Source organism: Pygoscelis adeliae, unplaced genomic scaffold, assembly GCF_000699105.1.
Source record: "Pygoscelis adeliae isolate BGI_AS28 unplaced genomic scaffold, ASM69910v1 Scaffold62, whole genome shotgun sequence".
NCBI lineage: Eukaryota > Metazoa > Chordata > Aves > Sphenisciformes > Spheniscidae > Pygoscelis > Pygoscelis adeliae.
In genome coordinates, this window is record NW_008824401.1 from 32521 (window position 1) to 104609 (window position 72089).

The window sequence follows — 72089 nt, forward strand, 5'->3', positions numbered from 1 at the left end:
GCAAGAAAAGTAGTCTTTTAAGGAAGAAATTGCTCCAGTTTCTTCAAGTCACTGACAAAGGCTTGTTACCCATTAAAATGCCAAAGAAAGAAAGAAAGAAAACGGAATACCGTCTACTAGAAAATATGAACAATATTGTGACCATCTTTACATAATAGATTCAGTGACAGTTCTACTACTATATATTCTTGTCCAGTTGCCAAAAACCAAGTTTCTCAACCCCATAATAGTGAATGCTGATTTCTTTTTTAAACATGAAATGCAGACTTTTAAATTTTTAATAGAATAATTAGGAGATGACTAATTATGAATACAAAATAATTTTGATATTAAAACTGTTCTACATTATTTATCTTGAAGATAAAGAATAGAATAAGAACTTAATTAGCCATGTGAATTTAAACTGTGAATAAAATGATGCATCTCCTTAATATATAAGGAAATACAAAGAATATAATTTGAAATTATGAGATTACTAATGAAAAATTCACTGAAAATTTATATATAAATATATATCATTAAATAAGCCTTCCAATATTTCTATGACTTCATTAAATGGTATTATTGCCATTTTTAACCAGAAAATAATTGACATATCTTTATATTTAATCCATATTTTAACTAAATTATGACAGAGGAGGGAATGTAAAGAGAAATGCTAACTCTTGTTTTCTTTTTCTAATTACTTACTGAAATCACCCACCACATTTCAGGCACAGAGTGCTATGAACAGCCATTGTGGTCTGATTCAATTCCTGTTCAAGTCAATGGAAATCTTTTATAGACATTAGGCTAGATCACTGTACGAATCAAAACCCCCTCTACATTTACTCCTATTCCTCTTCTGCTTTTCACCTACTCCTTTCCTTCGCAGTCCCCTAAAATGCAGGGAATCTATTTAAATTCTTTTTTTCCTTCAGAAAGTGACTTAGGAAGGACACTACATTTTGGTATTCCTGAATTTTCAATGTCTAATGAAAAGAACTTGAAAATATCACTGAAAAGAGTTCAAGAATTTATCTGTACCTCTTTCCAATTTGCATATCAATCCATAATGTCCTTCTAAACATCATCTGAATCTGTTTTTCCCCACTGCTTTTTTTCATACTATATAATAGAAATAAAACAGAAGCTTTGTTTTTCAAGCACAACCAAGCCAATTAAGGGATCCAAATTACTGGATAATTGATCGCATTTTGACCTTTGAGAACTAATCTAGGGAATAAAATGGCAGATCATTAACAGCTCAAGAAAAACAATTCCTGTCTACAAGTTATATTAATCCTTCATACAAAATACATATCAAAATGTCTATGTAATTTACTTAGCAGCATTTTTGTGCACTTTTCATCTCTTTTACATTAAAAAGCTAAAATCTAACATTTTATTTATTTTTAATTTAAGTATATTTTAATCTCAAATTTGTTCTCTATGGTGTTCAGGGGTATTCACCATAACAAAGAAAATGTAATAATATAAATTAAAGGTGGAAGACACCTATTTGTTTATCATTACTACGATTTTGATTACAGATAAGGACTGGGACCAAAGCACATAAATGCCCTATGGTTAAGATTAAATTTTGCAGAGACCCTTCGGGTATGTTAATGTCCAAATCTAGGGTTGTGTTGTGGTTTAACCCGGCAGGCAGCTAAATGCCGCACAGCCATTTGCTCACTCCCCCAATACCACCAGTGGGATGGGGGAGAGAATCGGGGAGGAAAAAAAAAAAGTATGTACAATTTGTGGGTTGAGATAAAGACAGTTTAATAGGACAGAAAAGGAAGGGAAAATAATAATAATAGTAAGAATGATAAAAGAATATACAAAATAACTGATGTCCAATGCAGTTGCTCACCACCCGCCAACCGATGCCCAGCCAGTTTCTGAGCAGTGGTCACCACCCGTGGCCAACTTCCCCCCATTTATATACTGACCATGACATCATATGGTACGGAATGTCCCTTTGGCCAGTTTGGGTCAGCTGTCCTGGCTGTGCCCCCTCCCAGCTTCCCACTGGCAGGGCATGAAAAGATGAAAAATCCTTGACAGTGTAAGCACTGCTTAGCAACAACTAAAACATCAATGTGTTATCAACATTATTCTCATGTTAAATCCAGAACACAGCACTGTACCAGCTACTAGAAGGAAAATTAACTCTATCCCAACCAAAACCAGGATGGGTTGAAATTTGGAGTACCCTATATTTCCACAGAGATATTCAGCATGATCTGCACAGAGCTACTAGGAAGATTCCTGCCATCAGAGTAAACGCCCTATGCTTGGTTCTGAGTTAGGTAGAAGCCTCTGGATAAGGCTGGGGCTAGTAACAGATTTCAAGTTGGAGTTCAACACTCAAAAGAGTACAAACAGTTTGTTGTATTACTGCATCTTAGATGACCAGAGCCTGAAAAAACCCCATTTCTACAAGATAAAACAGCTTTACTTTTTTGATTTGTAGAACATTAAAACTAACCTCAAATATAGTCCTAGCCTTATCCACAAGCAGTAAGTGAAGTAAATTATAATCCTTTTCTACTAGACTTCATTCTAGCTCATCGGTCATGCATAGCAAATGGTCACCCATGGCAAATCCCTTCAGAGCACAGGTCTAGAAGATGCTGTCCAAGGCATAATAATTACTCTTAACATTCGCATTTGCAGACTGAAATAGCAAACATCTTAAGACAAAGCCAACACACCTGGAGTACTGTGTCCAGCTCTGGAGCCCTCAGCATACAACAGACATGGACCTCTTGGAGCGGGTCCAGAAGAGGGCCATGAAAATGATCAGGGGGATGGAACACCTCTCCCATGAAGAAAGGCTGAGAGAGTTGGGGTTGTTCAGCCTAGAGAAGAGAAGGCTTCAGGGAGACCTTATTGCAGCCTATCGGTACTTAAAGGGGGCTTATAAGAAAGATGGCAGCAAAGTTTTTAGCAGGGCCTGTTGTGACAGGACAAGGGGGAATGGCTTTAAACTAAAGGGGAGTAGATTGAGACTAGATATAAGGAAGAAATTTTTTACGCTGAGGGTGGTGAAACACTGGCACAGGTTGCCCAGAGAGGTGGTGGATGCCCCATCCCTGGAAACATTCCAGGTCAGGTTGGACGGGGCTCTGAGCAACCTGATCTAGTTGAAGATGCCCCTGCCCACGGCAGGGGGGTTGGACTAGATGACCTTTAGAGGTCCCTTCCAACCCAAACTATTCTATGATTCTATGAAATTATACAGAATTAATGCGGTCTATGAACCTACATATTGTAATTCAGGCATTGAAAATTTTTACAAGATTGAAGCATTTCAGAATTGCTGCAGTGCTTTCTGTCACACAGGCCCAAGCTGTAAATTGTTCCAGGAGTTTTAAAGGATTCACCTCCCAGATGCAGAGAGAAATAAAAACAGTAAATTCCAAAAAGCTTAATGTCTGTGTAAGTGGAAGGGCAGGAGATGGAAACAAAATCTCTCAGTAAAAGGTAGCCCTAAACTAGTAGTGTTTTTTTGCTATATTTTTTGCTATATTTTGCTATATTTTTAACATTTCAATATTTATTCCATGTTAGACAAAACATACAGTACATGACTAAATACAGAGATACCCAGGAAACTCAGTTGTACCAAAAAAAAAAAGAAAGAAAAAAAAAAGAAAAAAGAAAAGCAAGAAAAGTGAGTGTGATAATAAGAGAAGAGTACAAGAAATTAAGAGCACACTTGATTTTAAGAAGGTTGGGCCACTTATGCACACAATGGGAAAGACTGTTGTTCACAAGCTCTCTTGTGAACTTGTGGAGGCTGCAAGATCTACAAAGGCAACTGATTAATGCCTTCACCTCCAGAGATGGACACAACCTTTGAAGAAAGAAAATTTAAATTCTACAGATTTCTAGGCAGGGTGCCTGAGGTGACAGTTTGCTCAGCTCAAAGAAAGAAATCTACTATTTACACTTCCAGCATCACCAAGTAGCTAACTAGCTTGAATTTTCTAAACGTCTGTGCCTTAAGGGATATTCACAGGTGCACTGGCTTCCTTAAGCTCCTTGATTGCAGCAAAAGAACAAGAAGAAATATTGTAAAGTTCACATGACAAACACAGCCAGCCAAACAGCTTACGTTATATAATAAATAAATAAACAACACTTGAAGTAAATGCCATATGGGTATTTCAGAGATCAGTCGCAAGAAGGAAAATAAAAAATACATTACAGAAAACTTAAGTCAGAAGACTGCTTTGTTAAGCAGATGCACAACCACTCACCCAACTTTTACAAGTGTATGTCAGATACAGTGAAGATCTGAAGCGACATACCATGCACAATGAAAGATAGTTAACCTACAATATCTGATGAGAATAGACTACTTTTAAATAGATTTGGAAGACTTCCAAATGGCTATTAATGCAGGCTCAATTCAAATGCCTATATTACCCTCCTTCAAGATCATCTCTATCTCAAGCTAAAGTAGGTAGGCAAGTGATTAAGCTGAATTCTTGGCTGCTGAATGCTGACTATCTGTATTTTTACCATCAACTCCACATTCCTCTGGACTGTCACAACTTCAGCCTTGAGCCATCCCTTAGTGCAAGGAAATCTTTAACTAAACACTAGTGAAGCTGAAACCCAACATGTTCCTAAAATAGAATAAAATGCTTTGGAAATATTATCTTTGACTGTACAATAGTGTCCAAAATACAGCATTAATAAAATGAAATACAGTTATACTTCCTAAGAAAATGGTAATCAAATAACTAGGATTAATCCACTGTAGTACTGTGTAATCCTAAGGCTAGCCATATTTAGAGAGAACGTTTATCAAGCTGATTCAACAGCTATGTGGGCTTGTCATCATATGCAACTGAAATCAAAGACTATGTCAACACCCAAGGGAAAAAAAAAACCCCAAAACAGCCTACAAAGACCTAACCAAATCATTACTTAGTAGAACAGACCAACACTCCTTTGGAAGAGTCTCCTGCAGGAATTGCTAAGCATCCCAAAGTCCTTGCAGAAGAGAAGTTTGGCTAATTCTTGTAAGAGGGTTGGTTGGTTGTTTTCGAAGGATAGACTCAAACAAATGTAAACAAATGCAGCACAAACAAAACGTCCCTTAAACATCTGCTTCTAAAAATTTGCAACCTATAAGCTGAAAAGTTTGCCTTAATAGCAAACTAAGAATTGCCACAATTCAATAAAAGTGCATAACTTCAACTCCTCTCACTGTAACATCTAGAATACGGTATTATCAACAATCTTTTATTCATTCCTCCTTACATAATAAAAACGCGAACAGGAATTAAGTCCTTTTTGAATTGATGTACAGATGCAGGTCTCAGTTAGTGTTTACAGACTTATTTACATCAGCATAAAATTTTCAAAGAAGCAAAGAAATATTTTCACTGGACATTTACAGTTTGTGAAATCAACTTTTTCCCGGACAAAGTCTGTTTTAATAAATCTCCTAAATGAAACAATTATTAAAGGAAAAGGTTGAAGTTATTTGAAAAACCTTTTCTGACATTGTTCAAATGAAGTTTTTCATGTCAAATAGTAATTACTTCTGAGTTCAAAATGGGACTAAACGTATACTTAAAACTTCAACAGAAGGAAGAAAGTCAACTTCCAAAACAGACACTTGAAAAATAGCTAAATGAGGTACTTCAAGTGACCCGCAAGGCCTGTTTCAATAGTTATACTTATTTCAGTTAAAATTTTTATTTTTTTTGTACCAACTGGGAAAGGTATTCAGCTTCCAGCTGAAAGCTGTTTTTTCAGCATCACAAAACTTTCTTAGAGAACAGGAAACCAGGTGTATATCAGTTACTGTAAGTAGGCACTATGAACACATTATTACACACTAAGTGCTGGACCTACCAAAATTTAAGAGAAAATTATTTTTTCCTTGCTTGCAACTCTCCAGATGCATGTTAACAAATCCATAACACCATAATATGTATGGAGGAACTATCATAAGTATGTACATAAAGAAGAAAAATGTTGTGTCACCTACTCAAATGTAAACCTAGTGGTTGCGTAGAGCGAAGATGTACAGCAGCTGCTGGTAAACTTGTAATGTTGGGGGTTTATTAAGAATTATAACCATTTCCACTAACTCAATTGTGTAATAGAACAATACCAGGTTAATAGCAATTCCATCTCAGTGTTTGTTAAATACAGCAGTTCACACAATAAGGTATTAATCAAATAGCTAGCTCTACCAGTTACAACAAGGCCATAAGTTGAATGCTGCAATAATTAACACACCCAAACATTCACTTACCTTATCCCATGAGTAAAAATTAGCTTAGCTCTCTCTTAGAACTTGCTTTTTTTTCCTTATAATTCTAAAACCACAAAATCTCTTTTGCTTACATTTTGAGAATGAGATGAAATTTTTTGCAGCTTCACCTATGGGTCACAGACTTCCAACAACTGACAAACATGATGTGAACTAAATCAAGCCTAACTGTTGTACAGAGAACTAGAAAAGTACTACAGCCTGTCATTAACAAAGTTGCCCAGTAATAAGTATGAGGATTTTTTTTCCTTAGAAAAATGAAAGAGGAAAAAAAAAATTAAAACTATGCCTATACTTGCCAGGAGTATTTTTGTTTACAGAACTTGAAGACTGTCTTTAAAGTACAGTGCAAGATAGCAGTTAGTAAACAAAAACAGAGAAACCAAAGCAGATGATATAGGTAACTGGCCATCTAGCATAAACAATTAATTGCGAATTTTAACTCTCTCAAGCCAAAAGTAAGTGTTACAAGCTCCAGACAAGAAGCTGTTTCCAGTGCACATTAACAAGAAGTTTATTGATCTTGCAAAACTCACAAAAAGCTCAGCACATTTCTTGGCATCTGCTGCCGGCACTTTGTCTATTAACTATTTGCATATGAACATATGTAAAGACCTTTTTCTTTCATGTCATGAGGCACTGCTGAAAAGTTACAGCTATTATATCAGTGGAAAAATGATAAGCTGATACATATTCAAAAAGTCACAGATTTTAAAACTAGTAAGAGACAATTATTAGCTAGTCTGGCCTTCAGCAGAACAAAAGTAAAATAATCTCACTCAGCATTTTTGCATCAGAGCAATACATTCCCAGCTAATTTCTTGCAGTAAAGATTTAAAATTAAGAAGGAAGCTATCACTTCTCTCAATAAGTAAATATTAAAAATATGAATACACTTCAAACATCCATTGGACCTCATATGACTTTCTGCTAGATTAATCTACTATCAGCAATTTCTTCCCCCCTCTAAATCATAAAAATGAATATTCAAAATTGATTACATATAATAATTTAAAAAATCATTTTGTGGCTGCTAGCTGAACACAAAGCAGTAATTGATGCAGTAATAAATAATGCTCTTTACAGTTCACCCACTTCTAGCTGAACATTTTGTTTTTCTGGATGAGATCTTAAGACTGGTTTCTTCCTACTTTACTGTGATACCTAGGTAAATATCTCAGATCATCTACTGAAGTGGATATTGTCAGTTGCTTTGTTTTTTTGGGGGGTTTCAACATGTTTGAGGAAGACAACATACATCACAACACTCTGCACAATCAAAAAATACACCACAGTCAAAAGAAATTATAATGAGCTGATCATACATCTAGATTAACAGTTGCTAATGAGATGAAGCCAACTTTTTCTCTATCAGTCCTGCTCTAAAGGATTCTCCCCAAAAAGGACCCCTCAATTACAAAAATCTGGTACCATTATATAGTTCTAAAAAGTCTTTATTTGCTCCTCTGTCCCAAACTATTTCTCACAAAATAAAATATACTAGTCTTTATTGAAAAACAGATTTATGTCAAGCCAGCTTCTCTGAAGTTCACAGGGTTGCAACCAATCCATTCATTGCTTTCCTAGCAATAGAAAATTGGAGTTTTATCTTCTTGTGCTTTTCCTTCACCATTTTAAAGATCCAGAGACAACAGGTAGCACAGATATGAACAGTGTTCTAATCTCATAGTACATTCTATATTCCTAATGGCAGATAACTGATAACTAGATTCTATAGCGCTGAAGTCATTTATGACTCAATCTTTTGATTAAATTGCATGTAACTCTCTTCATATGGCAAGCACCAGTCCCAACCCTGGTATTTTCAGATTGCTATATGAATAATCTGTGTAACATTAGTACACCCACTCAGAATTACTGTGGTCACTTTGCAACGTGGAATTCATCCAGTTCAGTTCTCTGAAACCTTGGGCTAATTTCCACAGCACCTAGTGCCACTGCAGTGCAACTACAGCAAACCAAATTATCAGCTTCTCTTTCGGATTATTTTTTTTTTTTTTTTTGAGGGGAACTTCATGGCAGCAAGATGACAGGATATCTTTTCAGCTGTGAGGAAAACGATGTTTTCTCTCTTATATACACTGAGCTCAGAAGGGTACAAGAGCCACAGAAACTAATCACTGTGGTTGTACATGCAGAATACAGTGAGTCCTCTTTTTTTATCTTGAAGGTAGCTTAATAGTTTGAGAACACAGTCTTATTAATGTAAATGAAGCTTTAATAGCATATTGCATGAAATTCTTTTTATTAAGCATTTCTTTGGAAAACAGCCTACAAACTGGATTAATCCACTGCACTGTATTTTCTGTAAGCACCTAACCAAAGTGACTTTTAAAACAGATTGCCGAGTAAACTTTAAAGTAACCAATAAAGATACTTCTGCTGTAAAAAAGTGTTTCATATGTAGTTAATTTCACAGTTATTTGCACTGGAAAATTAAATTTTTACTTATCAACATACCACAGAAATACTGGGGAAAATTCTGCTCTGATGTTCTACACAGTATTTTTTGCTCTAGGCAAACTATAATAAAATTAATTGATAATTAGGAAACTGACATTATAATCCTGGTAATATTGTCCAATTCTCCGATGGCACTGTCCACACTGCTGGTCCACTTCATCAAAAAGAACAAAAACATTTCTTGTAATGCCTGAGAATGCACCTAAATTCCTGAATTATTTTTAAAAATAGAGTGAAGGAACATTAATCATTTATGTGCTTTTGAAAATAATACCTTAGGCCTGCCGTTCCTGAGCACTCAAAATTAACTATAATGAGAAAGAAAGTAGGATTGAGTCTCCATGACTGACAGTAACATCTTACATAGATACATTATCCACTTAAAATGAGAAGAAGTGCAAATATTTTATGGGCAAAAACAAAGAAAAATGAATTATATGTCATTTAAAATAAAATGCTCTGGACTATTTCTAGACAGAGTTTAAGAGGCTACCCTCAACAGACTGAAAATCTGCTTTATTTTCAGATAAGCTTTCAAATCAAGAGGCATTCTTAATTTGTTTTTAAATTTCAAATGTGTTTTGAGTTGTAAATATTACTGATGGAGATGTTTTTCTCCTTCTTGTTCTCAGGCTTTTCTCATAAAACAACTGTAATATCTAATACATTATAAAAGAACTCTCCCCAAAAGAACTTGAGGTTTGTCCTGTAGACCAACTAAGACTTAAGCACAGCTGACAATGATGCAGATTTGATTACTTTTTAACAGTCCATCAATAATTTCTTTGGCATTTTTCTTCTTAAAATTTGAATCAAACATCAACACCAAATCCTGTTGTAATTTTGCCTCAGTTACTTAAAGATTGCATCCATTTGAGTATAAATAGTATAGTTACTTTAAATTCCTGGGAAATTGTGTATCAGTAACTACAGAAAAATTCTGTCCTAGAAAGCTGTATACAGCTACTGGTTGAATTTATTTAAACTCACAAGATCAGGAATGCAGAGTTAATTTGCTACACAGCAGAGAAACAGTCTCAGATTTCCAGCAATGGCTTCTTATCCTCACTCCTAAGATTCTTGTACCTCTGTGAGCACCTTTAAATTCTATTATTCATCTTCATGCTCTGTAGTGTAAAGAAAACAATAATCACCTACCTTTTTTTCTCTTCACTTGGTATTTCGTGTCTGTAACATGAACTTGGAGAAAACTACCTTTGTCTAGGAAGGTAGCTAAGGGTAGGTTCTTTATTGCAAAGTTGAAAGTAGTACCTATTAAATAAACCATTTAGAGATCTACTACTGACACTTATATTACATCCCTAACACAATGGTTGAAGTTTCAGGCCCATTTAAACCAGCATAAGCCAATCTCACCAGTAAAGATGTCCATTCTCCTCACTGCTCTTCTGGATCCCTTCACCCCAGCTATTTAAGAGAATTTGTACTGCTACACAACGAGCAGTCCTGAAAAAGGGCTTGTAGCTTCAGGTTCCAAGATGACATGGTCAGACTTCGTCTTCCCTGCAATGATCCATTTTTTACAGCATTTGCGACAGGCCTTCCCTGAGTACCCTTGAGTGTGGGATACAGCAGCTGTCTTCTTGGAAAAGATCCCTGCATTCACTTAATCCTAAAACACTTACGAGGATGTATTTCTCTGTTTCTGACATTTTATCGGGCTAAGTCCACTGGCCCTTAAAGTTTCAGGAAAGCAAGTTACAGACAGACCTTTTTCCTATATTACCTACTTTTAATAAGTAAGTATTAAAAACGAAGAGTCAAAAGATTTATCAAAAGGTCCACAGCATCTTATAAACAGTATGCAGTACTTCATATAAACAGGGAGTATAAATACTATGAGTCACTGGCTGAGTCATTCTCCCAAATGCTTATCTTGACGTTAAAAGCCTATTTCATATATAAGTAAACCTTCTCTTACTGGCTTTCATTGATGCCAAATGATAAAATAAAATCCAGCCTGGAGGATCCCTCACAATTTTAAAAGGCTTAGAAGATCTGAACAATCCAGATGCAAGATGCTAAAGGCACATGGCTGTAGCAAACTAGTTTTTTTCCTCATTGAGTAATACTTAGAAATGTATCTAATGGATTGCTTGAGGGATATGTTTCTATATATTACTAATGGCCTTATTACTCACAAGTAGTAACTATGGAAGAGTTATGAAAGGTAATCAATCACAAGTAACTAACATGTACAGTGTAACCAGTTAGTTGCTTAATCCTGCGATGGTAATTATATTATTTAAATAATTACATTGGTGTGGTTTTTTTCCACCAGAGGTGCTAGTTAGATTAGATCTTTGACCTTTGCTGTTTGCTTAATTTTTAGTGTTTTACATCAAAGATTTATATTGAAACAAGTCAGAAAATTTTCTTAAGAGAAAGGAGAATCATTAATGTTGAAGTTCAAGGATAAGTAAATCAGGAACAGCTGGTGATTTCAAGTTTAAGCAACTGTGCTGCAAGTGAGGCCTAACAATTTATCACTGCAAATAGTGAGAGATCTGTAGGTGGAAGACAGTTTAAATACAAATAATTACTAATATTAACCATGCAAATCAACAGTGTCATGATTGTCATATTTACAATCATGCTTACAGATTTGGCTGTCATGAATGTAAACACCCATGTCATACAAGACTTAATTTCTCAGTGTCAGCTGCTACTTTTCATATTTTTCTTTTTCTTTGAGAGAGCTTCTGCTTTAATTCTTTTCCTGGGGAAAATTATTCTTATGTGTAATTCCATTAGAATTCCAGGGGAGCCAGACATTAATTTATCTGTGTCTTTATCAAGCTAACAATTTTTATGCTCGGCTCAGCATTATTAACCTTTGTTTAATTTGTATAAACTTAATTTTGCATTTTCCCAAATCTGCTTACTTGTTTTTCCTCTTTCTCTGCTTCTCTCTCTCTTGGTAGGGATAAATCATCAATACTACATAAATAAAACCAGCCTTGTTAATGGTGAACATTGCATATATTGTCTCATACTCTTCAGGCACAAGTATTCTTACCTTGCTTCTCTGCTGGAAGGTATCATTTATAAACTTGGTTCTAAAAGTCTTTACTGACACTGTCAGAATGCTCTATCTACATGACAGCCCCCCCCAGCTGCCATTCCCACACCTATCAAGAAATCCTCTGACTCCAAATGCTCCCTAGGAGAACTCTGCTTGGACTCTAGTTTTCCAAGATTTTATTATTACCCATTTTTCAAGATTCTCTCACAATCAATTCAGTTGGAAATTCATCAGTGTATCAGAAGAGAATGGCATACACTAACTGTGTTCAGAAAGAATCTCAGCACGCAATTAAAGAAAAATTTATATTCCCTCTCTCTTCTTCCCCTCTTCTGTCTCCCCGCAGTACACACGCACGATGAAGATAAGTGAGGGCAGGAGGGGAGGGGGAAGAAAGCTACAAAAGTTATGAGTAAGAAATATTTATAGACTTTTCTCTTTTTTCCTCCCCTGTTCTACTATCCTAAGCTGACCTGGGGGAAGAAAACAGACAAAAGGACATGAGTAACCATAATGCAAGTATGTCAAAGTGTCACATATTATTCTAACAAAGACATCTGACTCTGGAGCAGATGATGCTTTGAAGGTTTTAGAGCAAGTCAGCTCAAAAATAACATCAAGATAATTGTTTAGAAGTTTCACTTTTACTGGAAAACATCTTTGCCCTCTGAGGCGGAAAAAGAGATCTGGAATTTTGCTCAATGCTGAAAATCCCTGTTTGCTTAGAAGGAGCAGGTGGCATTCGTATAGGGTTCTACCGTCCCAATAAGTCATATCAGTGGATGCACTGGTGAACTACCAATCAGCACCTCAGGATTTTTTTTTTTATTTATTTATTTTTTTTACCTCTTCAGAGTTGGATCTGTAGCCTACCAGTGCATGGTCTTTCACTGCTCTCACAACGTACTTACTCCTTCCTTTAAATTGTTAGAGTGTTTAACATATTCTTCTCCGATGAAAACCATTAGCTAATCTAGCTAAAGACTAATAAGAGCACAATAGAAATAGGGTGCCAAATAATACTTACTTTGTTTGAACATACTCATATGGTCCAACAGTAATTTTCAACATACTTTCTCTCCAAAAGATAAACTAAAGAAAACCTTTACTTTATATCTCTGTGCGTGTGTGTACACAGCCTGCCTAGACAGATGGGAAAATGGAACAAAATACCAGTTCAGCTCTAACACAAATGACAAAGTCAAATAACGATATTCAAAAGGTCTTTCACTGTATTAGGGAGTCTGAGATTTCATAAAAGGATCCAAAGACCACAGAAGTCTGCTGTTTTTTCTCTGCAAGACCTTCATCCCTTTTTTAAATTTTTCTTCTATCCATGTTTCACATTTTATAAATTATGTGCATTATGACAGTATCTGCAGGTCCCACTTGTGATCAGCTCTTCATGCTACTAGACATTGAACTTCAGTCACAGTTCTGAACTTCTAGGTCCCTGAGTGGTTTTAAAAAAATTCGCGTTGTCCCATTTAGACAAAAATCAATTATTGGATAATTGATAGCAATAAAAGAAAATTCTAACAACCTAGAATCCCCGCTGTTTTACCGATTCCTAATCTCAGCTAAAATATTTTTTAAATTTCCATCATTTATTTTATGAAAATAGTAGCAAATTCCATAGTGGCAAAATAGACATGTACATGGGAATATCTGTGCCTGCAATTTAATTAAGGATGCAAAACCATACTAAACTCCGGTGCAGTGTCCATTAAGAGCTGAGGCTAACCTTGTTAGATCTCGGTCGAACAATGCTTATGAGGTAACACTAAGTACTTAAAGGAGCATAACCATTGTTCACAGAGTAGACCAGACCAACAGGGATTTGAACATGTAATATGAGTGCGGTTAGATATTGCATCTGAGGTTCAGATACCCATGTAATGACTTCCATTTATTTGCACTAAGAAATATCCTTCTGTGGCTCAAAAACATCTTGCTCATAATTATATCTAAAAATCAAAGAAGCTTCACATAATTTCCAGCAATAAAACAAAAACACAAGCATATACTGTATATAAACAATAGTAACAGTAACAAAGACAATTTGGGAACTAGGACTATAGCGTCATGGAAATAAAATGACTGCTTAGGTTCAGGGAAGTAATGTCTGTGAAAAAGTAGAAATCCTTTGCATAGATTTCATATTACTCTAACAAATGCAACTCCAATAATAAGAACACTAAAGACCATTATGTATTTTAAAATACTTGGTATCTCTAATGGCCTACGCTGAATAGGGAACAAATACCAAAGCTATGGTTTTTTAAATTGTATTTTTAAGTAATTTATTCATATTACTTAATTTATTCTCATTACAGTAACAGCTAAAAACCCTGATTAAAGATCAAGAACAAGGATGAAAAGACATCAATTACATGTCATTGTACTTACAGAACTGCCTACTGTGATACAAATATACTCTGTGTGTGCGTGTGCGTAAAGAAACATCAAGTTTTGCTTCAAACCAGTATTTTTTAGTGTAATTCCCCCCTTTCTACTTAAAACTTAAACAGAGGAATTCACAAAATTTTTCATGCAACCAGAAGGTAGTATCTAAAAGGGCTAATGTTGTCAACTTTCAGCCCTAACAAGAAATTCAGGAGACATTTCAATGCAGTCTCTTCACAGAAGCTAGAAATATGCTGAATAAATTAAGAGGCAAAACATTCTCCATTACATTTTATTTACCAACTAACTGTTCGTACCACTCACATTTTTTCTTTTGGAGCCAGCTGCCCTAAATTATAACAAAGTACCAGCTCTTCTACACAGATAACTGGGCATGATTTTCTGCTTTAAAGTCAACTACTAGCAAAATCTCGTATTTCTTAAGGGACAAAGGTATGGAAAGTAATGCCTAGTTTTTGGATCCCAGGGGATATGGAGGATAAATCCTGAACTGCTCAGGTCTATCAAAGTTGAGATGTTCCAAAATATAATATGCCTAAAGAGCTCTATTGTAAAAAGACACACACAGTACTACCATAGCCATGCCTCCAGGATTAGACGGTATCTTTGCAACAGTTTAGGATTCCAACTTTTATAGCCTAAATTCAATGAAGTACCACTTTGGAGGAATAAATCCTTTCCTTGACAGACAATGATTTTGTATTCTTAAAATTCAAAAGGGGATGCCATGCTATAAACACTTTCACAAGATTCTGAAGAATTTTGAAGATTCTGCCTTGTGATATATGGGGTAATAAACTTCATAGGTTATCTAGGGTGTATCCCCAGCCTAGCGCCAAGGGCTTCTCATGCAAATACATCTTTAGGATGACTTCCTGTAGCATATACAAGATAAAGTTACCAGTAACTACTTTGTTCACTATCTTCTTTTTTTTTTTTTTTTTTTCTAGATCATATCTGGTTCCTCCCTCACTGTTCTTCAGGACAACTATACTGTTCTTGACTCTATTAAACTATATGAATATAATGATAAAAAAGGGAAGAAAAAGGAGAAAGCAAAATCTCAACACGTTAAAACACAGGAAAGTAAGCAACGTGTGCACTAAAGTCAGAGGCCCTTCTATACTACAATAAAAGCAACTTTAAAGTTTCTATACATATTTTTTCTACCATGAGGTGTATTATTTTCATAAAATCATTCCTGCATCTTGTGTTGTTTCACTTCTGCAAAGCACATGTACATGCTAAAGAATGACAGTTCATAAGTACTTCCATAATACAAAATTCAAGGTTACACATTATACAATGGCTGCAAACAAGACTTTAAGGAGTGGACAACTGGAGGTATGAATAAAATATTTTCCAAATATTCACAGAGACCTCCATGATGCCAACTACTAATGCTGATTCATATTACCAGAAAATAAAGTAAGGTGTTGCAATGGAAGTTTTGATGAGCCTAATGAATGCCTCAAACATTTCTGACTTATCTATGCAATGCAGTGTAAAAAAAAAAAAAACACCCCCCCCCCCCCCCCACCACCAACACACAAAACCCCAGAAGGCAACGCACACTGGGATAAAAAAATCCCAATGACAAATTTTACCTATATGCACTAATGGACTCATGAGCTGATTTACAGGAGCAAGATATGGGGTAGGTAAGCTTATGGAAATGTCAGTTAATGTTCAGTATCAGTCAAAACAACACATCAAATATTTGAAAATACTGGAGAAAAGGAATAGAAGACAACAGACATAATAACACTATGTCAGTATAAACCCATGATGCACTTGTGTTCTAGGTGCAGTTCTGGTCCCACTCTCAAAAAGATAACATGGGAATTGAAAAGTCACTATGAAGAACAATCAGCAGCAAACTGGCTTTGTACGAGACACAATTCAACTGCCTAGTTCTCTTCAGCCTGAAAAAAAGGTGATAGAACATTATGATAGATACAAAATCCTAAGCAGAACAGAGAAGCTGATTAGGGACAAATCGGCCATCATCTCTTCCATTAACAAAAATATATAGATTTCATATGCCAATGTTTACATTTAGTCAAGAAAAATTAAGGTGACAATGATGCTAAGTTACAATAAGAAAAGAGAAAACATAGCAAAGATTATTTCAGAACTTTTATTACCAAGCATTTGGGTCTCAGTTGCTCTCAGCAATTCAAAGACCACTTATAACCTGAACTGTTTTTATATTTAATTATGCTAAGATGAATGCAACTCATTCTATTTTGCATTCCTTATTAATGCTTTCAGTTGTCTACAAAGCACTCGGTATGGCATTTTCCTTTGATATCTACTGGAATGCTGAAGACAGTTCAAAAATTTAATTTACCTCTTCATTATGTTCCTCATTAAAAGCACATGATACATATTGGTGCTTCCTAACATTTAAATAGCCACAGGTGGAGCTTTTTTTCAACTGTAAAATCTCAGACTAATCTGAAATTATGTTTAGAGTATCACAGGTGCTCAGGTTACTGAAATTAATGAGTTTTTGCTCACCGACTGAGGTCATATAAAACATATAGCACTGTGTGCAAACCATCAGTACACTTAAAACCAAGTACACGTTCACAGGAAAAGAAAGCACTATTATCTAAAACAGCTTTAGGTATTCTCCGTTCCTTGAAGCCGTGTCCCATGAAGGAATTAAAATATTGTATTTTCTAAAGTACTCACAGAGGATCAACACAAACGATTAATTGTCATTACACTGTAACTCAACCTATTTCAGCTAAAAGATGACACATTAGCAGAAAGGCATGCAATTAGACTGATACTGTGTTATGAAGTTTAACTAGATGATCATACTCATAGCCCTTTCCAGACCTGGAACAGCACCCTAATCACTGTACATAGCCCACATTCATTACACAAAAAGTAAGATAATGACTTTTCAGGTTAGCCCAAACTCTGTGACTACAGCCTGACAATAGGAACATTTTTGTAAATAAGATTTCTATTTAACATTTTTATTGTAAAAGGAATATTACAGCTTCTATAGTACTATGTAATCTTTGATCTGGGACAAGAACTTCAGAACTCTTAGGCTTACCTGAATGACGCATTTTATGCTGGTTCTGTATACTAGGACAAGCTTCAGAAAATGAAAATTTATTTCTGCACATGATTAGTCACTGCAAGTACAAGATGTTTGTATATATAGATATAAAATTTTGCAACCAAACTCAACAATTGTACTAATAAAAATATTAAAAACTATTAAAGACTTATGTCTACATAAACATAAAGCTATCCTGTAGAAAGCTAAGAAAGTCACCGACCCATATGTGTCTCCCAGGTGCTCTTTAAGGCAGTAGAATACACATGTATTTAGGCCTTGCTGAATAAATGCAAGGAGGATACTACTGTAATTTGAGTTTTTAAAATATCACAAGTTCTAATACTTAACCAGATTGTCATGTTTTGAGACAGAACATACATTTTTCCAGTAGAAAAAGAAAAAAAAATCACAATGAGATTTATAGAAAGTAAATTAAATATCTATTAATTGTAATGACATTTTCAATTAAACAATAATCACAACAAAGGATATTGGGGGGGGGGAATCAAACTCCTATTCTATGGAGAGTGAAAGCTGAAATGAACTACAGTTAAAATGAAAGACGAGTTTTACATGAACTAATAAAAGGAAAAATGCCTCTCAACAAAGAAGTTGTGCCTTCATAAACTCCTACGTATCAGGACACTTAAATTTTATTTGATCCCTAAATCTACGTACTTCCAGAAATGTTTTCTGCAGTTCAGTTATACTGCAAAGTAAGATTATATTGCTATTGAGTTCATTTTCTCACTATATAATACCAAACTGAGTTGCAGTGTATGACAGATTTATGTCTATATATTTTGAAAAAACAGGAAATAACAGGCATTTTAATCTATGCTGTATGGCAAGACCTCAAAAATAGTTTAAGAAACTCAACGTGTTACAATGGATATGAGGGCTCAACTTCTTTTAAGCCTTGTCTAACCACCATAGGCATATTTCCAGCAACATGTTTTAAGATACAATGCAGAGTCCACTGCATTTTCTTCTGAAAAGCAAATACCTTCTATGCGGGGCCTAACTGTAGCTCATAGGCAAATTAAAGCAAAACATTGGGACAGATTTACTGTGAAGACACTTGTGACAACAGAAACTGATAGCTTGTTACTATGAAAAAGCTGACATTTACAAAGGAATTACCACATGATATTTCAGTGTTTTCCAGCCTATAGTTACCACACAGAGATGGCAAATTATAGAGAAAGAAATTGAAAAGAAAAAAAATGTGGTGTATTGCTATGTAATGTGTAATATGGGCATGCAGCTGCACATGTAAAAATCAATGACATATATAATGGTTGTTTGGTGATCTCCATGACATAAATTGGCAGCTTCTGTTCAGTTCATAAACGGGAAGATATCTGCATCACAGAAACCATCACCACGACTAGCACTAAAAGACAACTTTGCTGGCAATCTAAGCAGAAAACACGAAGGCTAAATAGAAAAAGATATTTGAAGTATTCTCTCAAGGAGGTTTTCTACAGACCAGAGTTTGAGGAAGCGCCACTGTTTTGTAGCTTCCATTGGCACCACCAGGAGCAATACATGTGCATCACTGGAATTGTTCAAGGTCAGGCTGGACGGGGCTTTGAGCAACCTATCTAGTGAAAGATGTCCCCGTCCATGGCAGGGAGGTTGGACTAGATAATCTTTAAAGGTCCCGTCCAACCCAAACCATTTTATGATTCTATGATTAAAAAAAGCAATCCAGTCTTCACATCCAGATTGTGTTCAGTCAAATATTTGAGGCAGAAAATTCCAGACTTAAGCTTGCCCTTGTGGCTTTATTCTGACATCAGTTTTAAATCACATAAATTATTTCTTTCCTTTTTTTTTTATTCCACCAAAAGGTTCTGTGGTTCATTTATTTCACAGATTGTGGCTTTGATCATGTAGGAAATATGTAGGAACCACTACATGCTTGAAACAAGTACATGCACAACATCAGCATCTACCAGGATGGTTATTTCCAAGCAAAATCCGGTTCAGCTTCTGCAGGCCTGAACTGTAAGGTGGTATTATACTGCAGTTATGGGGCACGTTCAATGCAAAGAATCTCCTGAAAATCTGGTTGCCAAGTGAGAAGGCTGTATAAAAGCCATTTTTATGTTCAATCATTTTGAAAGATGAAGGGGGCTAGTTCAGATTTTTAAAACTGACTTTTAATTGATAAGGGAAGTGTTTTCTCAGTTAGAAATGCCAGAAATGAGGAAAATTAATGGACAATATTGGACAAAAACACTAAACTAAAACAGTGGAAAATCACACAGATTAAGACTCATGAAATTGCCAAGATTTGTTTAGGCAAAACTGTATTACAATGCGTAGTGTGGTAGTTCTTTAAACTGCAGACCATCTCATTACAAAAATCACCGTCACTGTCTGCAATCAACAGTCATATGATCAAAGTCAAGACCAAAATGAAGGACTGATTTGGCAGGGATATCACCTCAACATAAAGGTTAAAACTAGGATTAATGACACAACAGAGAAACTCATTTTACTGTATGGACAGCAGTGTCGTGTAAAGACATGAAAGACTACAGTTTTCTTCTCCAGGGTTCTCTCAGACATTACATTCGACTTCAAGAGTAATAAATTTAACTATAGATTTCTGAATATTTACATTTTAAAAAAACCCTTGAAACCTTAACACCTGAAGAGTAGTTGATCTCTAGTATTATGTGCATAGCAGTATCTGAAGTATGTTGCTGTTAGTCATTACAGTTCTACAAAATAAGTACTTATGTTTCCCCTACATTCTTCAAACAAAAAGCTTGTAAATGGTTTACTGCCAACACTACCAAAGTTCAAACAGTTCTAGTTTGTATAGTAAAAGTACAGGTAGACTGAAGTTATATCTGGCTTAAGAAAATCTGTCACTTTTTCAAAAAAATATACATAACAGCATCAAGTCAAGTGTCATTCTTCAAGATGATGTGCTTCACCTGTGCATCTTCAATTCTGAACTGCATCTTCCAAGTCCATTACCAGTATGGTCTATTTCGATACACTGTCATCAAAGTACCAAAAAAAGATATATATATTGAACAATACTCTTCAAACAGTATTTCTTATCACGTTCATGCAGTTCACTTGTTTCTTAGTGCCTTGCTTTTCTTCTCACTTCTCCTGTGGTGATTTTTTTTTTTCTCCTCCTTATAACATTTTGAAATAAATGAAAAGAAAATAACAATCCCAAAAAGCTCACACCAGTTGGCAGGGAAATTAAAAATCACAGATTCAAAAGTACTTTCCTAGTTCATGAAAACATCTCTAATGAGACAGATGAAAATATGAATTGCTCCTAATGAGCTCAAAATTGCACATATTTCCCTTAGTTTAATTTTGTAAGTCTTCACAGATATTTTGTGTTATGCTTTATTATGAAAGAAGAAGTAGCCACAAGGCTGTGATAACCAATTTGTGAGATTAAAGTGCTCAACTTGAATGGTTTCATTAACTTCTAAGTCATGAGTCAAAGTTAGCATAAAATACAACTCTTCTGCTATTCATAGAGGGTCTTACTCTCCAGTGACTTCCAACCTTTTGGAGTCATTCGCACCAGGGAAGAGTAACACTGTTGTTTTTGACTTGTCAGCACTATACTCACTTGCACAGCTATAAAAGGATAATGTACAGCAAAACCATGAAGAATAAGGCCCTAGCACCTACTGAATCTGTACCATGGATTTCAGCTATGACACAGCAGAACCAATACAGCTTTCATACTGTATAGCACTCACATCAATCTAAGCTGCAGTCTCCATTAATACATTCTAATCAGATTTGGAACAGGATGAAACAAAGTCTGTGCCAACGCTTTAGCCAGCTTTTATGAAGAGATTTTAGGATGTCCAGGAATGCACTAGGTCATATCAGAAGTATGTGCCATTACACTACAGACAGAAAATTCAAAGAAATTATGACAGGATTTGTAAAAGTTCCATGTCAGTTCCAGCCTATATTCAGTTGTGACGAACTCTCATGGATCGGTGGGTGCATAATGCAGGTAACATGTGGAAGGACAGGGTGGTAACAAAAAAAAAGGTGGGGAAGAAAAGCAAAGACCCCATGCAGACAATAGTCAGCTATGTGTGCTCATGAGATCCAGGAACGTGTTCAAATCTGGAACTCAACCAATTCTGAGGTTGCAGTATAAATGTTAGGATAAGCCTGTGAACTTTATATGAGTTTTTGCTGCAGAAGTGGACAAAATATGATCCATCACCTGCCCCAAACTACAGAATAGTTTTGGTGTGCTCAAGAAAATAGATAAACTATACAAGCTACCTGTTGATTGTAAAGAAGTGCAAACATGACCACAGGTGTCCAGAACAAGAAGACTGAGAGCACCAGCAACAGCTGCAGCAATTCAGAAAATGATACCAGAGTTTGAATAGACTAATCACCAATGAGGTATTCCCTACAAATTCTATAAACTATGGACACTTAAGGCAGCACGAATAGTAAAATAATGTGGGGGGTGGGGCATGGGGAGGCGGGAAAAGGTGTCCACAACTCTTGATCCTGTACCATGACTACGCATCACATGGATGGAACCACTATTAGGAGCTGGGATCATCTATTCAATTCCCCGGGTACCTGAACAACTCTGGTGGGCGAACCCCACGACCCTGCACCAGGGTCTGGGGCCACCTTTTCAACCTTTTTTGTACTCAGGAAGTAGAGAACTACCCAGAGGAGCCCATGACTGAGCCAGGACTACACATAGAACAGCTGGATCCACCACACTAACCCACCCAGCTTCTCTCCTGGACTCTCATCTCTCCCGCAGAATGGGGAAATCGCATAAGGAACCACTATGCTAACCTGCCCAACTTCTAGGTGGAGTATGCCATCTCTCCTATGGGAAAGTGAAGTCATGTCATTAGTAAAATTTCACATATCTGCAATTAAACTGTTTTGGTATCTAAATCCATTCAGTCTCCACACTGTCATTTGGTTTTAAACCACAGCATTGAAAGGATCACTGCTTTACCACATACCTAAACCTTAACATTTTGTTATAGTGAAGAACTTCATTTTCTCACCAGTTCTACGTAATACTTGTACAGTTTGAGCTTCTAACTATATTACACCAAAAAGGACTATCATAACATGCTGATCACGGAATTGTAGCATCTATATAGCAATAACATAGTGCAGTACAGAATCATATCCAGCATGACAACATAACAGAAGAAAATATCACTACTGAATATCAGAATGTACTCACGTTTGTCTTGCAAGCACCTAAGGGAACTGTGTGCAGTTTTGTAAGAGGAGAAGAATGAAAAGGAAGAACTACATTTGCAATAAACTTCCTAAAGCTTTGAAGAAGAATTCTGTGTATTTGTTAAACATAGTTTAGTAAACTGACAGAGTCTAGACAATTGTAATTTACATTTCATTTATGAAAATTTGAAAAACAAACTAAAAACTAACATATTTAACAGCAAAAAGCAATTGCTCCTCGTATTACTCCACAGGTCATTCAATCCACCTTGTTCGTTTCAATGTATTTCCCTCCTCTTTCACAAGTCTCTTTGGTTGCATTCCACCTGGCAGGCAACTTGATGTTGCCTAGTTCATTTTTGCACTTTTCCCCAAACTGTTCTTGGACTTCTGCCTGCGATGTACTCATCTTTCTCACACACCACATTTGCTGTTCAGCTTGCTGTATTTCTCTTCTGAGCTGGGTGCATACTGATGCAGAGCAAGGAGCTTTAACACAATGCACAGCAGCATGATGGAGATTTCACTACTAAATATACCTTAATGAAAAGGGTTCACAATTCAGACTGTGTTGCTAAACAAGTATTAACCCATTTCACAGATGCCCTTAGGAAGCACGGCAGCTGGGCACAACATTCATATATATATATTGCAAAAGATAAATGAGTAACATCATGCAGTAGGAGAAAAGAATGTTCATAGCTTCCTCTAACCACTGCTGTTTGCTCCCACTCCCTCCCTCCATGCTGGGAACTGAAATAAGCTTCCCTGTAACCATGAAATCTCAGAGGACAATTTACTCACAGGATCAGGATCCTCCTTTTCTGTTTTGTAATACCCGCCATTGCTACAGGACCCAGGCACAGGTACTTTCTGTTTCTCTAAATTTCTTCACCGAAAGGGTTGTCAAGCACTGGAACAGGCTGCCCAGGGAAGTGGTGGAGTCACCATCCCTGGAGGTATTTAAAAGACATACAGATGTGGTGCTTAGGGACATGGTTTAGTGGTGGACTTGGCAGTGCTAGGTTAACGGTTGGACTGGATGATCTTAAAGGTCTTTTCCAACCTAAACGATTCTATGTTTCTATGATTTTTGACACTGGATTTGACCTCAAGGTTTGTGACCTTAGTAGAAGGGGAAGCAAAGTACCCTGGAGGCAATTATTAGCAGTTCAACAACCAGCATAATTTTGGCACCCAGTTCAGATGAACTCAACTACATCGTCTCTACACAATCTTGCTCACAGTGTCCGGCTAGTCAACTGTTTATCCACTTCTTGCAAATGTATGGAAGCATAAGTATAAGATCTACTCTCAGAAGTTGAGGACTATCCTCTGTCCTTTCATTTCTGACTCCAGATTTCTTCTTTGCATTAATAGTTTTCCTGTGAAAATATCACTGCCGTACTGATAGTTCTGCTTAGCATTAACAAAGGGAGTATGCTGTTGACATTCAATAAATGAAAATATATTTATAAATAATTTAGTGGTAATCCAATTGTCTTTTGCTGCAGGAATGGACTCACTAAGGTGGTCTTTTTCCACTCCCAGTTTTTATGTTAGTATTTTTATGAGTATATCCCCAATATGCTATTTTAAAGTTCTGTTTATGCCTTTCAGAACAACAAAAAAACCACATATAGAAAATCTCAACTGAAAATTGCGGTCTTGACAGCCATTTGTGGATTTCCACAAAACACCAAGGAGTCTTGACTGAACATCAGCCAAACAGGTACCACATTTTATCTCCAAGGACATATAATCATATCCTGTGTGTTCACAGTCAGAAAAGCCTTCATGGACATACTCTGTTTCTGAAAACTTGAAGGTACTTTGAAACCTACATTTAAAAAAAAAACATATAGTTTATAAACTCCATTTTTAGATGACTAATAAACAGATTAAGTGAAAACAAACAAAAAAAAGAAATAAATCACTTAAGGCAGATTTCATTATTTTGTACCTCCTTCAGTAAGTGGAAAAGGTGGGGAGTGGAAGAAAAAAGGAAACCACAGTTTCTGTGGTTTCTTCTGCTAAATAAAACTATTCATTTAGGCAAAAAAAAGTGTAAGCTTAAATAGATTCCAAACCTTCACAACTTTGTTAAAATGGCTTTTAAATAAATCTGCTTACAGTGAAAGAAGCAGCCTAGGACAATGTGCATATGGTTTCTTTTTTAAGACCAGTTATATTTCTTAATTGGTTTCAGAAAATATCCAACTATTGAATCCTATAGAATGTGTGCATGGCCTTTAAAAATCCTTGTAAATGAGAACTGCTGGCAGAACAATTAGCATTTAAAAGCTAGAATGACCTTAAATCTGTGCATCATTGTGATTAGTTTGGACTTTAATATCAAGTACAGAACCAAAAAATACCTTAGTTGCCAAGATAAAGAGCTCCCAGCACCAACAAAAGGACATTGGGTAATAGGGTGAAGCATGTGCAATGAAACATAAAGGACAAACTTATATGATTGTTTGATTTGTGTTGACTTAGCAACCAAGCAGAAGGGCCTTCCTGGGCAGTGAGCATGGAAAAGTAAGAGAACAAATCTTCTGTTTCTGGTATAACATAGATGCACTATATGGGAGAACCAGCCTAAATTATTTATCCATATAATGAATTTCAAGTTGCAGAAGATAATAAATTGTGCATAAATTTTGTTTGCAAGGAATCACTGGTTAACTCTAATTGCTTAACTGTACTGTGAATCAGACATCATCTAAAGAAAATAGATGGAATACTTCACTTTATATATATCACATCTAAATATATGTATCATTATTATATGTATACGAGGTGTAATTTTATTTTAAATATAATTTGCATATATTGCATGCAATTATACTAATTTATGTACTATCCCCCCATTCTGAAAACGAGATGACTTCTTATATCTCTAGAAATGACAGCACTGGCTTAGGGTTGGGAGTAGTGGTGCGCTACAGCTGCTGATCTTACTAAAAAGAATGAGTCTAAAGTCAAAAGCTGAACATGTATATTGGCTGAGTATGCAGTTAAAACAGAATAATGAACTACAAGTGTCCCCTATTTGCAAGTGATTTTTTTTTTTTTTAAGTTAAAGCATTTGGAATATGAGAATGAGAGCTAGAACAAAAATTGAACCAAACTACTCAAAAATAAATATTCCCAAAATATAAATTTATTTCTATATAGACAATACTGCCATAATTTTCCTACATTGTAATAACTACAATTGAATTAAATCTTTAAAATTACACTGAATATAGGTGGTATTCTAAATATCATCAATTATTTGCATGAATAATTTGTAAAGATTCAATTTTCTCAAAGGCAGTGCTCCTTAACCAAGTAGTCAATACATTAGTTACTACTGATATTAGTAATACTGCAGTAGTAGTATCTGGAAAACCCACTGATGGCCAAAAATCTCAGAGTACATTGGTCATCGTACAAATCAGAAGATACTACAGAGTGAATGTTATTGCTTGAGATCAGTGAGATTTGGTCATCTACTGTCCTTCCAAGAAATAGGCCTACCAACATTTCAGAGTGTTTTACACAGATTCCCTAGCATAGTTTTGCTAAACTTATGGCAAGTGCATTATCTTGTCAGTTTTGCACTTTCTATGTGGATTAAGCTTGTGATGTGCAGATTGCAGAAAGGAGACTATTTAAAGTCAGATGTTAAGTCACATTAAGCAATTTACGCACTCCTGCCAGGTGCTCCATATAGATATTTCAGATAGCAATTTTCTTAATATAGCTCATGTAAATACTTAAAATTTAAAGAAAAGTAGATACGTTAGGTAACAGTTTATCATTCAGGAAATGACAGTTCCATATAAATATAGGTTACCAAAGTATGTATGTGATTGTGCACAGATTCAGAATATTAAGGTATTTAACAATTCACAGGGATGTCAAGGGTCAAACTAGACACCAGTTTGACACACACAAAAAAAATACTGAATGTAAAGGCTTGACAGATCTCTGTGTTATGTTCCTCTGTCACACATCCAGCAAACGCAGACCTCCTACCAAATTCTTTTCTGACTACTTTTACCAGCTTCTGTCTAATAATGTTCTATATCAATATCCTTTAAACATCAGAATATGCAATGTCTCATATAGGGACTTTCTACTACAGACACTCTTCATGCTGGGTTCTCACAATGTGTCTGTCCCATAAGGCTTGGTCAATTTTGGGTGCTCGACTTCCAAAGAAAATCATAAACTGTTGAAATGCTCAGCAAGGTCATACCTAAGTTCTGTGATTCTCCAATGTTAGAACAAGTGCTCTGGCAAAATTTCTATGTAGATAATCACATCCTACCTGCCTCAATCTCTCCTGTAGTTTGAATTCAGTAAGTTATTTAGAATTTTCTACCAAGATTGTACTGTAGATTTGACAACTAACTTCCTATGTCAGAACACAGAGCACTGATTCCTATATAAAAAAAAGGTAAGTTCAATCCACTGCAGTCAAACAGTAGCATGGTAATGTCATGTTTAATTCATGTGTAGTATAGTTTGTTTTATAAAATTATGATCATTATTTTCTGCCTCAATTTTGTTTTACATATAATTATAACAGCATTTAAAAACTAAGGAATATTCCTGCTCTGTTTATCATCTTAAGAGACTAGCAATGAAGGTGAAGAGGAAGGGAAAATTATCTGCTCGGCATACTGTGAACATAATCAAGAATTCCAAACAGAACTGAAAGTTTAATATCTATACGGTTCCCAAAACCAGTAGGTGTTAAAATAGTTCTGAAAGAGCCCCGGAAGCCAAGCAGATTGAAACTGGTAATATGGACTGCAAGAGTTCAATAAGCAGAAGGAAATTAAAAATACAACAAATCAGAGATGCAGAGGAGATAGAGGGTGACATATGTATTGGTGGTATCGGGAGCACTGAAACACAGTTTCATCAAGTTATGTAGTTACAGTACTGGTAGCATCTGAACAGAGCGCGTTCAGTCAACAAGCAAGACAATGAGATCTGAAATTAGAAACAAAGGTCTGGACAAGTAACATATATGGGAAGACAACTGGGAAAACACTCTTCAAAGAGATGGAAGGTATTGAACTGTACAACCTGGTGTATTAGAATAACTATGTGCATACATACATATAAATAAGAATGGCAACAGAGCAAACTAGGACAGGATTTGGGAGGGGAGCTGAAACCATCCAGAGAACGCGCAAGCTATAAAGAACACTGACAGTTATACTTGTCCTGAAAGCAGAAAAATGAACAGGGTGCAGCTGCCTATAAGCAAGCTTTTCTCACTCCTAGGAGTCCTTGAAACTTCTTCCTTGCAAACTGGTAAGACTCCCTAAATTATGGCTGGTCAAGCATGGGCAGAAAGGTTTGGCTAAAATTATTTTTCCTGTAGTTAGGACAAGAGTGATTTTCTTTTATTGCATTTCAAAGATTCTCTCACCTTCATAATAGTTATCTAAAGGACACTGGGAGTAATAGGGCACAAATTGCAACTAGTTAGATGCTAGAACTGAATATCAGTTCTGCTGATGTAATTTTGAAGAGGTTTGCATGCTATGAAATTGCATGGGAAGATGACAACTGAATGGTGTTATTAGATTACATATCTATTTCCATTAATCTTACCAAACTGCATTCAGAACAAAGAATACCTGAGGAAACTTCACACACATGATTTGTGAGAGATAGAACAATACAATTAACTGTGAAACAGCTTTGGACTACTCATTTTACAAAGTGAAGTTCTATTCTATTAAATACTTTGAACTAGAATGCCTATAATTAAGGTTTTATTCTGAGCCTTAAATGTTCTGATTTCAGTGGAAAGAAAAATTCTTATTTTTAATGTTGCATTCACTTAGCTTTCAAAATCCGATCCATATTATGCTCTGTGTGTGCTAACATGAGTAGTGTGGTAATCAACTCCATTTAGCACACTGAATTGATAGAAGTAATTTCATTACTTATTAATATTGAAAAAGTGCTGAGATGAAATTTTCCTTACAAAGGCCTTTTAGCAAGACCTACTTTTATTAGCAGTTAATATACTATATGGGTACCATTAAGATTTGCTCTTCAAAATCCTAATCCAAATTCTTCTCTAGTTATATGTGAATACCACCATTAACAATAATAATGTTATTTCAAGTTTACAGTGGAATAACTGAACCAAATTAGATATTGGAAAATAATGGTGGAAAATGAGAGGATGCACTCAGTTGTGGTACAGATTCATTTCTTACTGATTTTTTTTGTTTACTTAGTAGCACCATTTGCATGGTCACTCCACTATCCCATAATTTCTACAAGCCTTGATCCTGAAAACCTCTCTCATTGGCTTTATATGGGTTTACAGAATTTAACATGACTATGAATAATACAGCACATGTTTTAGCACGTTTTACATTTACCACACTGTGTAGGAGAGAGGAAATTGAAGGTCAGACACACAGTCACTCAGCCTTACAAAAAAGAAGGGTATCAAGCATGCCTTCTCTCACATAGTAGCCACAATCAGAAAAGGTGATGCTATGCCTTTTTGCGATGGATGGCATACCACGTGAGACTTCCATATTACGTGGGTGTCACTGAGTAACAAAAAAAAACCCCAAACCCAAACCAAACACCAACAAAATGCTGGTTGAGACAAACTGACAAGCAGTTTGTCTAGGCTGTGTGTAGTGAGCTATTCACTTTTACACCAGCCAGGTGAGACCACTCTTTTCCAATGCTGTTTTCACTCCTGAAGCCATTAAAACTATAAACACTGGGATCAAGTGAAGAAAGTATTGGACTGATTTTCCCTTGTAGTTCTTCCCACATCCTTAAAACCTCAACATAACCTTGCACCTTCTTCACATTCCTGTAAGTCTCAGTCCAGCACACGCTAATTCCTTATTTTTCAGAAGAATAAATATTTGCTTTTCCAGTATCTTCTGGGCTTACATGTTGCAACTGAAAACATAAAGTTAGAATAAGCACATGGACGTCTTTGAAAAATAGTAATTCATATGTCTTGGAAAGCCATTGAACTGTTGGCCTAGAAACAACCCTAATCAAAAAAACCTGCCTGCAAAAACAGAGCACTCAGCCCACCGTGCAGATAAATAAGGATTTAATAAACACTATGTAAAAAAATCTTTATACTGCTTGTCCTCTTGTTCTCTCCACTTTCTGATCCATGTCATTTTCTAAGAACCTGGATAGATTTATATGTAAAATTTAAGGTATTTTAAATATCGGAAATTTCACCAGAGAAGAGAAACATGTTATTTCTAATTCACCTTTAAAGGCTTAGTTTTATAAACTTTTGCCACCTTTGTACTCTTCTTTCTCATATCCAAAACCAGAGCCAAATAAACGTGTAGAAATCTACTTACTATTTCATACTGAATGAGAGATGATTTTGGTTTGAAAGTTTCCAATCTCTAGACTTACTTGCATATCTCTATATTCTCCTTATCCAGAAAACTTCAATATGTGTCAATATGTGTTTGTGATATGACTTTTTCCATTGAGACAGTGAACTTAACTGAGTTACTAATCCTTTTTAAATGCTTAAGCAACTCCTTTGTCCTTTCTTTTAATAAGGCATCATAAAGTTGCATACTACAAAATTAATGACATTTCATTTCATGTTTTTAAAACATTTCATTTCATGTTTTAAAAGAAAACATTTTATTTTAAAACACACCAGTCAAAAAGGGAGGGACAGTATGTAGTTGCATATTTGTTTGAGCAAAAAAATATTTTTCCTCAAAAAATTGAAAGAAGCATGTTCAGGATGTTGAATAGAAATGAAACCTCATTCATTGTAACCTTCCTGTAATGAATAAACATTAAAATGTCAATATTGTGCCTCAACTAACCAACTATGATTAGTTGTCATCTATTAAATGATATGAATCCTTAACCTAGTGTGCTAAAAATCTAGTAACTTATCTTAGTATCAAAAAAATCTCATAACAAAGGCTATTACCCATGAATGTAAAGCTGTTTATATATTCTATGGTATGATCCAAAACCAAACTGTTTTTTCCATTTTTACATTAGGCTAGAATCACATCTCTTTTCTTAACTTCATAGATCTATCACTGCAGAACAGGCACAAAAAGTTCCTTATATTTTTCTCCATAGAAGTCTCATATTAGTTTAAGTTTGAAAATGAGCCCATTGAATTTCATTCACTATACAGGCTCTTTGGATAGAAAAAAGATTCCACAGAAAAGGGGACTGAGGGAATGGATGTAACTGAGGATCTGGCTTCTGTAAAACAGTATTTATAGCTTCAGGTCTCAAGTTTCAAGTTCAAGTGAGAGATACGAACTATAATCCTTGTTGTGGTTCGTGCAGAATATGATTCTGAAGGCCAGACATTGAAAATAACACATTAATTTCATGGGATTAGTCTACCTATTTTGAATTCATCGAAAATTCAAGAGTTACAGTTCATCTTAAAAACACACCCCAATTACAGTCATTTTAAACAGCCGGTCTCTTCCTTCAAACTTACTATTTAATTATGATTTCTCAGTGTAGAGCAATGTAATGTGGCCTGAAGCAAATAAACAGATTTAGGCCTTTTCAAACCAAGGTGCGTGAAACTTGGAAACATTCTACAGAGACAGAGGTAGCAGCACCTACTGCTGCATACATCAGTAAGACACCTCACGGTCTCAGCTGTTCACCAAAAAAAGAAGAGTGAAAGAGATCCTCTTTCTTTATCCTAAGTTCTTTTACGTTTAGAGCTTTGAAATGTGAAAAATAACACCTTAAAGCTTCACCTGAGAATTCATACAATTGTTCACAACAACAGCTAACGTAAGCTTACTGAGATGATTTAGAGTACTGAATTTAATTCAAGTTTATCTGTTTTTCTTTTTAAAGATAACTTTTATTAAGTATTACCATTGAAGTGCATTTTCTTGCTTTCTTTTTGGACTCATTTACCTACAAGCCCTGTTCCTTTCTTTTTTAAGTTCATCCTACAAGAAAAGCATCTGTTCCTGTCTCAATTCTCTCCTTCGTAGAGTTTACCACTAACACTAAGCCCAGGCCTAATCTCTTTATTAAAATAATGAGACTTCATTAAAAAAAAAAAAAAGGATGTATGTTGTATAATTGTGGGTGCTTCATAAAAAAAATTTCTATAGCTGTGACTATACCGTAAATTACATGATAACAACATTTTTAATTTTCTCAGTCCCTTAGTTGTTCTTTGAGAAGTCTTGGCAGCTACTTCATTTAGAATTCCTCTCACTATATACAATTTTACTACACAAAGTCACATTGAAGTGAAGATACATGCACCATTGAGTTTAATACGACTTTGTGTAATAAGAATAATATGCAGTTATAGTATATTGCAATGAACTATATTGTAAGGCAGGAAAAACAGGATTAAATATACAATGTTTATGTGGTGAAAAGGCTGACATTCAAAAACCAAAGGCCTAAAGGCTATACTTTTCAAAATATAAACCTGTAATAATTTATTAAATTTTGGAAAACAGATTAATTTCCTCACTCTCCCCCAACCCTGGCACTTAAACAGCACTTCTTCCTCACAGCTCACAGGAAGGCCCCATTCCTGGTTTGACAATCCAAATGCAGGATGGATTCCCTTTGCTGCGGGTTCATTGTCTTTTAAAAACAGGGTAGAAGCAAAACTCAGTTTTTCTGGTCAAAGTTTCATATGAAGTTTTACAAATAAGTGATAACATCCAGCACTTTCACTCATAGGTAAAATATCATTCCTTAGTAAAGACGGGTATTAAGAGAAGATGTGAGCTAAATTATTCCCGCCCAAACCTTAAGTATGTGTTCACGTGCATCATTTCACACTGCATAATGTACATATTTCTCTAAGAAAAAAACTAAAAATTTAACAACACCGTATGTGTGATGTGTTTATGAATCTGCCAGTTATTTGGACTTTGCTGCATTTTCTCAGATGAGTAATTACCACTAGAGTACCTCCCAGGGAGTTTAGCTAGCTGTTGTAAATTAAACTGTAAGGATTTATTATATTAATTGAAGCAGAAATGCAAAAAAAATGACCTTAAAGTTCTTCTTGTTGAAAGAAACTGCACGGCTCTAGAAATTCCTCTAATTTATTATAATTTTCTTAACTGTTTATTTCTCAACCCCCCTTTTTTTTTGTTCTTCCCCCTCTTCCACAGCATTCTTCTCCATTCTGACGTCTACCAAATGTGTGCTGATAAAAACTTTTAAAGATTCAAAAGAATTAAATGTTTTGGTTGGCATACATATATAACTAATGAGGACACAATCTTATTTTCCCAACAGATAAGCTATCAGAAGCTTCCAGGTGTCCAGAGTTTCCAAAGAAACTCTTTGCGAGTACAATCCCTCCCAGCCTGGTCACATAAAATGACCTTGGATAAACAGTCAGGTGCTTTGGAGACTTCCAAGGAAAAGGTTCTTCTGCCTGAAAAATGATGTCTTGAGGACAACCAGACACAAAATCTTGGGCTTTTAGAATGACAAACTTCTGTAAGATTGAAATCTAGCAAAAGAAGCTTTCTTTCAAAGTTAATAAGATTCCCTCAGAAATCTAATATTAATTTTGTAGCACTCATCCCAGGATTACCAGGTCATTTAGCTTCTGCATTACTACTTCTTCATATTTTTAATCATCTATGAAGACTTGCTAGACATCAGCACTTTTAGAACTTCCCATTTATCAGCCTGTGTTTGCTGCTGAAATGCTATATGTGAACAGGGTGGGGGTGTGAGGAGCAACACATACACTGGATACAGTTGTGTTTGGTGCTATTTCTCTAGACTGACGTAACAGTCTATCTAAACAAAACAACTCCTCTCTATCAGAGGCAGAAATTTCAAATCTCTGCTTTGGAAAAAAAAAAGTCTGTTAAATGTTTTATAAACTGCATGAACACAGTACTTTTACAACAACTGATGTGATTCTGCATAATTTCCTCAAATCAAGGAATAGTACATTTCCGCAGTGAAATGTGAAACACTGAGCCAGCAGACTTTCCCCATAACTAGCAATACAGAATGCATCTGAGTAACTTCCCTGATTTTAAAACCCTTCAAAGGATTTATATCCAGGAGTGAATTTTTGTTCTGTGAATGTGTCCACTTTTTTTTTTTAATTTAAGTTAGCTCTGCCTGTATAACTACACAATCAAATCTCCGACCACACCTTATGAACTTATTATGTGCATAAATCTCCCAAATTCAGACATTTTAAGATCCACATCACCATATGAAGTCAATGAAAGTCACAGGTCCTCAGAAACTCTTAGAAACTGTGAATGAATTAAAGCCTAGGGATCCAGTCCTCGAGACGAAAAATCACAGACATTTTTTAAAAGGTGGGTCTTCATTTAGTCATTGGTTTGAATGATTTTCCTTCTTTCTTCCATTAATTCTCTAAATTTCTCCAAAGCCAGTGACAAAGTTCCTCATGAGGAGACAGGCATAACTATCAATATATTATCTAAGAGCTCATCATCAGAACTCTTATAAAATGATAAAGAGTCTCTCAAGAGACACCTGGGTTTTTTCAGGTATGGAGAAGGGAAAACTGGCTGGATTTTGTCTGATTTAAACTCCATTTAAACATTTTTCATTTTGTTTATCAAGATCCAACTTGCATTTGGGACAAGTTTGTTATTCATTACAGAACAGAATTACTAAGAAGATGTCAGGCTATAGATTTTCCATCTCACGTTTGGACTGCTTGGTGTGGATTCTGTACTTGATGACATGAAGAAACAATTCAGTCACTGTATAACCCATTCATCATACTCTCATAAACTCCATGACGTAGACGCTGCATCACTTCTTGCAGCTTTAAATAAGGTTATTCTTCATTGTTACATCTTATTTATTTTAGTGCTTAGGCATAGATCTCTTTTTACATCTTGTGAGAGTGCACACAGAAAATAAGCAATTACATTAGCCACTTCAGTATTGACAAAATTAACTGGATTACAGTCAGCAAATCTATAATCTTTAATTCTGAAATAACTGAAAATTTTCAGGGAGAAGATCAGTATTGGGCATATACATTTAAATAGCTTCGTACTTTTATAATGATCTGCATTGCAAAGCCAGAAGTATATATTGAAGTTTAGGTACTGTCAGGATAAAATTAAAACAAAACAAACCCCAAACACACCCACCACACACAGAACACACATCCTCTACTAGCTTTAAGGGATTTTCATAAAGATATCTGACAGCAAGTCCTGAAAATGCAGAATAAAATTTTATGTGCATCTATTAATTAGTGGAAGGTTACTGTGGGACATTTAAGTAGAAAACCACATTAATAATATGACTAGAGGGGAAATCATTTAGCTGTAGGTTGAAATGGTGATGAACAGAGGTTGCCATGAACTTGAAAATATAATCTGAAATTACAATGCTGTATCAAGGGTCAATGCTAGCTTTGTTCATTTAGTAAAAAGCTAATTATATTTACATCATAAACCACTAGAGTTATCAAGCAATCAAAAAAAAATGTTTTTAGAAGTGAATGAACAAATTGTTTGATCAGTTGTCCATTCTACAGAGTTAGTTAATCTAGAAACCTAAGCCTCACAAAATGTGACTGAAGGAAAACTGCTTGCAGAACCTCTTGCTTCTTTGCTGCATCAAGAATGTTTTAAGAGTGTTCTCCCAGAAGTCAAATCAAAAGCTACAAGTTGAGGTTACTAAATAGCCTACTCAAGATGAGGAAAAGCTACTTGCCATTGCTACCAAATTTGCAATCACACTATATCAGCTGGGTCTCTTGTTAAAATTTACTTTATAACCTACGCTTCAATCAATTACAGAACAGGCAGACAAACATAGCTTTGGTAGGTACTAGACAATTGTTTCCCACAATGGGAAGTTTGCACAAAGTTTGTGCATTTAAACAGCCATTCTGAAAGTTTTCCAGAATTACAGATCTCAACATTACAATATATATTATGTTAAAAGAATTAAGTTTGTGTAAATGCCAAAGTTGCATTTTTGGAAAGACAAAATAAATTTGTTTTGGGGAGATGAAATAATGACAAACCTGATACAGAGCTTTAAAACGAACAAACAAACAAAACCAAAATCCAAAATCGCCCCAAGCCACACAACCACCGCAATGCTGAATAGTAAATATTTCCTAGAAGACCCAAACCCACATGAGTAACACAATAACTCTTTGTCTCATGCAGGAAATGAGATCATATAGTTACCACCATGAGGTTTGGTACATGCTGACAACGATTGCATTGACTACTATCAGAAACAAAAGTGTATATTATACCCTTTCAAACAGAGAAAAGGCTGAGAAGACAGATAAAGCTGTCATGAAAGACAGCCCTGTAGCCAGTAATCTTTTTTCATTATTTTCAATTTCCCCTTGGTCTTCCCTTTTTCATCACCCCTGTCTAAATATGTAATTCTGACACCGTTAATATTATAGTGAATAGTATATGCACCACGGTGACAAATAAGAAAAATGCATATTCAGGATGCACAAAAACCAGTGTGAATGAACTGGTTGCAATGTTCTTTGAACTTTACTTTCCGTGTTTTCAGGGTATTATGTTGTTTAAATAGCTGATTTGAGTTTTTCTGCATTCTTATTCGAATTGGAGTGTTAACATTTTTCAAGAGACATTTCAACCAGAAAGGAAGGAGGACAAACTTTTCTAAATGTGAACATCTACAGTCACACAGTATATGGTAGTAACATAGGAAAATAATGTTTCTGTTATTCTGACTTAAGACTTGAAAGTTGCATGCCTTACATATTGCATTATTTTACACTTAGCTAAAAGTACTCAGACAACATAAGAAAAATCAGAGTTTTTAATGTTATTTAGGATGAAAAATGTCAAATTAAGTCTTAACCATCCTCTGAAAGGAAAGCAGCTGGAAGGAGGTTAGCAATGACAAAGATTATTCTTGGAACCAATCTTTGTAGTATTTTCTTTGTATTACCCTGGCACAAGAAACAGACAAGCACTGCTAAAACAAAGTTAGGACTACTGTCAATAAGGGGTAGAAAGGAGATATCATACCAAATGAACCAGATTATCTCAATGACTGGAGTTACAGAAAGGGAATGAAAGCAGTAAGTATAAAAGTCAAGATGATTCAGCTAGTAACTAGGAAGAAAAACCCAATGGTACACCAAACATTTCATCAATCAGAAAAGACTGCAGAGGACAGGGATATGGATGCATTAGAAGCCACCACTGCAATACACCCTTATTGCTACAGACTGTATTTGCAGAAGTCAAACACAATGTCATAATGCAAAAAGCAATGTATATTCACTAGAGGTATTAGTATTAGTCCTATGCAAAAGTCTACCGGCGAAACATTATTCCAAATAGAATGTGACCTTGATTTGTTCATGCATCAACACAGATGTTAAGTGGAAATGAATGACTGATATGTATATATACATTGTGTCAGGGTTATGCCATTCAAAGGAGACGATGTTCTGTAAATATTATGGTTTTGGTAGCCCCTGTTGTTATTGTTGTTGCCAGGACAGTTAATAAAACTGGCTAGCAGGCAGAGCTCAGCCTATTTGAGCCATTGCCTGTTAGAGCCCTCACATGCCCTGTTCTTGTCTCTTGCCTTGGCCCTGACAACTAGCTCAAAGAGAGCCTTCCTGACTAGAACACCAGGTAAAGATGTCTGGTCCCCAAGGATCCGTGGCTGCATGTCCAGAAGATGCTGTTAAAACTCTGGTATGGAATGGATACAAGCCTAATCCTGACGTGTTGTAGGGGAGAGAGAAAGAAAGGGAAGGAGCAAATGAAAAGATTAAAAGAACTGTTTGCCTTAAAGACCAATGCAAATTGGGGTTCACAGCCACTTCACAGATGTAAGCTGGAAATTAACAGAGTTTTCTGCCATTAGAGCTATCAAAGTCTGGAACACCTTTTGGAACAGAGTTTCAGATGAGAAATAGTAGGGACAAAGTAATTTAACTTTTTTAAATGCATCTTTGTAAATTTAAGGAAGGAATATTTCATGTGGTAAGTGACTGATGGGAGTAGACCCAATGATCTTTTCAGATGATTGCTTGAAGTCCAATAATCCCACCTGTCAATGTAACCTGTTTGCTTACATACCTTGATACAGAACTTCAACACGTTGTTCTTCATTCTCTTAACTAAAAATACATATTCAGGAAGTACACTGGAAAATCATAGTGTCAAACTTCTACCAAAATTTGTATTCTAATATGAAAGAAGAGCAAAATATCAAGCACACAACCATTATATTTCCTGTAGAAGGTGGGTCAAAATTATCTGCAGCCCACAGCTCGTCAATTATAAAAGGTAATTTATATCTAAACGATCTTGCATGCATAGCTAGACATCATAGATTTATTAGCAGTTGATATGTACTTTACACAATTAAAAAGTGATAAACAGGTCCTACCTTTATACTTAGGAAACTATTAGGAAGTTATTACAACAGCTGTTGCAAATTAATCCACCATAATCCTTCTACATTCTGCCATTAGTTACACAATAAAACCAGAGCTTCTTGAAAACCAAAAATAAAGATGCATGAAATTGTTCTAATTACATATTTAACTTATGAAAAATGAGAGTATTCCATTTGTCCCAATTCAAATATCCTAGAAAATTAAAAGATAAATTAAAGCATCTTACTCTGAACCTGTTTACATTTCACTACAAGATATCCACCCAGTGAGACCTTACCTTAAATTAAGATACTTTGCCTTAACATTCTTATGACCAGGGAATTTATTTTCTCTCCTCCTAATATACTAAGAATTTAACCTCAACTGAAAAAAAAACATAATAAACTACAGAAAATTAGTAGATTACATGCAAAAAATCACAGTAAAGTATTCAAGCACTTTATTTCATTTTATACTCAAACTTCAGGAGCTTTTTAATATACCTTTCCATTGCCACATTCTTTACAAAACCTGACTGGAAGACAGAAGTGTAAAAGGAATCAGAGAGGATTTAGGAATACTGAAAAATAAGTTACAAAGAAAAAGAAAACCTGCTTGGAACATTGGAAAATTACCTGTCACCAATGACATTCAGCTGTGAAATGATGGCATCTTAATATCTTCATCTAAAGAACCTTGATTTGAAATATTTATAAAATATATGAAATGGGACCCCTGGTAACAATGAGATCTGTCAAGTACTGAGAATAGTGAGTATTGCAATGCAATTTTTTTCCATCAAGCTTAAATCCTGTATTTCAGAACTGGGGAAGAAGTATCACCTATAATGCAGAGTTTTGGTTGTTTGGGTTTTTTTTTTTCCTTCCAAAGAATGACTTATCATGCTATTATTTCTAGTCACATAGTATGCCAAGTCACATCACTAGCTATGTTCCTCTCCACCAATTAGCAGTGATAGTAAACAACCTCTAGAAACTCTAAGACCAAAGGGGGAGGGGGAAACGAAAAAAAGAAAAAAAAAAAAGAGGCAAGCATACAAAAAACCGCATTTATTTCTACACCACCACAGCAGGGGCATTTCTTCTCTAAGAAGGCTTAGTCTGCACTGCCACCTTAGAGAGTGAGTTTAGTGTAGCAAAGGACCCCCAAACTATCAAAAATGCATGCTTTTAAGCCCACTCTGCTTAGAAGACTCCATCCTTGTATACTTGGTGTAGCTCTCTTGGCTCTTTATTACAAAAAGGGATTGTAACTTTTTAACATAACCATGAAAGTAAAATTCGGATAAACAGTATCATGTGAATAAAGACCAAGCAAAATCTGTGACATCCAGTTTCTTTCCCTTCCTCATCAAGAGACACCATCAAACAGCTCACTCCCAGAGCTTCTTTTCACCTATCACAGACTGAAAAGTTGTCTGCACTTCACACTGCAGCGCCAAGAGATACATGTGAACACAGCCCAAAGCATCCTTCTCAAAAGAAAGGGCTGAAGAGACAGAAGACTTCAGTGATAATTTCTACATTGCCAGAAGACCAATGTTTTGTCTTATTAAAATGTCTTTTCTTCAACAACTATGTGGTGGTGGGCTCGCCCTGTCCTGCGTAAACAACGACCAGCAGTGGGGGTCGTTGTGGCTGCATCCAGCTTATGCTGGACTTCGGGAATGGATGGCAACATAGTAGCCAAGGGCTGCCTGGAGCACTGAGTCAAATGACTTGCTGATATGCAAATATGACTGTAAGTCAATCATTTTACCCAAAAAATAGTGGACAGCCCAGGGCCCGTTGAGCTCTCCTGCAGAGCAGTGGGCTGCATGGCGGGATCTCCCCTTGAGTAGGGATGCCTCTCAAGGTTACTCCTCGAAGTTGAGAGATTCCTTGCTGCAACAGATACTCGGTAAGTGACTAATAGCATGCTAAACTTTGAAACCTTAGCTAAGTGGTATAAAGGATTGATTGTGCATATATAATCATTTAGACATAAACCGTTGACCAAGTCTGGGACTAGGACTGGATCCAGCCGCACCTAGACTTGTCTCTGAGAAGTTTAGAAAACAAGGGGGTCCTTTCTGAACCTCATGACCCAACAGGAGGGTCTCCCTGACAGTTTTGTCTGACCCTGTCCTCTATGCAGTAAGTAAGCAAGCGTACCTTGCCATCGGATCTTGTTAAATCACGATCACATTTACCATTGAACTTTGTTAAGTGACACTTTAACTCACTGTTTTCTATCAATAAAGTGTATTGTTGCTTCTCTCTTATGAGTGAAGTGCAGTCTCACTCCATCCGTGACAAACTATCAAAAGAGAACCTCCAGTGGTAGAGAAATAATTGTGATAATCTCCCCAGCAATGAGAAAAGGGTTAAAGAAAAGATTTTTACATGCTTTTCGTCCCACCCGCAATAAACTACGTGCCCTTTGTTTCAAATCAAGCCATTTTCCCTTCCTACTGTGTTTTGTTAGTTGTTCTATTTATTTTATGAAACGTTGCAAAATACTGCTATAATATTTCTCCATAAACACAAATCTAAAACAATGCCCCAAAACACCTAATCTTACAAAAACATTACATCTTACTTGTTGCAAAACAAGTAAGCATCAGAAGATTGAAGATTAAGTATACTAAAATATGTTTTATGCAATAGTATCACTGGCTTTCTCTACAACTTTGCTTATGTTTGGCCTCTCCAGTACTTGTATATCTGATCTGCAGCAGCCATTCAATCCAGTTCTTAGAGGAGTAAACAAGTTCACTGATGTTACAGGCATTCTACTAACATTTTTTAGTCATAAAACCTGAAAAATGTAAGCTCTCATATTAATATACTATTAATACATTATTTAAAATTTATCCGGTTTTATTGCAAGTGGAATACTATTCAAAATAGTCTCTAAAAATGGGAAACCATTAAATGATAAACTGTTCATAAGTGGCTGAATGATTACATGCATGTTTGTTTGTATACATTCCGGTATGAATCTACATTTCCTGAATTCAGAATTAAAGTGCATGAAAAGCCAAGGAACTGAATCCTCAGAACAAAAGTGCTTTCAGGCTCCTTGCAAGAAAATCCTAATAAATGAAATTTTCATTTTATTCACACCATACCAAAGTGCACTTCAGCCTAAACTTTGAAAGAGATCTGGTACAGGTAAAACAGTCACTTTTTTCATTTTGTCAGAGCAAAAGCTCATTGGTTTCAGCTTCTCATTGTACATGAAATCAGAGGGAGTCCATGGAAAAGATCAATGCTCTTCCACTAATAAGAAAGGATGATGTTTAAAGGTTCATATTTTTTGCTAAGCATTTGACATTAATCTTTTCAGTTGGGGGGAGGGATATTGGTGTTTGTTTGGTTGTTTTTTTCCCCGCCATTCATACGGAAAGAGAGAGAATTTCCAACATTCTTTTTAAATTTTAGAAATATCCTAAATAAGAATAACTGATCTTTCAGCCCTAGGAGTGCACTTTAAATTCCATCTTTGTTGAGTTTAACCAAAGCTCACCAAATGCACTGGTCCTCTCACAACTATCACATACATACATACATACGTATGGTTTAGTGGCAAAGACTACATAGCAAAAGGGAAAAAAAGTTATGTGCATTTGTGAGAAGACAATATCACTTACACAGTTAACGTGCTAATTTACTGGTAGATGCATAGCTGAATGATTAAGATATCAAAAGCATTAACAATTGTTGCTAATAAATGGTAGTGATAGCATCATATTTTGTATGACTAGTGCATATTTAACGTTCATTACCTCAGTACCAGAACAAAAAACAATAATAAAAATTTCCATACAACTAACCCAAATGTGAGAGTATATTCAGCTAAAAGTGAAAAACATAGTACTTGCATTTAGTACCACGCTATTTTTAATCATCTTTTCTTCTCATTTAATCATTAATAAATGAGAGCAAATGCTTAAGTAGTGATTAGTATTGAGGAGCCATCAAAATCAGTTGTTACAGAATTGAAATATTCAAAGTCAGTAGTCACTATGTCATACAATTTCACACTGGCCAATAAAAAAATGCCTCAGATAGAAAAGTCAGAATAAAACAAATACTGGAACCCAAAAATACACTTACCAATTTTTCAGTCCTTTTCTAAAAGTTCTTTTAATGAACACTGTATTCTGTCCAATTGAAGCCCACTGCATAGGCTTACCATCACAGAGCACAGTAACAAGAATATTCAAATAGAATATAAATAAAAGTACATACACTTTTTTAATTTAGAAGGGAACACCCACACACACATTTTCCAAATGCTTCTCTTGTTACTTAATACATCATTTAAATTTAGCACATGTCCCTTGATAATGGGCACAGAATAAGGACTAGAAGTCTAAGTTCAGCTACATTTGACAGCATTGGCCTGACTTTTCAAGATTGAAGTAAAAAAGTTTGAAGTAAAACTGAAAATAACCAACACGCTCAACTCTTCCTGAGATGGAAAACAAAAAAGAAAGCAATCTTGAATACTAAACTGCTTTTAGGTGAGTTATAGCTCCTTTTAGTAGATCCTATCATGGTTATTAACAACTTCTGTTTTGAACTGGCATATAGAACACTTCAGCTAGTGGTAAACATTATTGGAAAAAATCTTCACCATTTCAGAGACGAATAAAGTTAGACAAGTTATATAGTTATCTATATAACAATGTTTCATAAAACTTTTTTATTTGGTCAATTAATAACTACTCTGTTACTTTCATCCAAGAAGGATAAAAATATTTAATGATATTGATTATCACTGTTCTATGCTATGTTAGTAAAAACAAATCAGCAGAGGGATGCTTCACTAAACAGCATTAATTATATCTACTATATATTTACAGTGAAATAACCATCTAGTAACTATGATAAGCTTGGCCAGCAGCACCAGCTGTATGTAACTCCAGGTAGTTCAACTCCAGTATGTTGTTAGGAAGCAACAAAGCCAAATATAGTTCAAACTTATTTAAAGCAGCATAAGGGATTGCAAACCCACTTTTAAAAACATTCAGTTTACAGAAGTGTAAAACTTTTTATTGTACCCGCCCTAGGAGATAAGACTACATAGATATGCCCTAGTGAAAATGCTTGGGCTGACATCTGGTGCTATTTGAGAAATGTACAAGACTGCTAACAACTGTAGAGTAAATTATAAAAACAGAAAACAAAGAAGATGCACAGAAAAAAACCAATCATATTTAGTATCAACAGATAGACTTGAGACACCGATCACACACAAATTGGATTCCTTCCAAGCAGTGCCCAAGAAAGCTATAATTAAAAAACAAAACAAAACAAAAAACAACCAACCCATCCCACCAACTAACTACCAAAACCCACACTTTCAAGATGCCAAGGTTGATCAAACCAAGAAATAAAGGACCGTTCCTTCTCATACAAGTATCCTGCAGTTCACAAGGTCAGTAAGTAAAGTTAATGTTTAAAACCGTGTTAGGTAATTTTCAGTAACACAGAAGCTGCAGGCGTCCATCCATTCACTCAGGAAAAAGGTTAAAGCTAGTTACATAAAAAGCTTGGGATTAGTTATAAAAGAACACTTAAGAGTCCACTTTGGTCAATAGTAAATGTGGACCAATAAAGAAAAAAAATATTAGAATGTCAGAGTCACTGAATAAAAGTGAAAATCCATCTTGCCCTGTAAAAACTGAACAGTAATAGAAGTTTTACATTTTCTTCATCAGCCTTGGGTATTTTGTTGCAGTTTGCGTGATCACTTCTGTCAACACTAGACAAAATATTAATTCCTGTAGATATATCTAATTTAAGCAAGTTCACATCTTAAGACTTTTATGATTGCAAGAGGAATGGCATAAATAAGATCTGCTTCCTTTAAAATGCATTTTATACTGAGCTTAATCTTCCCACACTGTCTTTTTCTTTTCCAATTTAGTTTCAACATTGAGACATACAATGATTCAGTAACAAACATGACTGGTTGCCTTTATGATATTATATGAATTGTCATAAAGAATGCTTTCTAGTTGAATTAACGTGACAGGTATGTAACAGATTCTGTTAAAATAAAGTCACAATATGCCATAATATTTCACAATGCTCTAAAACTGACAAGCGGCACTCTAATTACTGCTTACACTGAAATCCTAAACACCATTTTCATACATTTACTTTGCTAAGCAATCTATTATTTCAGTGCATCTTATGCTGAAAATGCAATTGCTGTTAGGAAGCAAAAATGTGATAGATTTATTTATCTTTCATACTGATCAGAAAAACATCAAGAACTAACGATAAGTTAAACAGCTGGCAACTCATGGAAAACTCTGGATTTATAAACGGTACCAAGTGTACAAGTATTTGGTTTTATTTCTGTATTTTCTTATTGGCTAAAAATATTTACCTGCAGTGCTTTTTCAATTTCTAGAACTTCTTTACTCTTGTTGCTTATGTAAATCAAGTCTCAATGCACTGTAAAGTGAAAGGGAGTCTTTTGTAGAAAGCCCTTTTTGAGGACCAAGCACCCCCTTAAGTCCTCCCAAGGCGCTGGTTTTCCTGAGAAGGGGAAAAAGTTCCTGCTTCAACAAAATCTTCAAGGAGATTCAAGTGATGTAGAGGTCTTCCAACTATGCATGTACTTACGGTACCAGCAGAATTTTGGCAATGGATTTATTCTTCAGAAAATGTCAATTTATGAAAATTAGAAGAGTTACCGTGATTTATTTCTATTGCCAAAAGTATCTCCTATTGAATATGGAATTTCTGATAAAAGCCAGACAATAAGAAGGACTGCAAAACAACCTACAGGCCAATAGTTTAGCACTGGGTGGGGGGAGGAAGTGGAGCAGGGATTGTAATTTCTCATATTTTACTAAATTCTTTGAGAAATGAAAACAGTAGTACCCTTTTTCAAGGCCTGCCTCCCCCATTAGCCACAGGCCCTCATTAGTTCATTTCCAGGGACCCTGATTCATGGCAGGCACATCCAGGGACACACTGGTAAACCCTCACCTTCCAGGAATACAGTGTATTACTCTGCTCTTGGCCCCACTAGTTAATCTATCGTGTGTTTTTAAACTAAACGAGCATACACACAGGTAGCAACAGTAGCTTATGTTCAGTGTGTGATTTGCATCTTTAAATGCTGTGTTTAAACATTTCTTAATCTGCACGTTCTGCTCTCTCTTGAAGTGGCTATTGTAGAGTTTATTAATCTTTGGTACATTGTAGACATCTTGCTCAGTTTGCCATCTAATGTTTTGTCATTATCCAGCTTCTTTTATTGCCTTTATCATCGTTACAGTCATTCTTTCAGGTTTTCACAGCTTTGTTTCTGTTTACAATTCTGGTTAAGCCTGTGTTCACCATAAATTCAAATTCCAGTTCTCTACATGAACACAAAGGCATAGTATCACTTACAAATTAAAAGAAATACGAGAAATAGATAAATCACACACTAGTGATGCACAAATACTATATAATCTTTCAGTGATCTTCTAGGATCATGACTTTATGAATAAGCAGCTATTTTCAGTAACTGCATAGCATGTTTCTTATCCCTTAAACCAAATGGACATCAGTAGGTTTTTCTTCTCTTTAAGAATATGGACTTCTTTGTTGTTTTCATAAAAAAACATTATTCCAACTGCAAGCTGTTCACAGTGCAGACTATCACCTTGTGTGCATACAGTTGAGCCTCTAGGCATAACTGTGAAATGTCTCTCAAATAATCAGCTTATAAGAGTTTTAAGAGAAGAAGATTTTTTGAAATATTTCTTCAGAAAATTTTAGGTAGAGATGAAAACAACATACAGTGTTAGTATAGTAAAAAACTTACTTTGCTGAAATTAAAACCTAAGGGGTGGGAAAAAAAAACCCAAAAAACATGTAAGAAAACAGATGAGACCCATTTGCTTTAAAAGCAAAAAGCAACTTCAATTAAAAAAAAAATTCACAAAATTTAATTGACTTTTACATTTTTTAAAAAAACTTAGCAACCTTTACCCTAAAACATAAAGAAGGCCCACTGAACAGGTCTCCTTCATCAAACTGTACAATTTAGAGCTCATCATTTACTGTAGCAGTTATACCTCTCTATTTAAAAAAATAGTTACTGGTGAAGTTGATAATAATGTTAGCACTTCAAAACACAGAACTGACTTCATTTTTTGTTTAATTAAAGCAGTTACTTTCAGTACCCTCAAGAGCAGACACCAAACTCTCAAATGTTTTATTCTATGAAGCGAATAATAGCTAAACAAGCCTAACCACAGATTTAATTAAGATGGTGAAGTGGCTCCAAAGGAAGCCCTGTGGTCTACTGTGACAAACCACAGCCCAAGAAAATCCACAGGAGAGTTTAACCCAGAATTAACCATCTAAAAAGAGTTAACCTAAGGATAACTTTATGGAATGCACAACTAACAGCTAAACAAAGCTGTTTTTCCCCTTTTTTAAAATCTTCAAATGAATATGAGTATGTTTAGCTGCTGCATAAAGAACTTGAGATCCAGCTGCAATATTATGTTTCCTCTCCTAAGTAGGATGTTACAGATAGAGAATCCTATGAAAATAGGATTATTTTCCCTCACACCTACAGAAAGAACTTCTGCTGTTTTGCTTGTCTGGTGTTTGGTGTTTTTGTTTTTTTTTCTTTACCCCCTTATTCCCCCTTTTTAAAATAGGGAGAGATCAAATTTAATGAGATGTTTTATTGAATATAAACTCGCGGGGCTTGGCTTGAACATGAACCATTCACGTGTTACTTAAAAGCCTCATTATTCACTCAGTCTGATTCTATCCAAATCCCTGGAAGTTAATATTCTACTTTGCAGTTTATCCCCTGTTATCGGAGCTCCAGTACCTCATTATGGCTTCCAGTATATCTTTATATGTCAGTCCCAGCATACAATGCAGCACCTCCTCTCTAACTCCCTTTACACTGCCTTTAATTCTCAATACACAGCAACCACAACCCACCTTTCTAATCACTGAAAACAGTTTTCAATTGAAAGCTGTTTTTCTTTTTCCTTTACATGCTTTAGAACATTTTTTTTTTTACCTGTATGAGGCATCTCTTATCTTTGGAACGGGTGGGTCTCTCTGCACTTGAACTTTTTAGTACTTGGTAAAAATCTCTGTCAGCCTTTTACCTTCCTGGCCTAAACTTAGTAAGTACACATGCAAGCACCAAGCCTGGCAGCAAAATGTTAGAATAGAAAGTACATTGCAGCGGTGTAGTAGTCGTCATTGGGATTTTCCTTGGTTACTGCCAGCTCATGGAGTTAAGCATGCAAAAATTCAGGCTGGACAAAAAAAGCAGAGCATAAGAACGAACATTAGGAGATCTGGGATGTTGAGACCTGTGATTGCATTCATAAGGGAGCACGAGGATTTATTGTATACCTGTGTGCTTCAACTCTCCTTTTTATGATGAAGCAAGCAACATAAAATTTTATGTTAAAAAATAAATCCAGTAAAAGAATCAGATCTGTCATTCACAAGAAGGGGATTTTACGGACTATCCCCATGCTTGCAGAGACAGGCATCTGGCAACTCAGGCTGAATGCAAAAGAGGTTACACAGGAAATAGCTACAAGGTCCTTCACAAGGTTGTCCATGTTCTGTGTTTTTTCTGACATGTAACTAAATAATTTCATCTTACCAGCATTATTTTAATAATCTACGCTGCTGTTGTTTTGTACAATATTTTTCTTAATTCTCCGCTGCATTATATACACGCAAGTGAACACACACAATGCTCTTACAAAACCTTTGCTGAGATCTCTACCAGCTACAAAGAATTACTGCTGCCACTGCTATGTTGAAAGTATAAACTTCTTTCTTTGAAACAGCTGTTCATTTGGAACATCATTTCTAACCACACCATATGCCACCAAAGCTGAAGATAACACAGGCATAACGGTTAAAACTCTTGCAATAAAAGGAAAAGATAGGCCAACTGCCAGGAAACTCTTCTTTATGGCGCTGCATCACTTTTTCTCCATCAAGCCTGTAAAACAACGTTCTTTATACTTCAGCTCGCCCCAGGAATATGAATCTGGAGTGGTGGGATCTAATATGCTTTTTTATTTGTTTGTTACAAATGAATTATCGATAACCTACATTCGCAATGTATTTTAAGAAGATTCTGGAATAGGGGGGTAGATGTTTTCATGTAACATGAGGAATTCCTATATGTAAATCACAACACCTCTACATTGATGTCTATGTACATCTAACTTGCATTTTAGATATCCAGTCCTGGCTGAAAGTTTCATATTTTTCTTTAGTTAGAAATGCCTCTTAACATTGCTCAAGTTATTCTGCTGATGCTTTTCTACGAAATAGCTGACTGACACCACCATATTAATACTGTGTGCTCAGGAGGCAGATTGGACATATTTTGAAAAGACAAACAACAATGGACAATGGGGGTAGGGCAGATTTCTGTATTCCACACAGCTCAGAAAATATAAAGACTTTTTAAAAACTTACTCTAATTTAAAAAAAAACAAACAACAAACCAAACAACTGAGCACGCAAACAGATTTACAAAGTTACACATTTTGTGAATTTATAGTAGGGTAATCTAGACAACAGATTACTGGACTGAGACAGAGGAGATTTATAACCTGACTTGGATGCTGAAAAATCTTTGGCAAACCACTTCACCACCTATTTTCTCTCAATACATTGAGAATTGCTAATGAAAAAAAACAGAAACAAAAGACTACTCCATGGAGAGGCATTTTTATACTCATAGTGAATACTGTAAGTGATTATGTATCAAAGGTGTGTTCAGCACTCCTTGTATACAGTAATTCATTCAGTGAATTGTTAGTTCTGTAGACACCCACTCAAAGAAATAACCATTCAAGATGTGTGAAAAGAAAACACTATCTTACTACAAATCAACAAAGCCCATCTGAATCTTTCAAATTAAACTAAACCTGTTGATATCTAACCTGTGAAAGAAACAGAAGTTTCCAGTACAAGCTATGCTCTTGATGATACAACGAACCCAGCAACAGTAAATGCAAAAAAACAAACCAGCTTACAACTGATATTGCTATTCTTTCCTTCAGGCTTCTGGTTGATCCACATCCTTTTTTAAGCATTAGTATCTTGTGGATATACAAAATACCTATACAAATAATTTAGTATTTGAGAAAAAAATATAAAATTTCAGTCTACATCAGAGTCACAATTCCTTTAATAAATTGTAGTGTAAAAGTTATTGCTTGCAAGGTTTCTATGATGGTAAAATAACAGTTTCTTTGAGGCATATATACACTTCAGTAAAAATTCATGCTCATTAAAAATACTGATCATCCATAATTAATATACTGCAAAATAAAACAGTATGTGGTAAAGACAGTGCATATAGGCAAGCTGTAACACAGCTTTTTTTAAGCTATTCTTAACTTCCAAGTATCAGATCCATCAAAAGGATGGAGAGAATTTTCATGTTCTTCATATGACATTGACCATTACTAATTACCTCAGGGGCATCCTCACTGGTAATACTCCAGATGCTGGTATGGGGATGGGGAGATTTTACAGGTGGTTTATGATACTGGAACCTATTCTGGTTTGCTACAGGTAGAGAAGGATGCTTCACATAATCGTGATTAAGTTCCTTAACAAGAAAAAAATGATGCCGAGTGCCAATTTTGTGTTGCAGCTTCTCCAGTAGGAGAAAAGAAACAAAACTAAAAAATGGCAGGAGCTTTATTACTGGTGGCATTTTTGTTTAGCACAACTCTGCTACATGAGAACTTAAAATTGTTTCATTTGAAAGGTTGAATGACCAACACATAAAATAAGATACTTAACGCAGTGGCATTCTGGAGGGTTGTAAATCGCTGTCCATACTGAAATTTTCCTCAAACATTCAGCAGCTTTTTTTCTAATATGTTGGGAATTTAAAACTAGAGGCACTTAAGTACTTGAGAGGTGAGGCATCTTCCTCATCACTTGAGAGAGACAGGTAACAAAATAAAGTAATTATTTAATAAAGCAACTGTGGTTTGTCTTTTAAATCAAATAAAGCAAAACCTTAACATGTTATGAAATCTTCTGCTCCTTCTTTGACATAGGGCTAAGCTATGTACACTTAATCTGGTATTATGTAGCACATTGGCAGGTTATTTGTATTTATTTTCAGTCACCATTATCAGCAGAATCCAAGAGGTCCCTCACACTTCTGAAATAAAAGCCACGAACCTGGGTAACACTGAGCACTATCATTTCCGAAACATTATCCATAAACATTCCAGAATTTTGTCCAAATATGTCTAAGCAAGCCCAGGTCACATAAGACAAGAACAAATAAGAAATAACAAAGATCATCTGACTGATATTCAGATGTCCACTGTTTTGTAATTAAGGGGTCAAATATTTGGAATATTGCTCAAAATGCTCAAAATATTGAGCAATTAGGATGCTCAAGTTCAGATATTGCTGAAATAATCAGTTTTTTGTCCACTATTTGTATGCAGTTCTAATAATGCATTCATAAGATTTCCATGGATAGGACAAAGCAGTATGTATGTGAACCAAGGGTAGAAAGATTCCCAGTAAGTACACATCTCTCTTACACAAAGGAAAGACAAAGTGAGACGATGCCCTGTAATACTGATATCCACCAACAACTTACATTTTTTTGTCTCACTTCTTCTACTGTACAGGCGTTAAATACACTTAGTATTTAAAATGACTTTATTAACCATGAAATTATGTCCTTTGCATTTTACCATAATACGCTAATTACTTTAAAAAATCTGATGTGTTATGTAGTCTACTCATAAATTGCCTATCAGGTCATACACTATCAAATATCATTTTTGTGTCTGATTTTGAATTAGAAAAATAATAGCATGTGATCTATAATTTAATCTTAAGTTCTTTCTAGCAAATCAGTTGTCAAATTCTCTCTGTCACATTGACATAACAAATTTCAAAGGTTTGTATGCTTTAAATCAGATAAAAATCTACAAGAAGACCATAATAATCTTGATGGAATACCAGTCAATAAATTCTAAACTCATCAAAATTTTCAATGGAAGTTTTAATACGAAGCCTCAATTATACAGGACAATATACAAAGTGCCCTTAAAAGTTAATACATTGTGGCACAGAAAAATACTATACTGTGAAGTATTTTTAGCTTTTGGGAACTGTGCATGGAGTTATATCAGATTTCCACAACTGCCATATTCATAAATACACAAATTTCATTAGATATTTCTGTTCAATCTGGTGTTATCATTCTGGTTTGCTGACCTTTGTCCTTAGGAGACTTTGTAAAACTGATTCATTTCCTAGCCATCTTCGTAAACAAGCAAACAAAAAAGCCACTTAAGAACATCCTGTAATTTGACTCATAACAAGATGAGAAGCAAACTAAAGAAAAAAACCCAACCAAATAAGTTATATGCAGGAGTTAAAATTTCAGAGAAATCTGAATTCAGACTACCCATACTGCATAATGTTAAACTACAGTTTTGCCAGGCTGAGAACTAATGAACATGTTTACTGCAAAAGGTATTTCCTCTTTAGAGTCTTAGCAGCAACACATATTAATGTAAAAATATAACTCCATATATAGAACTTTGATATGGTTCTGGAACTCCAGAGAAATGTAACACTCCTGGTTTCACTAGTAAAAAGAGAATGCATGGAACATCTGAATCAATATCCTCTTACAAGCAAGTCATCATCTTTTTATAATTTCTTAGAAGTAGAATTAGTAGCTGAGGTTGTACTGAATTTAATGCGTGCTCCCAGGTTTGTATAATCACGTTCTCCTATTCTTAAAGCCCACCTTATAAACTTTGTTAAGAAATCATGTAATCTTGTATGCTTATATTGAAATACATTAACAACTACAATGAAGACACACAATACTACGTGTCTCTGTTCACTGTCAATTGTACCGTCAGGCCATATTCATTCTATGAATGGATAATCGTAACTATAAAATCAAAGTTTATAGCCTAAAATTCACATTTCTCTATGCAAAACAAACTAATATTTATTTGCTGATAGTAATTTTAAATGTTATTTAAAAAATAAGGAAAAAGAAGTCAATCACCAGCATCTGAGGAATGAAAGACAAAACGTATGTGGATCACATGCAAAACAATTCAGCTAATTCAACTGAGCGCAAAACAGATTCAGCAGTGCCAAGATATGTGACTTGGACTAAAAATCACTAAACTAAGTAGAGGTTAGACAGTTTTCCTATCTCCACTTGGTTCCATATCGAACCCACCTAGGGACAATTTTAGTTAGAAATTAAACTGCCCTGTTCATAATGCACACAGAGGAAACACTGTAGTTTTTGCTTTATACACTTAATGCTCCCTAGGTGTTTTCTCGTTCTGAATAGCCAGTCAATCCACAACTGGCTTCCATGAATGTAGTGCTACTATTTAAGAAACACAGTGCTACTTGCTGAAAGTATGTGCATATATATTTTAGAAGTTTTTACTGCATTCCTGGTAAAATATCTTTTTTTTTTTTCTCCAAACAGTGATCCAAGTGTTTGCAAAAAATGTAGCGTTTTGGTTAAGAGGGTAGACACATTTTAACATGACATCTAAAATGTACATACCTGATGAGTTCTCTACATGAATGATGATTTTGAGTAATATTGCTACAAATATGATTTACTAATCAACCAATAGGCTTGTGTTTAGCATTACTTTTCTGTTGAAGTACATTATAATTTAGATAACGTTTCTTATATAATACAGCATGTGTTATCTCAAAATTAGCACTCTTAATTGACAAAATCCAATGGCAAACAGGTGCAGAAAGTCCCAAACCTACCTAATAATTCATACTCTAACAGAAACTTACAGAAGAGATACTCATTACTTAGACATATGTATTTATACTTTTTTTTTTTTTAAATTCAGATTGAAATACTGGAACAGTACACATAATAAAATGGGAAGTACATCTCAAGGAGTAAATACACAATAATGATGTGGCATTTTCCTATGTGACAAGTATGTGTGGGGGCTGGTTTGTGTCAAGTCAATAGACCTTGGAAAAATATGGGATATTCCATAGTTCTAGTTTTGTTTGTTATTTCAAAGAATATTGCCAACACTTATTTCTGATACACTAAACTGTGAAAATAAATTTACTAAGCTGACTAAGCAGACTGATAGAAAAGGTCAAGATTCTATCTTCTGTCAACAGCTTCAGAATGAAGACATCACTTACGATGGGATGAGATACTCCACAAAGATAAAACAGAATTCCTGCCCGTAGTTTTGAAATAAATGTAGACTGCCTTCCCAAAATGAATAGTAATCTATTGCTCTAACTTCAGTCTCCAATGGGATATATTCTGTCACATTTCTATGCCTCATGTTCAAAGCCTCATGTGACAAGTCTAAAACCACAATACGTAAATGTATCCACTTCTTACCAACAGGTCATTTAGAACATCTATAGAAACAGAGCATAAGCAAATTGTTAGAAAGAACATCGAGAAAAACTACTGACATCTAAACTACCCTACATATGCTGCGAGACATTAATTGGATAATGCTGCAGCACTAATAAACCATAGTTATCCTAACTGCAACAGAATACTATGTGGATATCAACTACAGTAACAGAATCACAAAAACTGGATGGGAAAGGATTTAAAGAAGCCACCTTTTTTTCATTTCCTGTGCTTTACAAGTATCAGTGTAGATCTCAGACCTGCTTTGTAATTGCTTCAGATACGTACAGGGAAAAAAAGTAACAGATGCTTCTATGGAACAGTGCTAATAAGTTGACTATTCTACTCTTTCATTATCTAGTAAATAAAACTGTTGCTTTGCCTATTCCATATATAACACTGTACCTCATTTGTAGGTAATCAAATAGATTCAAATGTGCAGTCACATCCCACACACTTTCCACTCTGAATACAGTCTTAAGTTCACTTTAAGTGAACTGCGTGTTTGTGCAATATGTTGTGGGCTATACTGTCCTACCCAGTTTAGCTCAGTGAAACTGACTGGTTCTGACTGGATCTCTGCATGAAGCACAGACAACAGGAATCCTTTGAGTAGTTAGTTAGGCAACTTGTCTCTTTTTGACTAGATAGTTGTGATTTTAGTCCTCAAATTCTTTCTTTGGTCCCTGGTTTGTCGGTCAAAAAAAAAAAAAGGATCATTACATACTATTGAAGTGTGTTCCCCCTTTGCATCTTCAGATGCAAAGAAAGACTTCAAATAGTACAAACATATCTATTAAACATGAACAAAGTGAGCAAGACTATGGAAGGTGAGAGAAGGTCGTGTTTCAATAATATTAGATAAATGAAAAAAAGTGTTTCCTACTTACTGCTGTCATAATTTATAGCAATTCCACACAGGAAGTTAACTTCATAGACCCTTTGCAACCTCTTATTTTTTATTTTTAAATCCAGCGAAGGCATTTTAAAGTGAAAGATTAAAAACCTCATGTTTGGTATATTTATGACATTGATTACCACATACAGACACATAAACAATGAACTGAATCACTGGGATGTATTGGGTCTGGTTTTTTCAAATACAATATGCGTAAGACTCATTGCTATTTTTGCCTGCTTATTCTTTATGGCTGTTGGGCAACTGATGCAACAGAATATGAATGACAGAACCAGCAGCTGTGATTCTACCACATTCTGCAAGGAAAAAAAAAAATCTCTAGATGTGCTCTTAAAGTTATAATTTCTTCTAAATGATCACAGGCCATACATATCTTTGAATTACTCAGGTGAGAACCAGGGCTCTCAGCAAGCTCTATGCAGCTCTTACCAACAACTTGTAAGAATTAAGGAGCTGTCAAAAAATATCACTAGAGGTTTAGTGATTATTCTCCTTCAATAAGACACTCCAAATTAGAATCTAATGCTTACCTTCTTTGGTGGTTTTTAGTTATCTGCAGGTGAAAGAATACAAGCCACAAAAGAAATCTGACTTTGTTTGTCATTAATTTTTAATTTGTTTTGAAACATTTTCCAAATATCTTCATAGGATTCATAATTAATTTTAGAGACTGTACAGCACATATCCGTTAGTAGCACGGTGATGGAAAAGTTATTCTAAATGTCAAATCCTAAAAGTTAGCTTGTATAAGTAGTATTGCTTTCAGTACAGTGGCAATGAAGGATGTTTCTGAAGTCCACCATGAAGAAAGCCCTCTGGCCCTTCAGGAATAATATATAAAAGAAGCAGCTTATTTCTAGAAACAGTTAAAGACTAAGTCTTCTACTTGTAAACCACACACCACCACCACCACCACCACGACCCCCCCCCCCCAAAAAAAAAAAAAAAAAAATTGAAGTTACAACCAGTTTGGCATTACTGATTTGTCGGAATCTAAATTTAGAGAGACCAATATCTAAGCATGAGTATAGTGCCTTTATGTCTATGATTCCCATAGAGTAAATATTTGAACTTATTATATTGAAGAACTGCTACATTTTATTACAATTAACCCTTTGTCAACACCTGCCTCCATTGAGAACACACCTATATTTCCCCCAGGAGGATCTGATGCCCAATGTAACCACAAAACATCCCAGGGATGGGAACATGTCCCACATGTTCCTTAGTGCATCTAAATCTGGAGGTACAACTTATTCCTAATGAAAAGCATTCTTAATTGCATCTCCATCTACAGGCACCTGTGACACTGCTCAAAAAGGCTGAATTTGTGACATACAATAGTTTACCATGATTTAGCATTTTTTTGCAATCTAGTAATTTCCTAGTGCCCCCAGTAAATTCATAACAAAATGATAAGTTCTGAGGACTGTACAATTACTTTAAGAGGATCCTGTCTTCCTACTTCTTATGTGTGTTAAGATTATTTTCATATATTGTGTTCTCAAAGAATACTGATCACGACAGATTGGAGAATCCTCTATTTCCAGAAAGCACTCTGCAAAGTATAGAAGGATAGCAAGCTCTTGGTTTCCCTGGTTACCTTCAATTTACATGCCACTGAATTAAAAACGAAAAAGAACTGAGTTTTAGTCAGAATCCTGATCGGTTCCATCTAGAAAGTTATACTTAAACCATGTTAACCTCTGCATTTTTAAGGTTCACTAAAATAAACAAAGAAGAAAAGAATTGTCAATATGACATATAGAAACTGAAATAAAAAAAAAGAATCAGCCATGCTCAGGAAAACTCTGGAGCTGATCTTAGGATCATATATCCAAGGTAGGAATGCCTATATTATGTGTATGGCATTAGACTTACCCGATGATCCTGACTCCTGTGTGCTTCAGAGGCAAAATCCCCAGAAGATTACCAAATTCCTTTTGGAGCTGGCTAATATTCCTACATAATCACAGCCCAATATGCAGAACTAATTATAAAGTACAGTACTTATACATACAGACAAAAGCTTACTATTTTTGGAGTGCAAGATTAGGTTACAGCCTTATATGTAAGAACTGACAAATACATATATAAAGGTATACTCTGATTTTTACCACACACAACATCAAGTTTTTCTCTATTATTTCCAATGAGTACCACCGCCTTCTGCTCTACAGATTTCAGAAGAACTGTTTACAATACCACATACTGGAGCCAGGAAAAGCAGTACAACATAGCCGCAATACAACTAGTTAAAAGAAGACTTCTCTGATTGAAAGTAAGCCTTGACACCAGTACTTATTTTACCATCAACAATAAGTGACATCACATCAATTCAAACAGGAACTGTTCTCCATTTTTGCAGCTTTCATTGTTGCAATTTCATCAGCCCTTTTCTGGGAAACACTAAATATTACTAATGTCTTTTATTCCTTCATGACCTTTATATTGCTTCACACCACTAAGTAACAGTGTACTTAAGAGTTCACACAGTATTAAGAATACAGAAGCATTACAATAGTTTGGGAGGTAAACAAAGAGGAACACAGCTAACAGAAGAGATGAGGGGTGGAAAGCTAGGCTGAAAATAGGGCAAAAGAAAACTGGGAAAGCACAACACGAGAAATAGGAGGAGGAAGGATAAAAAAATGGTAACCCTTGAGAAAGGAAAAAAGTGAGGTAAGAGAAAAATATTACAGAAAATCTGTATTCTCAGTGGTTTAAAATATGTATGGGTGAGAACATAAATTAGCTCTCTACTGAAGTCTATAGAACACAGTAGTGATTTTTGCTACTGAGAATTTAGTTTCCACGTAAAAATCCTCAGTGTACTCCTTCTAACTTACAGAAAAAGTTCCTCTTTCCTTGCATTCTAAGTAGTTAAGCATAACATCATTTAATTATAAATAAGATTGTATTTCTTCCTTTTTACTACTACTGCATCTAACAACTCCAAGAAGACAACAGAAATGGAAGGAAAAAATATATTACTACAATGGTGTTATTTTCAAAACAATTGTCAAAGAATTTCAATGAAGCTTTTGATTAATTCTAATCTTTTCACCTTTTAAAAAAAAAAAAAAACATAGATGTTATTTTATTAGCAAAATACATCCTTTAATGATTTGTCAGAATTGTGTTTTCTGTCCTGTCAGCCTATTTTGGTTAAGGAAATATAAAGGGGGAAGAGGAAGAGAAAAAATCAGTACCAAGAACACAACTGAAAAGTAAACTATTTCAGGTGATATGATCTAATTTCTACAGCCCACTTGACTCAAAGGTATTGTCTTTGTAGAGTGAGTACACAGTACTGCCATTTTAAAACACAGTCCCCCCAGAAAATTAGAACAGTAATTTTGCAGCAACCTAGGATCCTGCAAATAAAGGGATGAAGCACTGGTATTTAATGATAACACGCTCTCAGTCTTTTCATTAAAGTTAAGAAGATTTTCATTTTCAGGACTTATTTCTCTAAATTGAGGAAAACAAAACAAAAGTTATTGTACACACAAAAAAAATCTCTTAATAGTAAGATATCGATGCACTGATTTCTTCTACCACCAGAAATAAAATTACACATAGTGCAACAAGCCACTGGCGACACACAACTGTCTGTGTGCTTCTCACTGCAACAATATGTGTCTTAAAGAGGAGGGGGGAGGCCGTTCATCAGGTACACCCATGGATAAACCAACAACCGTATCTACAGGGTAAAAAAACAAAACACAAAACAAATATTTAACATCACAGTTGAAATTTTATTGTGACACAGGGGCCCAGCACATACTACTGTGCAACCAGAAGTTTCTTTAAACACCAGCAAAAAGAAAGAAACTGCTCTAGGATGCCAACTCCCTCTTCCAACTTCTATCTATTAAGAGAGCTTTTCCAGTATGTGGCATGCAAACCATTAGAGAAATAAACATACAACCACAACTCTACTTACTGCCTGAGGCAGCAAATAAAAATACCACTGATAAAGGCATTTCACACACCAACATCCTTCTCTATTCAAAAGAAATTTCTTCTCAAATTTCAGGAGTATTTCATTACCAGTCTCACATTAAAGAAGTCTGCAAAAACCAAAGCCAAAACACAAAGCTGTCCCACATATTAGAAAAACAAGGAATTTCTTGTGACATTATGCCTTGAATCTCTGCTAACATTGACCTGCAACTAGATAACCTCCAGGCATTAAAAGAAGAACATAGTTCTTGAACAGAATCCTGCTCTGGAAGACAGCGATGGAGTTCTCCCGACCAGGATCTCTAGTGACCTGTAGAACAGAAGTATCTCAAAAAAAACTGAGCAACAACTCCAGCACGGAAGTAATGACAGATACTCTACATCTGCACTCTGTTGCTCAGCTGGCTGTTTTATGCAATTTTCTAATTAAAAATTAATTTTGCTTTGGTTAAAATAACATTACTGTTTTCACTTTAAACTTGTCTAGCATTTACTCAAGTGGCTGACAGTAAGCTAAAAACCTTCATAGAGGCAACTCAAACTCAAATCATGCACTCCATTTTTGAGATAAATGCAAACAAAAAAATTGTAGACCTCAAGACTAGGAAGTTATTACCCATGAAGCTGCAAAGGCATGTAAGGAAGGTGCTATTTCCAACTATCAAGTAAAAAAGTGGGAAAGGGCAAAGAGGGGAAAAAACAATCCAGTGCTTTAAAAACCCCTTATTATCAAAAGAATCTGGCCTTTAAACCCGATCATGCACAGTCTGCCAGATCTTTTTCATTTATTCTTATGTTCCCTTTTCAAAAGGCTTTCTTTGTCACTTTAATGAACTTTATTGTTCTGACACTATCACAGAATGGCAAAACAGATGTTTCAATTAGCTAAATAATTGAACTTCTTGACTTCTGCAGAAGTCAATATAGGATCTATAAATTTAATATCTTGCTGGATAGGATATAATGAATGTCGTGGGATACAATGCTTGCAACAAGTTATGAGGAAGGATGAGTGATTTTAGTTCAGCTTTGAACAAAAACATTTCAAGTTTAAGCTTTCTCTCTGCCTAATTCAGAACTAAGTCTTCAACTTAGGTTTCCAAGTCTTGGGCAAGTGTGCCAGTTAGGCTGTATTACATTCTGGCATACATTGATCTCTTTTGCTCAAGCAATTCCACTTTGAATAAAACTGATGGAATAGTCATGAAAACAAAGTCTAAGATCTGTTCATCTCACTTACCAGGTGAGCCTAAATCATGGTGATTAGACATGTGAAAGCTTTCTTTCATCCTCCCCCAGAGGGCCAACACAGAATAGAACATGTAGTTCCAGCATCTGAGTGACAAGCTTATTTAATAAAACTCACCAGGCTGCAACAGTCATCTTTTCCTGACGAAACTTTCTGGTGAAGGTACAAAGCATTTCAGGCCAATAGAAATTACCTTTTCCCAGGGGACAGGGCACACAGCTAATCTACTTCCAATAGAAAGAATCCAGTCTCGATTTTTGATCTGCAAATATTTGTGATCAAATTACTTTGTCTCTCCAAGGAGCAATAAAATAATTTGGCAAAAGACCCGTTCTCTTCTATTGTAAAAATAATGGTTCAGCCTTCTCCTGCCCCCTCTTCTCTCCCCCTGTAGCCCACATAAGTTTCAGTTTTATGTTATATGCTCTACAAAATACTGGAATTACTTGACTATTGACAAACTTTCTTGATGAACTCCCCATTTTCATACATAAACAGATTTCATTTTAGTGATTTCAGAGGTTTCCTGCAGTCAACAATGTCCATGCCATAATGGGCGTGATCAACTGATTCATTTTGCCAAATCCAAACTCTCCAACCCAGAAGCACCTTCATATTTGGAATGCTCTGCTCTTACAGATCTAATTCAATCATCGTGGCAAAAATGGTAACTCCCTTATGTCTTTGATAGCTTTGGATGTGTGACATTCATGAGTCTCCTTCAGAAGGAGAAAAAAAAATCCCATGTTTCTTAGTTCCTAAGAGCATGCTTTAACTGCCAAGATATAGGTTACTCTAGACTACAATGAGAAGAAAAGTACACCACCTCTCACTATATAGGTTTTTCCATTTTTTTAATGGATCATTTAAAAATTCATTAGTTCAAAGGAAAGGGTAGAGGAAGGCCAATTGGGCCTCTTCAAGGTTTGTTATACAGTAAATCCACAACTGGTGTGGGAACTTAAATGGACCACACACCAACAGTATACATACCAGTTTAATATCTATATCACTAGGAACATGCACGATTACACTGCCAAAAAAATGTACCAATAGCTACTGAGCAAAATAAAGTATGACTCTTATTCACGGTCCAATATGAAAGATGGAGAATCTTGCTTCCAATCCCAATTCTGTATTTTACTTTATACTAATATCTCTAATCCCTAACTTGAACTCAGGTTTGTGTCTTCTCCTTACCTTTCTCATTCCTATTTCTCAAATTCAAGTCACCTCATTATAAACAAATATTGAGAATCTGCTATACAGGTAAGGTATCTTGTATTTGCTATGGAGAAAAAATAAATACCTGAACTGTTACTACAGGTCAGCGGACAGACAGTTATTCATTATCTAATGGTAACTTGCTCATACAACTAAGCCTTATAACTTATTCTGCTCAGGGCTTACATCATTTAACCTATTTAAACCTGTATTTTAAAATGTGTTCAATATTTTTTCAGGACCATTGGTTTATCTTTAGGTTATTTTATTAACTATAAAGTGTTCAAATCTCCATTTAATCTCATATCCACATGTGCAGTGACTGATTAATACTTTAACGAGCATGGCTTTTAGAGCTGTCACTCTATTTGGTTACATTCACTGGATTTATTTTTATCTTTTTTTTTTCCAAAAAAAGAGCAAGTTCAACTCTGATTTCTTTATTAGCATTGATGCGTTTTCTTTCTCAGTGTCAATTACTTCAGATGGTCACAGGCTATTGAACTGATGCAGAGAAATGTAACTCATGGTACTTCTGAGCAATAATATCCAGGATCATAACAAGTAGTAAAATATATTACAAATATCACAGCTTAACTCTGGGACAAAATTATTACACATAGATGATAAATATTTAGCAGACACTTGCCAGAACTACCTCAAAATTAAGCTGTTAAAAGTACAGACTGATCATTTAAATAAAAAAATAATTCAAGTGTTATTGTATTAAGTAGTAAATTCATATATTGAAGTGCCACTGAAAGTCTCAGAACACTATGATTGTCTGAACTATGGCAAACATTCCTTGAAGTTGCCTCTTTATTTACAGTCAGGAATTGTAATTTAAAGTCCTTCTCAAATAGATCTACCTCTAAAATCCTTGCTATTAAATTTTTCTCAAGGGGAATTCTTTATGAGCCAAGACATTGCTACCAAAACCATATTCTAAAGAACCAGAAGTACAATGACTTTGTGTGACAAAGGACAGTTCAAAACTGTATTGAGTCGTTTACAGTACTAATGTAAAAGGTTTCTGAAAGCAATGCATCCCATGTTTAGGTAGCAAAGTAATAGCTGCATTTAAAAAAATGCAAGGAAATTCTTTCCAGCTCTGAAAGGCATAAACAACTTACCTACTGTTAACCTGTTACATTTTTTCTTTCTAATTCACTCTGCAAAGCATATCAGATACCTAGTATGAACTTGTCCCATAGGAGAAATGCTTGGACTTTTACAGGTGATAAAATGTAGTGAAGACTGTAGAGACAAATTTTGCCTGGAGGTGAGAAAAGTGAAATTTTGAAACATTTAAGAAGATAGCATCACCTCAAAGACATTATCCTCACTTGCAAAATTCTTAGGGAACATCTTTGAACTCTGAAAGTTCAAGGCACATAATGTTAAATTAACAACAAAATCTTGTGATTCCACTGCTAGGGGGTTACAGAGTTTGTAGCAGTAGACTTCCAGATATGCACTGGTAGGAACTGCTGAATAAAATGCTATTTCAGTCTGGTTTTACTCAACAAGTAGCCCCTCAATTTTCAGAAAACTTTGAAAGCACATAAAACAAATTTTCAGAATTCTAATCATCTAAATTTTGATAGCAAATGGTATTATTTCATTGCATTTAAATTATTTAGAAGTATATGATGTTATGTAACACTAAACCTGCACAACACTTGAACTTAAAACTGATACAAAGTGTTTAGGTATGTAATCCCTACAAATTAATTAGATAACTAAAATAATATGAGATATTAAACATGCTATGTGGTTAAATGCTAATTAAATTATGAAACTTTCCTCAGAAGTCTAATATAACAATAGAAATATGGTTACATACATACTGGCTCTGCTAATTTGAATTAATTACATGGCAAGTAGATTTATCTTTATACACTCTACCTCAATAGATGCACTTTCCACCAACAACCAAATGGGATTTCTTTATAATTACTCTTAATTAAATATATTTAGTAACAGTAGAACTACATGCTTGCAGATTCTTTAGTCAGTGTACTACTTTTTATTCTGACATTTTAATCCAGCTCAGCTCACTTTTACCTGTCACCAAACTGGGGACAAACATCGTTAATGCTCCACACATTTTTAAACTTCTCTTTGCAGCCACAAAATTTAGAACTCTACTTGGACTTTACTTAGTAAGACTGACTAGTCTGATCTTATCCCAGAACTTCAGGATCTGTAACTCTTGATACATGTCCATAATTTCTATGTCTAAATAAGTTTATGTACCTTCCCTAATAATTATACAGGCTGATCTTTCACTTCATGTCCTCACAGGATAACCAGTATCAATAAATATAGATTGTTGACATTTTGAATTTTTGTCCCCTTTCAAATAATTTTTGCTGTGGCTTTGAATGTCTTTCATTCCTTTTTTTTTTTTTTTTAGTTTATTTCCAGAAAGTGTAAAGAATCAAGTATTCACACCTACTTGCCCTTCTAATATCAATGTTTCTAGCTGGATCTTGCACGTCTTACCTGCAGGCCCTAGCAAGTGCCTTTCACTGATCAGAAAGGCAGACTGAAGGGACAAAATATGTTAATGTCAACATCACTTCCCCACATCCCCTTGGCTGATTAGTTCACCGGTAAATTCATTGTCAGTTTTGTCATGACAGTCAAAAAATGGAAGATGAGTACAGCAGAGGAAAAAACACAGAAACTTTCAGTGGCAGGTTAAACAAGTATTTTAAAACTTACGAAATTAACCTGTGCACATGTTACCACCTGCAACCGGAAACAAGTATGGCAGCTTATCTGGAGTACTCTCAAAAGTTATTTTACATTATTAAGAATTCCAGAAATAAGTTTTGAAAAAAAAAAAACCCACCTTATGACTTGAACATGCTTTCTTTCTCTTTTTACTATAACAGACAAAGTCTGCTTCTGGGAGAGTCACTATTTGCCCTCCAGAATCAGAGTGCTGTAAAGGTACATGCTAGCAGTATCACAATTCAATTACATGGAGGAAGAAGAATTTAAATACTTAAGTCTGTTCACAGTGATGGTATGTTTCAGAATAAGCATAATCTGTATGTTATTGCAATTAACAGCAGTTTCACCATTAAATTTAATAAAAAGCATTATTTGAGCATCTCTGTACCCAGCTAGAAAAAAGAGGACTTCCTTCAAACACAAAGTCCAGACTTAAAGGGATGATCTTCCAGCAACTTAAATCCTGAACTGAACAGAATTACAGAAGTCAGAGACCTTTTAGACCTTCAAGGACAAGTACAGAAAAAAAGAAGCATCAAATTTAAACTGACACTACTTTTTATGTAGACCAAAAAGACATGAGCTCTCTCTGCAGTTCAAAGTCAGAGCTAGACCCACTGGTCTGTAAACATACACCCTCTTCGATTTCCTGCTGCTGGTTCATACCTTTTACCTTATTAGGAAAATCAGCTACCAGACAGCAGCAGCAGTCTTACGTATTGGTCACAAGATTTTAGAGTTTTCCTTGTTAGACGATATGCAAGGCTCAGGAATGTTAATGTGCTTTTGATTTAGAATGTAATCTTTTTTTTTCCCCTTTTGAAACAAAGGCTGTATGTAAAAATCTTAGCCAAGAAGTCTGAAGAAAAGAGAGCTTCCTAGCAAAGAAAATTTACAGGCTTCTTTAGGCCCCAGGCGTAGGTCAAGGCCTTGCCCGCCCCGCTCATAAATGGATGATACATGTTGTCACATAACTTAGTCTAGAAGGACCTTTATTAGGAGTTGAGGCCTTATGCAAATGCCTACAGACCAAAAAGTCTCTGGATCTAGCATGATCATAAATGCAAATTATGCTTTTTTTACCATAACAGTTACCTGCAACTGTACTATCACCGAATTCAGAAACTGTATATTCCAGTGGGAGGCTTTCCCAGAGGTATAATTTCTCAAAGGTTAACGTGCAATTAAAGTAGAAAATTTATTATACTGGATGGAATTTTTAAAAAGCAAACACACAATCTGTGTTTGAATTACTTTGGAAGAGATGTTTCTATTAAATCTCCAGTAAAGTACGTTCAATAAATCACAGCATTTGTAATTAGTTATTTCAATGAAGCATGCTCAGCATATCAAATATTCATGAACTGATGATACAAGGCAGAAATCTATGAAATATAGGAGATAACTGAGTTCCTATATGATTAATCCATCACGGTTTTAGCAACAATAGCATTCTACATAGTCTGTTCAACTTGTAAATAATGTGTATGTTTTAACAGGCATACAACAAGATTTAACAAGCTGGACATCAGTTCAATGCATTGTGTTTGCTCAGTGAAGATATAGTCTACTTAAATGTGCTTTCACTAACATATGTTTATCTGTGTATTGTAAGACTGTTTCTCTTGCAAATAATTGTCAATTTTAAAAATATATTTCTGTAAGTTAGCATCTAGCTGGTGGTTGTGTGTGTTTGTTTCTAAATAACCTCTGCTTCTCCACATCAAAACTTGCACATTAAAAAAAGTAAGTATGGGTTCTACATCACAAAGCCAGTTAAAATGTATTCGGACATCAGTAAGATATTTTCATGGTGTGATCTGAAGGGTCACAACAATCAGATCGAGAAGTGCCTTAAATCTCATTCAGAAGTGCCTTAAATCTCCTTGTGCCTCTAGAGTCTCTCTCAAAACTCTTAAAAAAAATAGCAAGATAGACTATTGACACAGTATTTTCCTGTAAAGTGAGTAAAAAGTATAGAACCTTCTATAATATCTAAAATCATTACTTAAATATTGCCATGTCCAGCCTACTTTTATATACAGCTAAATGCCAAACAAAACACAATGCATTCAACTTTGAACTCCCTGCATTTGCTAAGTCAATCTATATCTATAACTTTTTAAAGTTAACAGGTGAAAGAAATAATTGTAAGAGAACAAAAACATGAAAAGATTTACAGCTTTCTGGGCATCTTCCTCAGTCAGCCACTATAGAAGTAACAGACAGAAGCAGCCTTCTGGCTGTCAGTTTTGGATTTCATCCTTTAGAAAGGCTTTCCAAGACTTATAAAAACTCAAAGCTATGTTTTCTAGTATTGTGAGAGTCTGGTTTTAACCATCTCAAGTGACGAATATTGTACTATTTCCTTTGGAAGGCTATTCTGCAATCTAAAAATAGAACAGGAGAAATGAGCAGTTAATAGGTAGCACTTACAGAACCTTTTATATGCTTAAGGAGCTCTACAAACATGACATAGTTTCAAACTACGTCTGTCAGCTGTGGCCATATTTAAACTGAAGACATTTCCTCATATGCCCTTATCTCATCTATTCAATAAAATATTAAAAATATCTTTGGCATCAGGCACTCTCAGTGTTGTGATCCAGGCAAAGCTTGCCTCTAGCTTCATCACGGAGACTGATGCAAGGCAGCCAAAGTGAACGAGTAGAGCTATCCATTCAGACCAAAGTAAGATAATATAAGTTGGTCATTCTAACATCAAACCTGAGAACAGCAGAAATTTCACTCAAACACCATCAAGATGAAGGCAATAGATGACAACCTCTGCCATGCCCAGAAAATACCTTTTGCAAGCCCAGCGGAAGGCTTCTTTCTCTCACTCTTCCTTCCCCCCACCAGACTAGAAAGTTTTGTTTGTTTGTTTGTTTTAAGATTAATACTCTCTGATCTTAATCTCTTATTTCATTGTATAATTATTTGATATCAATAAGAGGAAGAGAACTTCAGCAGTTTGCAATGACAATGCTCAGGCACAGAGTGAATATTTACATGAGTATTTCCTTTGCTGTTCTAACCTTTCACTTTGTACTCTCCGAACAGTGAGCTGTATTACCATCTTACTATATTACTGTGTTTACTATTTACCATAGGACTGTTATCATGGTTTTTTTACCATTGGCTACTGGAAATTTTCAAAAGTATTCTGTTATTTTTGTAGGATCTGTACATTTTTACAAGAGGATGAGTTTCCATCCATATAAATGAAACAATTTTGCATGTGCAAACTACTCATCATCACAAGTGAGTTGCTTCACGTGAGTGTGAACAAAGATTCTCTGGAAACTGTTGCCGGGTCTCTTAGTTTAGAATCAACCCAGCTGAATGACATTTTCTTGGAGAAAACTGTTGCAGTATTTTACAGGAACAGTTTGACAAAGATTTTCTGGGACATATTTGAGGGAATTCACATTAAAAAAACCTCAAGAAGCTAGGACTCACTGCTGAGAAGTGCTAGCACTATTATATTTTTAAGTAGGCAACCTCTTCAACAGAATAATGATCACTTATTTTTAAAAGTGGAGTGGCACCTCTGGTCTAAAGTGGGCCCTTCCCATTTTTTCACATGCTTCTCACTCATCAAATAGAATGGTTAAAGTAAAATTTGGAAGACCAAAGCAGTTAGTTCATCCTTATGAAACTATTCTGCTCCAGATGTGTTTGCTTTGATAAACAATCCAAATAATCATGGTATATGGTTTTAAGCACTAAGTATGTAAGAAAATAAGATCAATGCACAATCTGCCAGTTTAAGCGGAACCAATTGGAATCTCTGCACAGAAAATATTTCAAGAGGCATAAGCTAGTATTATTTTTCACAGTTAGTGGCTAGGGTCAATTTTCCATTAGAGATAGTAGAGGGGGTTCCAGTTTCAACACTTTTTTCATCTTAGACAAGAAAAAAGTACAGCTAGGAGGAGAATAATGCTCCTTACCTGTTCTGATACAGTAATTTATTTCCCATAGCGAGTCAGCAATAATAATGATAGAATCAGCAATGACTTATAATATAAACCTGTTACCTAAATATTGCTATTTGTACTTATTAAAAGCAGTATCACCATACCTTGAGCTCAGTGATTTATGTAATTGCATCAACTAAACAACAACAAAATCTAAAACCAGCAACAGTAATACTAGAAAACTAAAAATGATCAAAGCTTTGTAATGCTCTGAAGTTAGGTAAACACCACATCACTTTCACCTGCTTATAAAGAGGCCCTTATCTCTTCCCAAGTAGCCCATCCTCAGTTCTAAACATTGATCACAAGTCAGTTTGTAAATGCCATATTGTTCCAAGAAAATAAAGGTTTATGCATACACCTTGTTGCATACACCTTGTGAAGAGAATCACCACAGTGCATACACAAGGGTTAAAGAAAAGCTTCCATTCTTTGATTTTATACCTAATATTTGCATTGATTACAAATGAAATCACAAAGCAACCCCTAAGCATCCACCAGCCTGAAAAATGACAGGCAAACACCATAGGTCAACACTATCTTCAGTGAATATTTAGTTACAGTGAGGTATTCACAGGCACCTGGGGTATGCTTGAATTACTGAAAAAGTTGTTGAGATTCTTTTTGGAAGTCAGGCACGCACCACAGTGGGGAAGGGGAATTCCTCCCCCCACAACCATTTGTTATTAACTGCTCAGATTGTATTACAATTAAAATTTATGTGGATCCTCCCAGTTTTCTAATTCATACAACAGAACATTCTAGTGACAACTGGAAAGCACGTAGGTATTTATGAACCTACTTAAGTCCTACTTCATGGCTCTATGCTGTGCCTAATACTATTAATATCCCTATAAACTCTTTCACACCCTACCACTCCAAATTTCCCCTATTCCTTCCTGATAAGGGCATTTTTTTACCTGCTGCTAGCAATTCCCAGTGAAAGTCTTTAGTCTTGGTCCCTCTTATCCCTTCATCTTTTTCAGATCAACAAAGAGGTCGAGTGGCCTCCCAAGAGATACTTAGCTGGTCTATCAACCTAAGTATATGCTCTATCCAATAAGATCTTTGACTTTCACAGCTTTTACTACACATTTTCTTTATCGGATTTCCCAGTTTTTTTAATTAGAATTTTTCCCTGAACTTTTCATTCGTAGTACTCCCCAAATCATCTCAGCACTTGAAAAAAACAGTTGTCTGTTTTCTGTAGCAAGAGTATTTAGCTCTCCTAATTATCTCTACACTACATCACTCTTCTTCACTGTTGCTTGAAACCCTCTGAACAGAAAACCAGCTCTGTAGTTTTGCCTTAGTATCTTCAATTTCTGAAGCTGTCATTGGTAGTTAGTGTCAACATAAATAATGCAGTTTAGTGTTTGAGAGCATGTCTTTTTAACAGCTGGCTGTATCCCCGCATTATCATTTACTGTTGGTCACAAAGCTTTCCTCATTTGGAGGGTCTTGCTGTTTGCCTTTCCCTGCCTAGTCTTATGACAACACTGTTTGACAACATGAGAAACACTATGCTATTTTGCATGGATTTATAAAGCCAATTTCTGCCTGTGGAGACTAACTTGGTTTTTATTATAGTAGCATAACTGACTGTTCTTCATCGCCAGCAGAAACATTTACCTGGCTCGATACAAGCAGTTCTTTTAATGCTGTATAGGTTTTTTAGTGCACAGCGATGCTTTTCGACAGTAAATGTGACATCTTCCCTCTGCATTGTTTCTGGGAAAATTGATTGTGTTGCCCTATGTCAAACCACACATTCAAAAGTGCAATATCTAAATACATTTTAATGACCGTACCTTTCACCTGCTCACTTAGTTGCTATAAATATTCCCAAATAATTTCTCTCTGAAGAAATGGGCCTCCTAGCATCCTTTTCAATACACTATTAATTTTGTTAACGTTCCCAGTTCTGAATCAGTATCCAGTTTTGAAACACTTACGAAACTTTTTATAGATTGTAAGTACAAGTTACATGCACAGCACTTGGTCCCTGTTCCATTTTACTTACAGATCTATCAGAGGAAGTCTTCATAAAAAAGCCACTGTCAGAGCAGCTTCTAATTTTTTTTTTTTTTTTTTTTTTTTTTAATACTAAGCACTTTATTGTTCAAGCGTCTTAAATCAAGTTTCCTCCTGTCATCAAACTAATCTTCTGGGTCATCTTCTTCAGTCATATTACTTCATGAAGTGATGTTTCAAAATACATTTTAAATCCAAACCTATCATACACAAATATTACAAAGTTCAAAATTTAGATAGTTGCTTAAAGAAATAATGTGAAAGGAATTTAAGATTATTCTTTATTTCAAAACTGAAACAATCACATATAAAGACAATATTATATGATCTGCCTTTAGGTTTAATAACATTAGTTAACACTTAAACTGGACCTCTCTATTAAGAAAGGATTATTGGTTTAAATTTCCTATTCCTTAAACAGGACTCAAAAGTCTTTATAGACGTATTACTGCATATGTAAATGCAAACACCTTAATGCTAATGTGTACAAATATATTCTGACTATATCAGTATTGACAGGTCATTGGACAAGGAAAAAAAAATTGTTAAAAAAATCAGATTATATAGGCAGACTGCTTCCTTCTAATAACTGGCCTTTCTGGCTCAGAGGCCAGACTCTTGATCATACTCCTTAACTGATAGCAAATAAACCTGTCAGTTAAAGATGATGCACAGTTCCAAGTAAAGCTGTGCCTAAAGTGAGGCCTGGCCTTGTACCCATCTAGGAAAAATTGTATTTTTTTGTTTGAAGTTTCTCAAAAAGCCAGATCTTTGCCTTTGAAATGCAACTATCAGTCAGTGACTTTGCTGGCAGAAAGGTGAAAAAAAAAAAATAATAAGCTTGTGCTATGTTTTACATAATAAAATTGCACAATACAAACCTGATGTACATAATAGATTGTTACATATATCAAATTACACATGCACAGGTAAATTTTTCACAAGGGTGACCTTCTGTAATTTCTTATGCATTCTAGAGCAGTGTTAAAAATACATTTAATATTTGAAATTCAGATGGTTACAGTTATAAAGCTGCTGACTCATAATATCCAAAAAAGTAATAGCAAGTAGGATCTTCACCCGATCCATGATTTACTGAACAGTTATAATTTCTATAAATTATTAAATTAACTCCGTGCTACTTAGATGCACTTGTACAGAATTTCTCATAGATTTGAGCAATTAATAGTACTTGTATTTAGCCTACTTTCATATTTTTAATTCAACCATCCTGTTTCATCAAAACATCTCAAAGGTCCTCTATTATTCTCAAAATCCTTGGTGGGGGGAGCAGGGGGGCAAAATAATAAACATGTCATTGTGTTTGTTTTGCAGGTAGATGGACTGTAATCCAGGACCCAGTCTAATGAGGATCAACTGTCTCTAATATAAGGCCAAATTCTGCAAAGCACACCTGTATGACCCTGGCTCAGCTTCAAAGCAAAAGACTGACACAAAGAAAGCATATAAGCTAAAGACTTGAATGACTTTTTTTTTTAGTAAGTAGAAACAAACAACAAAAATTTTGAGTTGGTAGAGGTTCATAGCTCAATTCAGAGAAAAACACAGACAGGAAGAGGCATAAAACCTTGAGAGGGACAATAAAATGAGATGGAAGGTAGTAGTTCAGAAAGATCAAGAATCACCACATTCCAACGAGCAACACAGGCTGACACCTTTCCACCTGACTGATGACTTCCTGGCCAGCAGTGACTCATGGGTGACTCCATCAAGGACGGTGAACATAATACTTGGCCTATATTAGTTCCAGCCACTTGCTTTCTGTATTAGCAAATAAATAGCTTTTCTCTATACAATTAAAATCTTATCTTCTATTCATTATGACCATTACTTACTATTCCTTGACTTTTTTGCCCCAAACTAACAAAATCAGACTGATAATTCTTTGGGTCCTAGCTGGAACATTATCAACACCCCATGCTTTGTTATTCCTGAGAGTTCTGACTGCCTTCTGAATTTCATCACATTCTAGTTCTTCACACACAATTCAGTTGTGTAGAAAATAGGTGTCTATCTCTACTCATTTCACCATGAAGACTTTCACTACACTACTACCTCAAGCTTTCTATAATTACATTCTTGGTAACTAGTTTGGATTCTCAGCTCATTTACTCTTTCACACATTCATACCTCTGCCTCACCTGTTCCTCGAGGATTCGATCCTACGATCAATTATCATCCCAGTGTTTTATACTCCTCTCAAAGAAAGAGATGCTGGATGTATTAACACCATTTACATTTGTATTATGTATAGTTATTAAGTAATGCATAGAAACTAAACAGAAGGTTCAGTGTAGTAACAGGACTTAGATTTGTGCATGAAATTACCAGCTGAGAAAAATTCTCTTTTTATGCATCTGACCCTCATTCACCATACAGCAGCAATTTACTAGCAGTCTAGTAAAACAACAGAATTGTCACCTAAGGAAACCGTTACCACTGCATGTAAAATTCCATTCTAAAAAC